At 35.1% G+C, this 58,571-nt stretch overlaps 3 protein-coding genes across 5 annotated transcripts; 2 read left to right on the top strand and 1 right to left on the bottom strand.

Moving 5' to 3' along the window:
- Positions 1-1,984: 1,984 nt before the first annotated feature.
- On the top strand, positions 1,985-24,509 carry lactbl1b (lactamase, beta-like 1b). 3 transcript variants are annotated; one of them, XM_015052610.1, is made up of 8 exons: positions 1,985-2,135; positions 7,119-7,194; positions 11,135-11,321; positions 14,051-14,157; positions 16,201-16,358; positions 20,711-20,958; positions 21,541-21,646; positions 22,481-24,509. In XM_015052610.1, the coding sequence occupies exons 2-8, from the start codon at positions 7,135-7,137 to the stop codon at positions 23,457-23,459; spliced, it is 1,845 nt and encodes a 614-aa protein (XP_014908096.1). In that variant the 5' UTR covers positions 1,985-2,135; positions 7,119-7,134; the 3' UTR covers positions 23,460-24,509. The 3 variants fall into 3 exon arrangements, with proteins under 3 accessions (XP_014908096.1, XP_014908098.1, XP_014908097.1); XM_015052612.1 differs by lacking the exons at positions 1,985-2,135; positions 7,119-7,194 and adding an exon at positions 10,584-10,911 and having other exon boundaries at positions 11,145-11,321; XM_015052611.1 differs by lacking the exons at positions 1,985-2,135; positions 7,119-7,194 and adding an exon at positions 10,585-10,911.
- Positions 24,510-26,060: 1,551 nt separating this feature from the next.
- On the bottom strand, positions 26,061-36,537 carry nmur3 (neuromedin U receptor 3). Its single transcript, XM_015052601.1, has 3 exons — positions 36,250-36,537; positions 34,301-35,222; positions 26,061-29,912 (listed from the first exon to the last, which is right to left on the bottom strand). The coding sequence occupies exons 2-3, from the start codon at positions 35,139-35,141 to the stop codon at positions 29,491-29,493; spliced, it is 1,263 nt and encodes a 420-aa protein (XP_014908087.1). The 5' UTR covers positions 35,142-35,222; positions 36,250-36,537; the 3' UTR covers positions 26,061-29,490.
- Positions 36,538-55,129: 18,592 nt separating this feature from the next.
- On the top strand, positions 55,130-56,273 carry LOC106959821 (guanylin-like). Its single transcript, XM_015052603.1, has 3 exons — positions 55,130-55,310; positions 55,491-55,683; positions 55,808-56,273. Exons 1-3 carry the CDS (start codon positions 55,236-55,238, stop codon positions 55,864-55,866), a joined length of 327 nt encoding a protein of 108 aa, XP_014908089.1. The 5' UTR covers positions 55,130-55,235; the 3' UTR covers positions 55,867-56,273.
- The last annotated feature ends 2,298 nt before the right edge of the window (positions 56,274-58,571 follow it).

Below are 58,571 nucleotides of genomic sequence, written 5' to 3'. Positions count from 1 at the left end.
GGAAAATCTTTCGGAAAAATTTTTAAAAAAAAAAAAAAAAAAAAGAAAGAAAAAATCCTGGCAGAAAGTTACCGGGACATTTTCTGTATTTATTTATTTATTTTTTTCAGAATTTCCATCAAAATATTTTCCAGTTTATATTTGACAGTTTATGTCAAATTTACCAATATTTTGTTGACCCAAAAATGAAATTATCTGTCTTTTTACTGTCTTTTGTGATATATTCACAAACTTTTTTTAAAAGCCTTGGACATTTCCAAATACTTTTGTCTTCCAAACCATTGATTGACCATTGAATTTTGAAATAAAACTAAATTCTAAGTCCACAGGAAATGTAGTTGTAGAACACAAAACACTTAGTTTGAAAGTAGCTCGTGCAAAGTGATATAAAAATGAAACCATTCTACCAACAATTTGCAGACTTTATTTTGCAATTTAAGACCATAAATTGACATGTCATCTAGTCTATATAACTAACCTTCGCTATTATATATTAAGAGGTAAACATATTCTTGAGCTTGCTAATGCTTATCTTCTGTACATCACAACTAATTAATTGGATTTTAGTATACAAATTTTCAACATACAATACAGACCGAAAGTTTGGACACACCTACTCATTCACTTGAATTCAAGACTACTTAACTTTGTAAAGCAGACTTGACTCTCGTCTTTGAAGTCAACTAAACAATTTTTGAATTGTGAATTTGAATGTGATGAGTATGTTGGATGCGTCTTCGTGTAAATCTGCTTCCAGTGCCAGGTGGCACAATTTCCTCATCCGCTACCAGGGTTCATGAGGAGCTGCATTAGAATCCCCCTCAAGACCAACCTATAGAAGAATCAATCAAAACATTCAGTTTCTGAGTTTTCTCATTTGTTTTTGGTCTCTATGTTTGCCCTCAGGCCTGGACAACATCTTACCCAATCTGACTTTAGTACCCTTAAGCCATTGGATTCCAAATAACGTCTTGGTGTAAGCACATCTCCCTTCAGTGCTCCAGCTTCCTCCAAACCAACACTAAGCTCTCCATAGCTGCCATGGAGAACCTCAGGCCAAGGTTGTCATCTACAGATACGTATTAGTTCCTTTGCTTGCTCTGTTTTAAAAATACTGCCTGTCAACAAGCCCTGGCACAACAGCATATTCATAACAATCAGCAACTACACTTCCCTCCAAACGCATGGGATCTCCCCCTTCAAAGCCGCTATCTCTGCCGCTATCCATGAACTTGTCAATGACCTTGCTGAAAAACATATTTCCATTACTTATTTAATGCATTTTAAAATCTTACTTTGTTTTCAGAGTAGATTTATTTATGTGGATCAAAAGAAAACTAACATTGAACGTCCACAGAGATAAATTTAATGCACGACTATGCCCAGACCACAGTAATTTGAGCTCCAATTTGTCTAACATATTTTTTACATTTAATTAATAATTGAAAATCACTGCAAATGCAGCTCTGGTTACCTTCTTAAATATAAGACAGAAAATTTTGTTTGTGTATCTTTTCTTTTTGTTTGACTCGCAATTTCCTACAATTTACTGGAAAAGATGATTTAGCCTTTTAAATCTACCAGCAAGTCTAAAATAAATTTGTATTACATAATAAAATAAAATAAAAATAGCTCTGGGTTTAAAAAAAAACACTGCATAGATAGGATCAAAATGCATCCTTGGTGCACAAAAAATGCTGTGTACATATGCTCTTTTATTTATTGATTGTTTAGGTAAAGGTTTTCTATAAACTGAGAACTTTAAAAATCATGATCCCAAGCAGTACTCTGTGCATATTCTCTTTCATTAAAATGTATTAACATGTTTTGGTTTAGTTCTGCTATGATACTTGAGAGTTTGTGCAACTTTGAGAAAAAATATGCACTTAAATCTCCACTCTGCACACACTTACAGAGCACCTATTTTTGTAGCATGAACAGATGTGCCCATTGGCTGAGATCGTTAATCCAGAACACTAGGGTTGATACAAGCAGGATTTAGCCATAGCCATGATACTAACATCTGTCAGAATCTCCTTTCAAGCTCCCAAACACAGACAGGACAGAGGCAGAATATTTTTGCTTGCAGTCGTTTGATGAAGAGGCCGGAGGGGTGAACAGATTCTGAACGTGAGGTAAGTGTTCAATGAATTCACAAGTTTAGGAGGATTCGTGGCCTAGAAAAAAAATAGCTTTGTTCAGCTTACATAACACGTCTCACAGATTAAATTCTAGCCGCTTTGTGGTTATGGCGCATCATCTCATTTACAACTGTGCTTTAATTTTTTATGTGCTTATGTTAATTTGGAATTTATGAATTTTACCACTGCAGTTTATCATTGTTTGGATGTTGAATACATAACAGCAATTAAAAGCATTACCTCAAATTAAAGTAATTAGGCTTAAACTGAGATGTCAGTTGTAGCTGAGCTGAAAGACAAACTGAACATTGAAAAGGTGATGCTGGAAGAATATTGTTGCCTGGTTATTTTAACTGCCGCCACGTTAGTTGCGTTGGAGCCAAAAAAGCTGTAAGACACAAAAAGCAAAGTTTAACAATCTATTAAAATTTTTCAAATCAACAAAGTATCAGTCCCAATAAGAGTCCTTGTTTTGTTTGTATCTAATCAATCAACACTTTATTAATTCTTGCCTCAGCATGGCAGCATATGATCCTTTTGTCACTCTATTATTAATATTTTCAGTAAGAAATAAAACCCCTGGATTTACTGAACTTTTCTGACTTTTTTCAGCCGTATTGAATTTTGTCCCTCAAACGTAAAAGTCATCATTGTTCCACATTGTGTGAACCTGATCAAGGTATTTTAAAACTAGAAAAATGTCTCTCCAAACTGGCAGCTTTTTACAGTTGTGCAGTATTCTGTAATGGCTCATGCTCTGGAACGGTGCACTGAATTTAGCAATGCTCTGCACGCAAAGCCCCAGCAGGTTGCAACGTGAAAAGCATAAAATGAGGAAAACTGTGAATACCACAGGACATTATGTTTATTACTGAGTGATGAAATAAAATTTTAATGAACCTCAAAAGAAACTGGGTTACTGCAGCAGTGCAAGGAAAGATCAAGGACATCTGTTCTGAAGTAAAGAAGGCATTTAGACTATTCGATACAGAAAATGTCTTAGAACTTGGAAATTGGATGTTTTGATCAAATAAACAAAAAAGTGAATAATATCCAAAAATGAATTAAAGAGTGGCAAATAATTTTATTAGCAGCTTCAATCCAATATCATTGAATTACCTATTGAACCTACCTATTAAAAGTAATATGATAATAGATTGGAGCAAATTTAAAACTATAACAAATGGGGCCTTTAATTTGCATTACATACTGCATAATAAAAAATTAGTATAGATATTAATTAGTAACAGGTTCTACAAGGGACTGCAATTAGTGCTAGAGATAGTCACCAGATGTCTCTATGCCACCCGAAGTATCATCGTTTGTAGACAATGGATGGTTGAAATGTGGATCTGATAGAAATTTAAGTGGTTTTTTTTTTGTTTTTTTTTGTTTTGTTTTTTTTACTACGAATACATCAGTTTTTCTTTCTTGCTAATTCTTTATTTGATCTAAAAGCTGAAGCGGTCTCTTAAAATATCCAATTAAAAAAAGGATTAAATTTTTGGCACTAATTTGGTTCTACAATCAAATCAGATGACTTATGCAAAACAAAAAGCAACATAATGTGTTGTCTGAAATCAAGAAACTCAATACTGGGATTTTTGTATCATTTTGTGTTGTTATTTCAGGGCTGAATCTCAGCTGGTCACTGCTGACAGTTGGGGAAAAAAGGACTGAATTAACTCATAGCTTATCTATTTTAGTACTTTGATAGAAAAACATATTTTCTCCACTTAATAGCTGACGTACATGTCCAAAAGTGATCTTTTCTCGGTGGCAACACTAGGATGATAAAACATCCTACTCAGCACTTTTACCTGCTTTGTAAGCAGCATAAACAGCAAGAGCAAGATTTTTCTGTACTCCTGGCATACTGAAGTGTTTGAGCAGGTATTGGCTTTGTGATGAATACCAATGGAGACTTAATTGGTTTAACCATCAAGAAATGTGAAGCAAAAAGCAATCGTATTTTGTGTTTCAGAGGATTAAATGAGAACATGAGCAATCCCACATAACAAGAGACAGTCACATCCAAAACCATATCTCTGAGGCATGAAAAATACACATCACCTTATTTTGATTCAAGCCTTTGAACATGCATAATAAAAATATGTCAACAGAGGACATTACTTTGATTTACAATCTCCTTGACATGAATTAAGAGTTTTTACATAAAACTTTCCACACCAAGCGATTTAAAATATTTATAAGATATAAAATGTAAAACCTTGTATGAAAAAGTAATGAGATTATTAAGGAGATTATTCTTATTTTTTTAGCAAACATAATAAGCATTTGCTCCCACTATAGATTTTTAAAATATCCCACTAGAGTTTTAAAATATTTAGTTAAGATTTTTAAAAGGCCCATTTTAAACTGTTATCAGATGTTATTGGTAATTATTATATATTTACATAAATAAATATGTTTAAGCTTCATTTTCAAGATACATTTTTGATCCTGAAACAAATATATGTAAAAGTCAATCTAGTCTTAGAATGATATTTAATTTCCCTCAGTCCAAACTTTAAATAATTAATCATAAAATTAAAGAACACCTTTCACAAGCAATAGATTTACAAATGATTTTACAAACTTTGGCATTTTAAGTAGCAGAGCTGTTCCATGCCTTGCAGGCTTGGTGTGTCTGAAAAGGTTTTCTGGACAAGGGTCATTCAAAAACCACCACCTGTTAATCTACTGGGGAGTTTTCATTTGATGACTTGCTATTTAGGTCAACTGTTAAAAAAACAACAACAATCCTCTTAAAATGGAGAGACAGAAATAAAAAAAACCTAGAACTTTCACAGTTTTTTTGATGGGCCAATGCTACATTTTGATTTTAAGAATAACACTCATTCATGCAGTTAGTCAGATAACTATATTCGTTTCCTAAAAAAACAACAAAAAAATCTATACTAAGTTACATCATTATGATCCAGTTGAATGTGAATTAATCAACAGTTTTTTAAGCAGCAATTGTAATTATGTTTTATGTATTTATGGAAAATACTTGGTTAATGACTGGAGTATTTCAGTCTGGCATTTATTTTGGTAAAAAGAAAAAAAAGAATAAATAAATAAAAAACAGCTACATTTTTAAAATTCTCTTAATCACAGTTTTGCTTTGCTGGAAGCTACACCCTGTTCTCATTTCCTCCTGTTTTTGCTTTTGTGTTCTGTGATTCATATTCCTCAAAATCCAATTCAAACAAGTTGTATTTTAAACAAATTTAAAATATCTTACTGGACCAATGTGCCATATATATATATATATATATATATATATATATATATATATATATATATATATATATATATATATATATGCATCTAATTCAAGACAAAGCTGCTCATGCTTTGATGGTGTTTTGCAGATTTCATTGGAATTCCAATGTTGTCGACGAAGAAATAGATTTTTTATTTATTTTTTAACCAGGGAGTTAAGATGAATTGCAGTTCAATACTTTGACGAACAATGGACTCAGAACTAGCCAAGCTCTAAATTGTATGGACTGTTTCATGATTGATTTTAAAATTTAGTGTCTTTTCAGCACAGTTAGTCTCAGATGAAATTTAAATGCTCTTAAAATTGCATGTTAGTAAAGGTGAAGTCATTTAGGAATAATTAACCCTCAGCCACATCACCTTTCTTTAAAACAGAAATGTCAGGTCTTTCTGATTAATAATTAGTTCAAAGGCATTAAGGATGAACTTACAACCACACACATCAAAAAAGCAGCAGTTTCTTGATGTATTTCTGACCTTTATAACAGAAATGGTAATCTCAACATGCAGCTGGTGTTGTTTATCTCTTCACCTTCCATGTAACTTGCATCATAAATGGTTTGTCAACTACTGTGGCATCTGAGCGAAAACTGTCTTTATACTAAAAGAGAAATTCTGCAACTCAGCTACCATTGGTAGATTAAAAATACATTGTTTCTGACAGTTTGTCAAAATGGCAGGGTTTTGTGACATAAAATGAAAACCATGATAAATACTATTTTTTACCATATGATTTGACATTTGTATATTATAAATTTTAATTGAAATCTGACATTTATGTCTTTTCGGCATTAGTCTATTAATACATGTCATATCTGTAGTTATCCACTCTGTCTTGCAAAACTTTTCTAAATAGATAAGATTTGTGAATAAAATGTTGTCCCCAGCCCTTTTGAAGGGACTCCAATGATTTTCTATCACATTTATGTCTGAACGTTAGGCATTTCAAAACTAATTGTCTTGATATGAAGGAATATTTACTGGTTGGTGTACTTCCCAAGATTTGTAATTTTTTTTTTTTTTTTATTTATTTTTTTTTTTATCACAAAGCACCTTTTAAAAATACACAAATCTGTGGTTCTCAAATTGTAAAAAAAAAAAAGATAACCAAAGAAATTACATATATAATCTCAGCAGGGCATCAGATTATCTTAAGAAAGAAGTGCATAAGAATGTTTTAAAGCCCACTGTTGAAACTGACAGGATGACATTTGGTACACATTATCTTCAAAGTGTTTTTGTGAATTCAGCTGTTGAGCAAAAAAAAAAAAAAAAGAGCCAGGGTGTGTTATGTGGTATTGTGTTCAGCAACAAAACCATCCGATCTGCAACTGCATAACAAAAAAAAAAAAAAAACACGCACCCTAATTAAAAGATAAAAAGGTTGTTTTGATTTGGTTTGGTTTGTCTTTTTTTTTTTTTGTTATAGTATTAGAAAACGCAGCAATCTCAAAAGCATTGTGTATAATTCATTGCTGAGTGTGGTAAACTGTTTGCTTGCTATTTTGGCAAATGGATGAGCTAATGCTATCAAATAAATAACATTGCAAAAAAGAGTAAACATACAAAATGATGCAAAAGCATTGTGGCTAGCTTGCTCATTCATACCAGATAGGAATAACAGCTTCCAAGCTTGTGCTGCTGGTGCTGATGACTGAAAAGCTGTTTTTGCCTTTCATCTAACAGCTTCTCCCTTTTCAAGATGGGTAAGGCGGGGAGTAAAGTTCTGCAGCAAACCTCGCTGGATGGGGTTCAAACACAGGTAAAAACCAACACTAAATGAACTTCATGTCCACACACAAATCCATACAATCCTCCACACAAACAGATGTACAACTTAAGTGGTAATGCACTAACTCTGCCTTAAGGTAAAGACACATTAAACCTCTGCAATGATTAGTGCTCTGGTAGTTGGAAGTGATGTTTTGGTAAAATGGGCCAGATGCTGCTCTCCCTGCGCAGATTACACAACCGGGATCAGAGTGCTTATTTTCACACGTCCTGCATCACACCAAGTCACTTAATAACCAACAACCAAGTGAGTGAGCACTGGACCCACTATTTCAGGCATTAAAAATTCAGTTATTTAGTAAACCAAGAAAATGGCCATTGATTGAACATAGGTGTATTAGGTTCTGGTAGCAAATGGCTAGAAATTGCAATTTATTATTTAAATTAAAAGCAGCCTTTTAGAGGTAAGCAAAGGGATGGTCCAACTCTCCAAAGGGTGTAAGTTGGTTCTGGGACCCTGTATCTCTACTAATAGCGTGGATTACTGCACTAAACAGTCTGACAATTAGATCATTTGCACACCTGCTATACACTCATTACATTTCTCACAGTGCTGTTTACATTGTATCCTATATGTATCCTAGTGGTACCACAAGTAACAAAAAAAAACTATACAGTGCATTTACAGTAAAAATATCATCTGGTTTATTATCTTTGGCACCAAAAAACTGCAACAGCAATGTTGAAAAATAATGTTCAGTGCAAATAGAGCAGACAAAATAACTTGGAAACATAAAAGTAGAATTACACAAAATAAGACTAAATTTAAACAATAAAATATCAAGGAAATACTGAATTAGTGTAAATGAGCAATTACAATTACTCTTTCAGTACTGCTCCTATGTGGGCCTAACCGTACTGTCCCCTGGTTGCCCGTTTTTAGGACTTGCGGAAAAATAATTTGCTGTAAAAACAAAAGAAAAAGCATCCATAATTCATGAATAAGTCAGCGAGCTCCACTTGACTTTTTTTCCCCATTGACTATCTGTAGGCATAGTGATAATGAAAACTTCAATCATCATGCCTTTTAAAGAAGGAAACGTTCTCCTTAAAAGCAAGTGGTTCTCTGATTTTCTGTCAACTTACCAGGTAGATCAACAGTAGTTGCAGATAGAGGACGAAATACATACACACATATTCATGACACACTTTGTTTAAATTATTTTGTATTAGGTGTAATTCTCATGGCCAAGAATTTAATGTATACTAGGTCAGTCTTTCTCTCACCTTCTACATTGCCCACAGAATGTGAAGAGGTTTAACACTATATTCTGTGACTGCCGTATATTGTGGCACTAGGAGGCACTGTTGCAGTTTTATACCGTACTTTGTCACACATTTGTCTGTAAAATAAGTTACAGAACTATTACAGCATTTCTGGAACAGTTGTTGAACGAGTAATAAATCTTGACTTTTCATTCTCAAGACAAAGGAAAGAGTTAACAGAAACAGTCTGTCAAGTAGAACAACCATCAAATATCAACCAGGATAACTCTGCACAGATCAGTTGGGATAATCTGTTTGTTGTGACACTTTAAACATGACCTTTATTGAAGGGGGTCAAGTGGAAAGTCTTTTTAAAAGAAGCCTACAAACTCTAGTTTAAATTTTGCAATACAAATTGTGGAACAGGATGCTTTGGTTAGTTCAGACAAAAACTAAACTCTCTGCAGCTACACAGTCTTGTTGCAGTTTAGATGACACTTTGATGGAAAATGTTTTGAAGAGAGAAAAACTCCACAACAAACTGAAAACAAAACAAAATTAAAAAAAATAAAAAAAAACATCCCAGCGGTGATATGTGGTATTGATGGAAAGACTGAGCTTTACATAAGAAAATTGTGGAAGAAAGCCTGTTAGATGCTGCATAAAATATGAAATTGGAGCACAATTTTACCTTCCCCAAACATTTTTTTTGGGTTAGATTGATCTTGTCAAAATCCATACCTAAATCCAACTGAGAATCTATAGCAAGTTTTGATTATAGTTTCCAAACTATCCAAATGTGTCTAAGTTTGAGTGATTTTGCAAAGAAGAGTGAACAAGCAAGTCTCTAGATGCGCAAAGATTCCCTAAAGGAGGTGTAAAGAGTACTTGGGTAGGTTATAATGTACATGCATTCCCTATTTATAAGAGTTTTGTTTGTAAAAATTACAAAAAAATTAACAAACGAAAAGACAACCTTTGCATACATTTCCTTTCACCATACAGCAATACTCTATTTTATACTGGACTACCACATAAATTATGAATAAAACACATAAATGGTTTTTGTTGTCATATGGAGAAAACAATGTTTCAGGGATGGGTACTTTCACAGGGCGCAGCATGTGAAACACAAATACAGATTTATGGTGACCTATCAATTTTCATCGAGGTAGCATTAGACAAATGAATTTCCACTCCATGCTGACTTACCAGTCAATATTTACTGCTGGAGTGTTTCGGGAAGTCGACTTTCTCGGGGTAAATCTGATAGTTTGACTGATGAAAGACTGGTCTCTGGAACTGGACTGAAACCAAAACAAGGTCATCTGGCACCAATGTCACAAATGATTTGCAAATATATAAAAAAGTTGGAGAAAGTTTAGCTACATTCAGTTTCTCAGCACAAAGCAAGTAAAGCATCCTACTTTCACTACTGCTAGTGAGAGTAGGATATATCTTGGAACACCATTTTCTTTGAAAATACCTGAACAAGGAAGTATTTACAATTTGCTCTTTCTGAAACAATATTTAAAGCTTTTGGTGCACAAATAAATAGTTGCACATAGTCCAAAGTGCATTTATGGATATGAAAAACATCTTACACATTGGTGTGTAAGATGTCTTAGTCTTATTAAGGCTGCAAATAAAAAGTAAACAGTAAATACAATTATTTATAGGCTACTCATATTTTTTACTTGAAACTTTTCTCCCTCAGATGAGATAAAACAAAACAAAACAAAACAATGAAATTAAGTAATGAATCATATTCAGTTGAAACCCATCACAGATATATCATAATATTACAATGGCGAATCCAACCATAACATGTTATTAGAATATTGTAGCTGTGGATCAGTTTGCATGGTAGTTACAGCTGTCAGTGACAGCCTTTAAGAATTGAAGCACATGTTTTCTTTAGTCATTTTCTGAATTCCCTCTGGGTTCCCAAATTGCATAATCCAGCTGACCTCATTTTGTTGAAGCCAAGTGATTGTACTTTTCAGAATATGCTTCAGCAAACAGGTTCATCCTGACACCCCCATCAAAACTCACACTGGCCTGAGTGGTTACCATCTCAGCTGAAGTTACTGTTGGGTTCCACAAGGCAAAGCTTGACTAGAGTGAATTGATTCATGGGGATTAGAGATTAAGACTTCCCCGGCCGCTTTGGTGGAGTAAATCTGGGGATTATGATGTCAACAGCCTATGGACGCTAGAGAGGAAATTGAATTGTGAGGAACGGCAGCGGCTATGGTGCAGGATTACAGCGTAGTTAGTAAAAATCAGAGATGAGAGTCCATGTCTGTGCCTTTCTCTTGCTCAGAAAAACCTCCATGGGAAACCATTTACTGCCTTCCGACAGTAGAAATTGCGAACATGACAGGGATGACTGAGTGAAAATTTCTGATGTTATTTGAGGGTTAAGAAGATTTCTCTCTGTGGTAATCCTGCTCTGGTCTGGCCTCCGAAGCATCAGGTGGTGAGTTCTACTAAGTCCAACAGGAACTACTTTCATTTAACACTCTGACAAGAATATCTGATAACTTTTACACCTGAATCCTCAGGGAGCAAAGCATCTTGTTGAAGGCTAAAAACTGCAGATAGATAAAGCTCTGTTAATGGCTGAAGATTAAAAAAAAAAAAGTCACACATTCGGAGCTAACGTGTTGTTCTGTATCTGCTTTTTCTTTCTGTTCTGTAAGACAACTCCAGTTGTGGCTACTCCTCCCGCTCCCTCAGCACTTCCCAGTGTTACATTCGAAGGACTCTCAAAAACCAAGAAGATGAAGGTGAAGTTGGCCCATTTGGGTTTGGTCTTCTTCCTCCTTCTGTCTCTTGTGATGACAGGCTGTTTCCTTTGGCAATATCAGCTGCCAAAACTTAAGCCAGGTAAGAGCTACAGTCATGGTGTTAGGTAATGGGTATTTAATGTGAATCTCTGTTCACTCAAATATTTGTCATTAATGTTTTAAAGTGGATGAACTTCATATTGAATGTATTCTAAATGGATTGTAAGGATTTTTATAATTTTTTATGGCACCTTAAAAGGTTTTTAACGAGGTACCTAGGACTTCACAAGTTTAATATTTACATTAGTAGGTTACATACATATAGTAGTATTAGTTATTAAAAATGTGATGGAGGATATTAGTTTCCTGCAATGTCATTCAATTTTGTTTCAGTTACTTGCTAAATTATTACTGATGTTAATTTATGATGTTTCGTAAAGCAATAAAGTAACCATACAGCTTGACTAATTGTTGTTTGACTTGTTAACAACAGTTAGTAACTTATTATTAAGTTACTCTGCATTTAAACTGAAATAAAGCATACATTTACCTCACATATTTTAGTGATACGCTTACTTTTGTAAGGTTAAACCTCTAAACTACTCATGAGTTTTGGGGTCACCTGGTTTCTCAGCAAAAGTTTTTTGCTACTCAAACCCACACAAACATTCTTAAAATTGGGGGTATTTAGAGCATGAAGGTCAGGCTTCATTTTGTTTCTTTACTTTTGTTTTAGTTTCCTGGCTCAAATAAAAATTTTAAGCAAGTTCTATAATTAAGTGTTTGAAACTTTGCTAAGCAACATTTTGACAATGTGACATTCCTCAGAAGTCATGAAGCCAATTTTCATTCTTGACCTTGAAAGGCTACCCATTTTATATTCTTTTGAAAATATGTTATTTTCAGACCTTGTGCTGTGCTTTTTATCATGCATCTTTTGTGAGTGCTTGATTGAAAGATAAGACAACAGGCTGTGAAACTGGCGTTAAATGTCAGGATCTTTACATTCTTTAAAAGTGGAAAAGTGGATGGCAGCATTTTAAACAAAGGCAGAAACTGAAACATGTAAACAACCTGCAGACAACCAGATTAAATAAAAAGGTAAAGCTTTATCTATAAAGACATGAAGTCAGAAAACATTATAGTTTATTTATTATTTGGTTCCAAATGAACAAACATTTGATGGGGTAAGTCTATGATTTCAATACATTTGCTTTTCTTTAGTTGGAATGATAAAAGATGAGACTTTATAATTATCTTATCAGTAATTGACACGCAAGCATTTTACTTATTATCAGTTCTTTTTGTAAAATTATTATCAAAAATCTATGTGAAACTGGCTTAGTTCATTAACACAGAGCTGCAAAGCAGAACTAACAAAGGTCATCCACTTAACTCAATAAATTAAAGAAACATTCTCAAGTTGTTTCTTTTATTCACAATTCCATCTATAGTTTTGTTGCTCATCTAAATGTATCTCAGTTGATAATTAATAGAAACAAATCTGTAAAAAAAATCTGTAAAAAAATCTGAAAAACTGTGTCAAAAGGCTAGATTTCTAAGTCAAAGGTGCACAAGATTTAGCATTTCTGATTTTCATTTTTCATTCTATGTTGAAAGTTTAAGTAAACATGAAAACTTTAGTTTATACAGCATTGCTGTTTTATGTCTTTACTTCTAATAGGTCTAAGAGTAGCTGATAAGAATTAGTTTTTAAATGTATAAAGTAAAGGTAAAGCAAAGTAATTTTATTTATTTAGCAAATTTCCAGCAACAAGTCAATTCAAAGTGCTTAGCTAACTATAACAAATTAACTTCTTATTTCAAGTGAAAATAACAATAAATACTCATGTAACACTATTGAATTATGTAGTATGTATTATCTAAATCCTAAATAATTAAGTAATATTTAGTCTTGTTACTTCAGACATAAATTCTCAAGAACCAAAACTTTTTGCCTCCTGTCATTGTTTGATTCTCAATTGTTTCTTATTCTAACTAAAATACATGTTATCAAAATATGTTAATATTTTAAACTACACAAGATTAGTGCCATCAGTGAAACTGGGCACAGTTTATAGCCTAATAATAGCCTAATATTCCACATAAAAATTTTACATCACTTTGAATACAACAATTATCAAAGTTGTACATTACTTTGTTTGTGAAGACCAAATAACAGGTTCAAAATTGGGATATGCAGTAAATAATTCATCATCAAGAATGTATTTTAATTTACACAACATTTAAATATGTAAATACTAAAACTGTTACACTACATTTTTGTTATTATATCACCTTATCAGGCTTTAAGTCATGCAACTCTTCAACAAAAGTATAAAAACACAAAAACACCCTATTTTTTAACGTATTGTCACGTGTATGTATAAGATTAGAAATCTCACTAAAAGAAAGCACTGTCTTACACTGGCAGATGAGTATTTTTGTTCAAAAACTTTATTTTATTATTTTTTTGTGATGTGAGTTTACAATATCAGGTAGATAGGTGGCCAGAGGCTACAGTGATATGTGCTGAATTATCAGTGTTAAGAGCAAAAGCAGGTCACATCTTCTTTCATCAGGGAGTTGCATAGAGCACATCGTGTCTAAATGTACCTTGTAAGATCAAGAGGATTCGTTAGAAAGCAGAGATAATTAAATGAAACGCTCAGTCATCCAATTAAACCCCATCATCCCCACCATTGCGCCCTGGGCACTGTATTCTATCAAATATCAAGTGGGATTTACATATAACAAACCTGTCTCCCAGTAGGCTTTATCTGACATTTATTTTTCCCTCTCTTTCCTCCTTTCTCATCCATCAATCAGATGAAGAGATGGGTCGTAATGCCAATTCAGAGATGATGTGTCCCCGCTTTCCTGAGCCGCTCCCTTTGGAGCATCCTATCCCCAGTCTCAAAGAAGCCCTGGAAAAGGTCAGAAAAGTTAACCACGCAAGGACAGTTTGCAGTTATTTCACCATCATGCTCACTCAAAAATGAGTAAACTGAGAGGCTGCATGGATAATCCTTCACACCAAATGTTGTTTTATTCCACAGAAGGAGATTAAAGAAACAGCAAATGGAAAAAAAAAAAAAATCAGTTCATTGGAGCAAAAGGTTGCGTTGTGGGCTGCAGAAAGACAGAATAAAGTACATGCACATTAGTAGTAAGGGCTTAACTGCATTAAGTAAAGGAGCAGACAAACATTGTCATCACATTTGTCCTTGTGTGTTAAATCTCAGCAGCCATTTAATATTTGAATTTGAATTGTACCTTTTCAATCTGTAAGAAGTCTTAACTTTAATTTGCTTATTTTTCCACAGACATACTTAGAGTCTTACCTAAAACATTTTATGATTTACAAGTTTTTTGTTTCATTACCTAACATGCATCCTAAAGCAAAAAGTAACTAATATTTTATTGATAATGTTTTTGTTGTTTGTTTGTTTTGCTTTACAAAATAAAGCAAAACATTGTTTGGATCAACCTTCCTCTCCACATCTCTTCAGAGCATTGAACATAATCAAGTTTCAATCAATCGATCAAGTTTATTTCTATAGCACATTTCAGGAACAAGGCCCTTCAAAGTGCTTTACATCATAAAAACACAAAAATACAGTCATAGAAGATACCACACAGTCAACAATTGTAAAGTTTATATGCACTTACATTTTGCAAGTGCGTATAAGAATCCTTTTGGAATGATGGGAAGCCTAGCATGAGGTCAGACAATTAAATTAGCTCTTGTTGGAATTGGGTTTATTGGATTAGGAGTTTTTAATGAACAAAAAGTTGAGCATTATTTAATTTACTTGGAGCATTCATTTTATTAAGTGATGCAACATATAGCACTAGCCAGCAGACTCAATCCTCTACTTCCGGTTTTCATTGGTTAGACGTCATATGGGCATGACTGATTTGATAACAGCCAAACAAATTAGGATAATTAAATCTATATCAGGCACCAATAGTTTTAGAGTCAAAATGATTCACAGAGTGGAAAACGGCTTCTGAGAGGGAGGATCTTGTGCAGTGATAGTGATGTTTTTGTGCACGTGGCTGAGAGCGAGTTGTTGAATTTATTTGCAAGGATTTTCATTCTGACCGTAAAATACAACAATACCAAACATTTAAGAATCTTCTTCCATCTCCACAAGCTCCATAACTCACTTAGACATGTTCTAATTGGAGCAAATCTGGAAAACCTCCTTCACTGTCAAGGCAATACCGATGCTGCCAAGCTAAATAAATCATGACTATTTTCTGTTCATTAGATAATTTACTACATTTTTTCAAAAAGGAACAGGTAGGAGATACAAGATCTCATGATTTCTAGTACCAACCTCTGTACGTAAGAGACATATGATTTCTGTTTTAGCAAATGTCCTTGACCTTGTCACAAGACAAAGGAGGTTTTTGTGCAAATTTCCTATGGAACATCACTGTGAAAGCTGAATTTAGATCCCAATTCAATTAAGCAACAATCAAGTTCTTGTCTAACCTTTGAAACTCTACCTTTAAAGAGCTCTAACAAAATGCATGACATTCCATTATACTACAAGTTACTCACTTTTTTGACCAGGCAAGACATCAAACGACGTCAAACCTGATGAATTTATTCCTGTTTGCTTTCATCAACCTCTCCTATGTCCCATTCACAACTCTGATATTCTGCCCCTGTGATAATGAACCACCAAAAACTTACTGTGGAAGTTTAATGCATGTTCATATCTCTCACAGTCTAACAGGCACAATAGGAGGGAATCTCACCAAGACACTATAAATAGCATCAATATGAGTGATTTCATGCAGTTGCGGGGCCTCAGTCTGGTGTGCTGCCATGCTCACCATAAAGTGAGAAACATTTAATTGAAATGAATACTATTACCAAAGAAAACAGGCAAATTGATTTTCAGTCCAGATGTATATTCAGTTATTTTGTAAAAATATTTATAAACTGATTTTCTTTGTTACAGGTGGATGTTTTGTTTCGCCAAAGCATCAACCCCATCAGCCTTCCTGCTCTGTCTGCCATTGTGATCTTAAACGATACAGTTTTGTGGACTGGCAACTTTGGAAAGAGGAATGCCAGTGATCCTCTGTCAGGCCCACCCAGTGAATACACAATCTACAGGTTGGTTCTGCATGGAAACACAACTTACAATATTTCTACTTTTAAGAACCTTATTTTTCTGTTAAATGTATAACGTGTATACTTATATTGTGATGATTGCTCTAAATACTGACATTTCACTTGTCAGTAATCCTTCCTATTTAAGGGCCAATAGGGCTAATTAAAGAGCATTAAGTCCAAAACACAAATATAAATTAACCACACTTTAAGAAGGAATTAAAATAAAATGTGTTTATAAAAGCAGAACAAACGATTGATTCAACTTGCAGTTTAATTAAAAGGTGCCCGAGGGTGCTGTCTAATCAGTAAAATAACAAAACATAATATGTCCTGCCTAACAAAAAAAAAAGTTTAAATCTTACATAACAGACAAGGAAAAATAAATCTTTTTTTTTTTTCTTTTTTTTTTTTTATGGTCTGCCCCACAGTGTTTTTTTTAAAATACACAGGAAAATGTTATCTCGTGTTCGCCCCAGATGAGTTGTTCCCTCTCCAGAGCAATCAATACCCATTATTCAAGCAGCAAAGAAGTGATCTGCCCACAGCTGCCCCAAAAGGCAATTCAGCATGTGCATTCAGGTCTCTTTGTAGTTCAACCATATTGGTTTCTATTGTGTTAACAAAACTCTGACGGGCACAATGCTTGATAAAAACTGCAATTTTGGAGACTTTGGAGGCTGAGTCAGTGGCTAAGGCCATGAGCAGGTCTTACACAACACTGTCCTGACAAAGGGCCATGGCTTGGTCTGCAGTGAATTGTTTAGATGTTATGTTTCTCTCCCAGCAGCGTCCTTATTAACATGTCTTCCTTAGAAAGTCGTAAATGTCTTCACTGACATTGCATTGAGTAAATAGAGTATGTAGAATAGAGCAGTGCTATACCTAATTGTTCTGTGTTGCTGCAAACTATCAGTCAAATTGTGTCTCATGGTAACATCATAATATGTCGATACTATTTCAAAATTTCTTTGATCAGAACGTTTAAGAGTTGAAACTTAAATCAGAACCACTTTCAACACTCCTGCATTAAACAGACATAACAGATTCTATTATTTATGTCTTGTGCTTCCCTGAGATGAGTAAGCTCTATCTCTAAGGTTAAGTATGGCCACCATATGGAAGAAGTTAATTATCGGTAACTAAAAGAATGAGTTCTTATTCTTCTGGTAATGATCCACATCTCATGACCAGAGGTGAGCCTAAATGGATGACAAAATGGATCAAATATCAAGAGCTTTTCTTTTTTGCTCTACTCTTTCGTCACCATGACAGCTCAGAGAAATGGCCAGATTGCAGCAGAAGAGGCCCCAATTTGTCTTTTCATCTCCCTCTCCTTACTGCAAAAGCCCATGAGCAAGAAACCAAAATATCTGAACACCTCATGTTGAGGCACAGACATGTGAAGAGACGTTTCATTAAAAACGAAATAAATAAATACTGTTATTAAGAACTGATTGGTAAATGCTCCATCAGATAAATAAAAGTATGCAGGAAATAAAAGCAGAATAAATGATGGGGAGCTTATTTTGTTAATCAAAGTTTATTTATTTATTTATCCTTGCCAGTTGTGGTACCAAGGTATTTATCCCTAAAGGAATTTGTCCCCCCAGCATCAGAATGACAGGAGTCGTGTGGGCACAATAGGCCTTGGTTTCCCTTGCTATGTTCATGTGCTCTTGTTTTGAAATGTGTAGTATTTGTTGCCTCGACTGGGTTGTGTTGATTTGGTTGTGAAGAAGATCCTTTGATAAAACAGAGAGAAGACCTGTTCTCCAAAGATATTCCTTCTCTTTCAAACCATTACAGCTTGAACTTTACACCCTCTTGCAGATGTGTTGAAGTTTTCTTTCTCTAGACTCAGATTACAAAAGAAGAGGCCCCAATTTTTCTTCTCATCTCCCACTCCATACTGCCACAGCTTGTGAGCAAGAAACCAAAATATCTGAACACTGAACACTGAAAACCCCCATCTAAATATAAGAACGTAAAAAAAAAGAAAGAACCTGAAATAAAACAAAGCTTAAAAAGCTTTTGTTCATGAAATATGTACAACAGCTTTACAAAATGAAAGCTTGGTATAAACTTTTGTTTAGACCTGACTGCCAAATCCTCCAATGGATGCTGAAGGTCATGCTTTGAAGATGCTAACAGAACAAGAGCATCTACAAATCAAAGATGAAAGCCTGATGTCCCCCTACCAGACACTCCTCCTCTCCTTGACTTGAGATCCAGTACTTCGATTCCACAAACAGTAACAGAGACAAGGAACAGACCTGACAGTGTCAAACTCATACTATCAACAAGCTTTGTGCCTTGAGTGTGGACAAGGTGCTTGCTTGGATATGCGAGGATGAAAACAGTTATTATAATTATACATTTTTGTGTAGCGTGAAACACATTTTTGCTTTCAATGTATTTACAGGCATGGTCAAAATTGTTGGTGCCTCTCTGTTGATGACCGAAAACTCACAAAGTTCACCTCAATAACTTAAAACTGCACAAAAGTAATAGCAAAACAAAATGACAGAAAATAAACACAATGGAAATCAGACAATGCCTTTGACATGTGGTTCAACAGAATCATTTTTGAAAATAAACTGCCATACATGTTTACATATCCTCATATCATCAAAAGCTAATAGTGCTTTTTGTGAATTCCTGACTTTGGCTCTAGTTTAGACACAGGACGTTGAGTACATCTTTTTAAGTCAGAGAGTGGCGCTTTGAGCTAAAACCTAAGATTATGCTGTTTACAGGCCTAGAATAAGCTCTTCCCTAGGCTGTCAGGATGATACAGAGACCTGCTTGATTCTGTATGCTTTATTTATTGTGTAGCACTGGCTATGTGATGAAAAGGGTTCCATACAAAATCTCTTTTCCAACTGCAAAAGAACATAAACACAACTGAAGATGTGTGAGAAATGTCTTTAAATCTCTTAGGGAGCAAATGAGGTACAACATCAAACAACTTCAGAAAGAAAACTTTTAAAATCAATACAGATGAAGTTGAGTTATACTGACAGAAAATCCCCATGCTAATACCATTCTTCAGCATGACAACGTGATAGTTTAATCTCTCACTCCTTGCCAGATCAATCCAATATCTCAAACTCTTCAGCTATATTTCCAGCAACTGTCTGTTTGAAAAAAAAAACACAGTTTCAATCTAAATAACCCACAAACATGATAATAGTTTATTTAAAAGAATTTACATAAAACAAGAACATTCTTCAAGAAGTTGCTTTTATACTGTATAAAATTTTGCTGCTTCTGTTTAGAAATAGGAGTAGAAGAATGCTAAAGAGATTATTGACCCCCTCGTATTACGCACACACACTAAATTGGAGGACAATTTAAAGAGAATGAAGACCTTCTTCACTGCACACTGGTCCTTGGCACAGATCGATTCAAACCAAAGCACATCCCAGTGTGTGAAATGGGACCCAATTAACCCTTTAAAAATAAAACACAACATTTAAAAGTAGAAAAAGATTTATCAGTACACCTTCTGTCTAAATCATTCACACATTTTCCTGAAAGGACTGATGATCAGTTTAAACAGTTTTCCACTAAACGCCAGCTGTGCCTTTTGTCACAGCTGGCGTTTTGCTCCATACATGGTTGCCTAGGCAATGTTTTTCTAAATGTGAAGTTGCAGCTATAAAAGTAAAGAAAAGCAGAAAAGAATGTGAGGAAAGAGCTGCTAGGCATTTTAAAGTTTTTGTTGTTTTTATTCATTTGAGTTTTGAATAAACATTTTCATTAAATGCAATATTTAGTTTGTGTGTGGTTGTGAAAGCCCAAATATCATCAACAGTTTAGTTTCTGTTCTTTATTTATTACATTACTCTTCAGAAAAGTTCATACAAAATTACCGTAACTTTGTTTTGATTCAGTGCCAATGAAGCAGGTCCACTGAGAAAGACTCAGAAAAAAAGGATGAGAGACATTTTGCAGTACGTGTGTAAAACATCCAGAAAGGGGGACAAAAGCTGAATGAATGTAGCTCTCACCGCAAAACGTGTTAACCATTTTCTACATATGACATAAAACACCACATTAATTATTGAACATGTTTTAAAAAAAAATGTATTTACCTAATAAAAAGAGTTTGGATGTTCAATATATTACTCTTGGAAGACACTGTGTCAGTTCAATGTTTAGATTTTGCCCATTATCTTTAGACGTTTCTCACATCTATACAGTCAGCTCATTCAGGTCAGTACATGTGGCCTCAATTCAAAAACAGCACAAAAAAATTTGAGTAAATACAATCTATGGATTAGTGCTAAAAAGGGCTCTTCTACATTAGATTTAAAACCAATCACTATGTCGTCTTGTGTCTCTTTCAGAATTGCCAGCTTGTCGAAGATTTTCCCAACGCTGATGCTCTACAAACTGTGGGAGGATGGAAAGATTGCCTCCTTAGATGATCCACTGGAAAAATATGTAGAAAATTTCACGATAAAAAACCCCCTGGGGAAAACACGAGACTCTGAGTTAAAATACGTGACAGATGGCTTAATATTTCTAGACAGTGGAGAGGTACAAATTCGCTCCTCCTCTGTCACCCTGCGCAGGATGGCAAGCCAGCTCTCAGGTTTGTGGATTCAGCAGATTATAAAAAACAAAAACATGACAACAAGAAAACTGCTTTCGTGTGAAACAAAACTGCTGCTTGTGTATTTTCCAAATACCACTTTGCCATTTTTCAGCAACCATGCCGCTTCTTGTCCTCAGAAAGGCAAAGCATATGATGTTTTTCAGCAAACTAGAATTGCCCTGGTTGTGCATGAAGAGTCACATTTTTGGTCTTTTCAGGTCTTTTCAGCTTGTGATACTTCAGGTAATTGAGTTAATCTGAAAAAAAAAAAAATCAGGAAAAAAATAAAGTAGCGCATGTCTCTGAGTATCATTACGTGCCTTAGTTTGCCATCAAAGAATCAGGGGTGAACATAATAATCACGTTCAGAGAACTATATGGTTGTCTCATAACACTGAAGTGCTGTTTTAAGACAAGTGAAACAAACACTCTGGTGTAATAAGAGTGATTTTGGAAAATCACTGCAAGAAGATGGAAACCGTGCCTAATGCCTCGAAATACATGTTTTTCTTTGCTACTATCAACCAGTAGTTTGGTTGTTTTCTTCAATCCCATGCTGCTTTGTTTTTTCGGCTTCAGGTCTGCCCAGGAGGCTGAGGGCTACAAATTTACTCTGGAAAGGCAAAACGCAATCAGCAATCAATCTGTTACAAGATGATGTTCTTGTTGCAGATCCAGGAACCAAGTAAGGCTTGTTTCATTGTTCAGAGTGAAACGTTGCTAACTCTTATGTCTCTGACCTGCGGTTCTAATTCACATACTAACACAAATTAATTCTTAAAATTTGAATTCTTTAATTTGCTGCACAGTGGATAAGTGCAGGGATACTTCCATCCATCCATCCATCCATCCATCCATCCATCCATCCATCCATCCATCCATCCATCCATCCATCCATCCATCCATCCATCCATCCATCCATTTTCTTTACACCCTTGTCCCTCAGTGGGGTCAGGAGGGTTACTGGTGCCTATCTCCAGCTAACGTTCTGGGCGAGAGGCAGGGTACACCCTGGACAGGTCGCCAGTCTGTCGCAGGGCAACAGAGACACAAAACCATGCACACACACATTCATACCTAGGGACAATTTGGAGAGGCCAATTAACCTGACATGTTTTTGGACTGTGGGAGGAAACCGGAGTTCCCGGAGAAAACCCACGCATGCACAGGGAGAACATGCAAACTCCATGCAAAAAGACCGGGGCCGGGAATCGGACCCAGAACCTTCTTGCTGCAAGGCAACAGCTCTACCAACTCCACCACTGTGCAGCCTTGCAGGGATACTTGTGTAAAGAAATTCTTCAGTTGTTGTCAACAGAAAAATTGTATCTCAGTTGGTAATGATTAAATCTCCAGCTGGGAAACATATCTGAAACCAGAACAAGTCTGCTTTGACATACCATGTCTAGCATAACACAACCCATTCTGTGGATTTCATTTTTCTTTTACAGAAAGCGTTTAACTGCTTCATTTCTTTTCAAAGCACTTCTAAATTTACTTGGTTTGCTTCCTTTGCTAGGTGTCACTACAGTAACCTCGCATTCTCTCTACTCGCTCATGTGATGTCTGAAAGAGTGGTTGGAGTTGACTACCAACGATGGGTCACAGAAAACATCTTGGATCGATTAGGAATGGAAGACACCAGTTTTGAACTGACCCCTGGGTTACAGAGCCAGTTTGCTGTGGGAGTTTACTCAAACGGAAAGCCTGCTCCTCTCTATGATCTTGGCTGGTACCGACCTTCAGGTCAGATGTTCTCCACCCCTGCAGACATGGCCAAACTTGCCATGGTGCTGCTGGGGGCCTACCACCGTAAGCTGCTGGAGCCTGATTCTCTGAAGATCATGTTGAACCCACTCTTTAGGTGTGATAAGGATTACTTTGCAAACCGTACTGGGACCCCTTGGGAGGTGAATGACCTCATGGGCTACGAGATGTTGAGGAAAGATGGTGATCTGGACGGCTACTCAGCCACGTTCTCCCTGGTTCCCAGGCTGAAGCTCGGCCTGGTAATCCTAATGGCGGGCAGCAGGCCTCAGAAGCAGGATGTGGTCACAAAGGCCTACAGCTACATTGTTCCAGCAATAGAGAAAGCCTTTAGGGAAGCCAAAAAGATTCTTGTTGCTTCCCCAAATCCAGAGCCTTACATTGGGTTTTTCACATACAGCAACATCACTTTCTATGAGATCAAAGTGGGACCTGATGGAGTTCTGATCATGCAGCAGTTTGGACCTCAGATCGAAGAGCTGATTCCAGAGAAGTACAGGACAATAAAGCTTAACTACTTAGTTGAGCGGGTTTTCAGAGTTGTGTTTGATAAAGAGTACCCTTGTGTTTTGAGAGTGGGCAAGGCTTCAGTCTCGTTGGAAGCCCAAGATGGCCAGCTGTTTAACTTCTATGTCTTTAATAATCAGGGCTTGTCCCCAGGCTTTGATGCACCAGGGCTAAACACATACAATGTGGTGCGAATAGCCCGCAGGCCAACCTTCACCAGCTGAGGAGCAGCAAGTGTTTTTTGCCCTAAGGATGATGTGAAGGAAGGCATGCAACAGTGAAAGACTCACCTGAAATCAGAGGGGACGCCATTAGTATTGTTTTGAAAAGAACTCTTGAATGAGAACAGATAAGAAAGACAAGTACTTTGCACATATTTTTTTCTGCTGGGTGATGTACATGAATGTCATTCTCACACAGGCCCTGAGCTAAATATTCACTCTGCGGCAATTCAGTGCGTTTGCTCGTCCTGCCTTCTTCTGTTAATGTTTCTAGAGAAAACAGTAGAACAACACTTTTTGTGGTCAGTCATATAACAATTTAACATATGTTCACTTCTTCAAGCAGGATTATCAGTAAACAAGATATTTGGCTCATCCATTTTCAATCTGTCTTATTGGAACTGGTAAACATTTCCAAAGTTTTAAAGCAGCTTAAACAATAGCTAAAAACAATGCAGTCTGATTTAACATACAGAATGTACAGAAAGTGCAAAGGCTTGCAAAGGCTGCAGCTTCCTGTTATCTTGCTGTAGCTGCAATAGCGACTTAATTCAATAACTTTACACAAACAATAGAAAATAACACTGTTGTTCATATGGATAGAAGAGGACAAAAATAACTAAAATTGCATGTGAATCCATAGTTCCTATAAAGGCTGAGGTTGACACTGCAGCACAGCAAAGTGGCTGTTTAAAACCCCATCCAGTAATTGATCAGAAGGTCATTATTATTTGTGATGGATTCCATATGCTTTGTTATACAACAAATGATTTGGCCAGTCATTATTATAGAGAGTGTTTTCAGTTTTCAGTAAGTGTTTTCCACTTTGTTGTTGCTGAGAATGCACCTTTGTTTTCCTGTGATGCTGGTTTAAATTTGGGTCATAATATTACCATATTTGGTTTTTATCAAACCTCACCATATATTATGTATTTTTTTATATTCTCTTCTTGAAGATAACTATTGCCATAATGTCAGAAATAAACATTGTGTGTAATGTGAAGTCAATAGCAGTGTTAAAGAGGAGTGAAATAAAATACTGTAAATAAAAAAAACAAGGTGTCAACATATTGTTCCTGCACAAGCCAGCATTAGTCATGCAGCATTAGCTTCTACAGAACATTAAAAAAGTGCTAAAAATAATATGTAAGTTGTTGCTTTGAAGTTGTGGTATTATTTTTGATACACTCTATGTAAGAAATATGCATAATCTCATTAGAAACATATGTTTTAAAACATTGAATTTATGACTTTGCCTGCAAATGTGATGGCTTTCTGGTGACCCAAGCCAAGACAATCAGCACTAGATCAAGTCAAGCAGATTTTAGCAAATCAATCAATGTTACGTTGACGATGCAGCAAAACTGTAAGCAGCCAACTGATTAAAGGGGATATTTAAGATTATTTTAAAAGATAGAAAAATATTATTTGAGGTAAAATGATACATATGGTCACAGTATTAGATTTCTAAATACCAAGAAATAGTTTTAGTTTAAAATTTAAAAGGACTCTATTTTTAGAAAACATTGCACTCACATTTCATTGACTGCAGAAATTGGATAGGGGAATGGAATGGTGGAGAGAAATTTTTGCAAGAAAATTTAAAGAAAAAAAATGTAATTGCACATGATGAAATTCCAGTGTTATAAATGAAATGTTTAAAAAAATGTTTGTTTCTACTTAGATTACATATACTTCTTCCATACAGTCAGTCGTTTTTGTCATTGGCTGACCATGTGACCAGTCACCCTTGTAGTAATCTATGTGGTTGTTATGGATAATTTTTGCTTTAATGTTGATGAGTAGCATTAAAAAAAAAAAAAGTTATCAGGGAGCCAGAGTTCACAGGACAACAGGGCAATTAAACTTAAAGCTATTAATGTTACACTTAAGAATCCTAGTCACTGAAAATGTTTTATGATTGTCATTCCTTTGCAGATCATTTTACATCTGAATTTGCTCACAATCCTAGAAAAGTATTTTTGTTGGTAACCTGGATCAAAACTGATGTGATTTTCTGAAACACATTCAGAATGTCTTGGCTCATGTACAGTCATGTGCTGTTTTGACACAGTGCTGAACTAACATGCTAATTAGAGCACTGATTCCCTGCTATTGTTCTCACTTGTTATTTTGAACAAATTGGAGGTTTAAAAGAGGTTCACTCTGCCTTTAGAAAATAAATAGCCACATAGCACATTCAGAAAGCTGAATCATACCTCATATAATCATCTGTCAATAATCAAAGTAAAATGTATCTATTTAAAACGTCTTAGGCATAGGGTGGAGAATGTACAAAAGCTAAATCGAAGCAGACAGACATTTATTTGTGTAACTTTCAGAAAGAGGCATTGCACAATAGCCACAATCAGTGGGAAACAGCTTACCAGTCATTCAAATCACGTAGATGATTTCCTGCCAAGCAACAAGAGACATAACAAGATTAAGGGAAGCACACAGTACAGTATTACATTCTTAGTTTATATTTTCTGCTGAAACACAAAGGATTTTTTTTTTCTGCTCTGCAACACGTTGATTTTCAAAATGAGAACAAAAATAATCAAGTTTAGCATGTTGTCAGTCCGATTACAACGGATTTTTCCACTTTCCCTCTGGGTTTTTTTTTTTTTCCTGAAGGCATACAACGTTTAACAGAATGAAGAGAACAGGTAGAGAAATCAGGCACTGTTGCGCAATATAGCTGATGACAATCCAATAATCTTAAAAGTATACATTTAAATATCTTTTTTTACATTTCACACAATAATTTTGCGAAATGAAATGCACCTAATTTAATAAATAAGGATACTGAGGTTAGTGTTTTTTAACTGAGACACACAAGCTAGGTAGAAGCTTAGCCTAAAAACTAAACAGAAGGGGACAGTTTAGCTTTTGACTAATTGTGTATTTATGTAATAATAATGTGTTGGAAGTAAGATCCAATTTTGACAAAAGATCCAGGCTGAAATGATTCTGCTCACTACTTTTTTATGCTTTTTGTCAAGAAAGCCCAATTTTCAGAACACAAAACACCTGTTCCTATTACCACATAATGCATCCATATATCATTCTTTCTACTTTCTTAGCGTAACCATGTTTCCACAGTAGCTCGGTGAGCAAACAAATGCAGTTCGAATGCATGCTTGCCTAGTAGTATTTCTCTTTTACTGTCACATGTTCATAATTGCTTAATGCATTGCATTTACTTTGAGGTGAAATCCTGATTTAAACTTTATAAGAAATCAAGCAATAAGAAAACCATCTCCAGAGACATTTTCCTTTGTGTTAAGCTTCCCTGCCACATGTAGGCAATCAGTTTGTCTAAATGGTATGCCTGAAGGGCCATAAAAAGACAATGGAGAAAGAAAACACTTAAAACTAATGAAAACAAAAAGTAAGGTAAAAAGCACAATGCCAGTTACATAAGGCTACAGATATTTGAGTCTTAAAGGGATAAATATAATCACAAATAGAGCCAGAAAAACAAGAAGTATTGAAAGTATAAAACATTGTTCTGTTTTTGAAAGCACATAGGTATCTTTCAAACAAACCTGAAACAAAGTGAATGTTTGTGCGGTACTAACTAAAGCAGGAAAGCACAACCAGATCTTGTCTTCAACAGTATCATCTGAAAATGTCCTACAATAATCACTGAATGGACCATTTTCATGACAAAGAACATCTTTAAGATGAAACTTGTGAAATGATGTGTGACCGCTTACTGGTAACAGAAAAAAGATGGAGTGAGGACTTTATAATCTCTATAAATGTATTCTGAGGAAGTAAAAAGGTCGAAAAGAAGTTACTCCATTGGAAGTACTTTGTCCAAGGATTTTGAAATAAAAGTAATGTTTGAATTAAAATACTATAAAACCCAAACATAAGAAGAGGAACAAAACGCAGTTTATGTTGCAGCTACTACAAATAGTTTGATCGGTGGCATCCCTGAGGCAATCATTGTTTATGAGCATAAGGTTTTTAATTGAAAGTACTTGATTTTTACTTTTCATGTGTTTTAGCATTTGGAATGTACTTCGCTATAGCTACATTTATTTCTATGACAATAATTGGCAAACATTTAAAAGTTCCAACACTACAGTGTGCTTAAAGAAGTAAAATAAGAACTTTTACTTTTTATTTAAGTTCTTAACTTATTTTAAGAACTTATTTAATGCAGCAATCGTATTTCTGCATTAAAAAAAATATCAATGCAGAAATGTGATTTTGTATGGCTATGCAGATCAATGTGGTAAATGCCAGAATTTGTATTTCAAATTAGAGTTTTTATTCCAAGTGGTCATTTGCCTCTGTGGTGAATTACGGAGGCAAAAACCCTCTCAACTGCCCTTTTAAATACCCCCATAGGGTGCCAGTTTGTTAAGTTTTCAAGCCTTTGCTTTCAGACAGAATTTCTCCTGACATCTTCCTGGATAAATTGTCAAAGAAACATTAACTTTATGAACTCAAACTAGAGTTCATAAAGTCACTTTTTTGGGTGTAAATTGTGTTATCCAGTTATGCTTATGCTTGAAAACTTTGGCAAATTTTCGCTACATTCTTTGTAGCTTTGCTCTCACTTCATGTATTTCACACATTTCTTGGTTATTGTCACGGAAATGAATGTAGGCAAGCCTGAAAACAACTGACAAGGAAAACTTGTACTAATGATAAAAAATGTCTTTTAATATACCAACAGAAAAGGGAAAGATCAGTTCACATCATGATGTCAAGTCAGCGAAAAATGTAATACGATGAGAATGAGTTACACAGCGTTTATTATTACACCTAACCCTTAACTGCAACCTGCAAATCAAAAAAGGGAGGCATTTGCTCAAACCTTTTCTCACTAGTATGGCTGCTTTGTATTTAACTATTTCCCTTTCATATTAAGCATTGTTAGTTGTGCCGATGTATTTTCATTATTCCAGATTACAATATGAGAGGAAGTGACAAGGCCAGCTGAATTAATTCACAGTTCAACGTGACCCCTTCTCTGAATTCATCAGCGCATCCACAGCTCCGATTTACTATCTCTCCATCTAGTTCAGCCTCTGTCTGGCAGAGACAATAAGAGGGGCAGATGAAGCAGAATTAACCTGACAGCTCAGTTTAATCCCGCAATATCTCATTTATTTGAACAGTTTGTTTTCTCTGTCTAAAACGCTTCAAGCCGGCTCTGTTTATGGCATCATTAACTGCCCACTGTTTCTTTAGAGTAGAAAGGTGGGTATTATACCACTTGTACACAATATCCTGCCTTCACTTTGTTCAGTGTGTTGCTCAAGGTCATAAGTGTTTGACCGTAAGAAGCTACCACAGATTGTTGTTGTCGTCGCTTCCTAATACAGTCCCGTCTTGCACATGAGATGAATACTTGTGTGAGTAGCTTGAGAGACTCAAGGATGAAGATTGTAGTGAAGCACAAGTGAATACATTTGTTTTTTTTTCAAACAAGCCAATTTCATGACTGGACATTTTGTACCTCTATCCCTCCAAAGTTCAAAATGCATATACATATTTTTATATAGCTTCACAATAAGTGCCCAACAAGTGCACCAAAGAATGAATGTTCAAGATTTGAGTCAAAATAAAAACGTGTTTGGAAAAAGATTGACTGAGGTTGCTCAACCCATGATTCTTACCACATAAAGGCTGCTCAGTACACAGCAGCTTATCAATACAATGTCAGCATTCATTTTCTTACCTTGGACTGTTACATTGTTGCTATCCAGATATGGGAACAAATCTTTCACAGTTTGTGTTGAGACAGGGTTTTGTTGACATGAGCGTCACTAAGTTAATGTAACTTAATTTTATTTTAAATCCAGTGTCTTTCCATCAGTTTCACAATCATTACTTAGAGCGTATTTTTAAATAATGGTTAAAGACTATGTTTACTTTATCTTGAGGACAGTTTGATAATTAGCAAACTGGCATCTCAGTCTGACTGTAAGAAAGAAAATAAATCAATTTCCCCAAATGTTCACTGATAAGTTTACAATGTTTGTGCTAATTTCCAGATTTCAAACAAATCTCAGAAAACAGAAGTCTTGCAGTTAGTTTCTTTAACCACACATGGGAGGACAGCAGTTTTCATAGTCAAAGTCACACTAGGAGATAGCAAAGAATTTGAGTCCTTAATCTCATACTGAGTTCTTGAACATGACATGGAGGTGTCCAGTAAAATCCTCGGGAACGGTGGGGAGTCTCTTACAGAGCTGTTGTCCTCTGAACGGGAGCACACCAGTTCTCGGAAGCACTCTCTAAATCGCGTGGACAGCAGACTATAGATGATAGGGTTTACTGCAGAGCTTAGGTAGAAGAAGATGCCAGACAGGATGTGGACGTACTGATAAACATTATGCATCACGTCGGTCCACTGGCTGACTGAGCTCCACAGAAGCCGCTCAATGTGGAAGGGAGCCCAGCAGACTCCAAATACAGCCACAACAATTGCTGCGGGATCAAGCCAGACAGAGAGAAAGGTTGTGGTTAACCTTAAAGAATGCACTGCATTTCAAGGTATTGGTATTTGTTTAAAGCGTTTGGCTTGTGGGAGATGAGAAAAATGTTTATCTGAGTCTTTTTCAACATATTTGAATACAAGTCATTAGCAACCTGGAGACAAATGCACTTATATTAGAAATCTTGATAAAACAATGATTCATGGCAGAAAGAAATAATTATTATACATTAAAACTCCCACATGAACCAATTAAAACTCCCACATTAACCAATTAAAACTCCCACATGAACCAATCTTTTAGGATGTCTAATGTGTAACCTGAAAGCCTTTATAATAATGATAATAAACACAGCTGTGTCTAAAGTGATAAACTTGTTTCCTGTTGTCTGAAAAGCAAATGTGAAAAAAATCAACAACAAAAAAAGAAAATTCAGAAAGTCATTATCCTTAAATTACAGCTCTTGCTGAGTGAATATTTGAGCCACCACCTATCAAACATAAAAGAACAATTTGTCTATTCAAGAACCATTTTACTGAAAAGTAAAAGGCTGTTACTTATCAAATGTGGAAGGTTTTATTGCATGAACGATGAAAAAGGGGATACTGTTTTCCCTTTAGATTTACAGCAATTTAGCTTGAGGCAGAAAACAAAAATACACACATGCAAAATGTTCTTAACACCTACATGATTTGACAATCTATTTATTGCCAGTTCTGAATATTTCTCTTTCACAGTGCTTAGGTCTTGTCGTTCTTGATGCTCCCTTACATTCCTCACCTTGTTCCCTATATGTTAATCTCTTACAGGTCTCTCTCTCTCTAAAAGAGGCTTAGCAGATACAGAATAAATGTAGCTATTTATTGTGTGGATATGCAATTGGAATAACTTGTCGTAGGTGGCATTTAAATATACAGTTGAAAGTCGACAGTATCCCCATTTTTTCTCATTATCTGACATTAAATTAGATTAATATCAATTTCTATTCACTTAATGCCAGAGCAATGTGAAAGATATATTTAAAAATCTCCTATCCCTTTATTTATATTCAGATGTTTCAGCATCTGAATATAAATAAGGTAACAATGCCTTTTAGCAATTTTAGAAAGCCCAAAAGATGATTAAACATTCTAAGTTTATGATATGGTAATTCGTAAAATTTTATGTAAAAACGGTAAACCTGATATTTATTCTTTAAAGTCAAAACACCTCTAACAGTCAGTCTCAGATGGAAATAAAAAAAATAAAAATCATGCAAGATGTCATGAACTAAATTGTGGGTCACAATAAGTCTAGTCCAACAGTTTCCAAATGCCTAAACGTGCCACTTTGTGCCCCAGAAATAAACGTCTTTTGGTGTAAAAACATCAGAACAAAAGCAAAAGACCTTGCGAAGATGCTAGCTGAGGCTACTAAGAGAGTATTATTATCCATAGTGAAACAAACTGCAACATTCTGGAATTAATGTTGCAGTTGTAACAAAACAAAAAAACTTAAGATCATCAAAGCCTGTTTTGGTGTGGTCATCAGGGCCTAATATTTGTTCCATAATTTTTGGGTATAGCTGAAACGATGTGTGCAAGGAAGCCAGTTTACAAACTTGATTGAGTACATGTTCCTAAATAAATGTTTTATTGTTCTAAACTTTTTAGTATTGAATTTCGTAACTGAAATAAAATATATATCTATTAAAAAGACTAAAAAATATTTCAGCAGAAATGTATTTGATATTTTTACAGTCAACTGAATTAGCAACTTTAAGGTCCTTCTTGTGGACGATGAAGAAGTTCATTTAACTTAACTTCTTTTTATACTCAGTCTTTACCTGAATAAAGATAATAAAGTCCCTTTCAACTGCCTTTGATATTCAGGACACACACACATGCAAGTCACACACATACAAAACATTTAGTGTCGTTTATGGTCCTGTGTATATCCATGTTTTTAATGAAAACCCACAGGGATCTATCTGTTTCAACATTCATGGAATAATATTTATGATTCATGCATAAAGACAAAGATTACAGATATTGTCATAGCTTTTATTATTTTCTTTATGTAAGTCACTGTTTTTGGCCAACATACTTGGATAGTAATCAGAAAACAGGTTATATTGATTTGAAATATAAACTTCTCCATAGAAACCACAGCAGGTGGTAACATTTCTCCTCCATTGGAATGAAATCCATGTACGACTTGCAACCATTTCGCATTAGGAAGTGACTGAATTGTTATTACCAGTAGGAGTTTTTATCACCTTGGCAACCGAACAGAGGAGAATTTTGTTGCTTTCGGCGATGCTTCTACCATGTCCTGCACGGTTATGTTTGCAATCATTTCTGCCATTTTTCTCGGTCATTATTTGCACTTAAACATAAATTTAAATGATTGGAAATAAGTGAAATAAGTTGAAGAGAGGAGACTAACTGATCACTGCAGACCTGGAGGTTGTTTGATCATTTTACAAATGAAAGATGCCATTAGATTTTTGTAATGGGATGTAAAATTTGAATGCTGTGATTTATCTGTGTAAGAGTTTCTTCCAGTGAAGTGATGGTTATACCCATAGTAGGTGGCACTGCCAACAGGGCAAGATGATGATCTTCAAACTGAAATCCGATTTTAGCTTGTAATGGATAGGAGCTTAAAGGAAGATTCAATCTTTTAATACATTTATTATTTGTGTGTGTGGAGGATGTGTCCCTTCCTGCATATTTTATTTCTAATAAGCTAAGAAAAAAACAATAGCAACTGTAAATGTAGCTTAATGAGAGAATTACTATATTTGATGTTTTAGTGTAGTAAATCAAGATTAAGCTTAGAAGACAATCACACTGTTTTCAGACTTTCAAGAAATTCAAATTATGTTTCTTAAATCACTTCTTCTTTTTCTGCATCCTAACATTTTTTTTAATTGTAGAATGAATGAAATATTGTTTGTGCTTTAATTTTTAAACACAGTTTAAATTCTCACTATTTTGTTTTTATTTGGTAACACTATTTTTGTAAGATAGTTTTCTTAAAAGCTGTGATACTGCATCCACAGTTGTTTGTATGTCTGAATTCCCAAGACTGTGCTAAAACTTGCAAAATATTCTTTAAACCAAGAATCACAGCAATTTTTTTCTTAATGTTATAGTGATATTGTAATACTTTTTATCTGTTTTTCACTAACCACAAAGCTCTAATCTGAAGAAACATAAACAAGAGCTCTAACAAGTGTTTTGTAGCTTTTTTCTATAACATTAAACATTTATGGCCAAAATATGATAGAAAAAATGATATCAATTTTATAAATCTTTGTCTCCTTTAAAGTTTTGTTTTTTTGTTGTTTTTTTTTCTATCAGACATGATTCACAGTTTCATTTCTCTGGGAGGATAATCAATAAAGTAACACGTTTCTAGAAATACTTGACAAGTGTTTTTTGTTTTTTTGTTTTTTTCTTTCTTCTACAGACCCTTGCTTGCTTATGAGAAAAACTTCGACAGGAGCACGGATACAGAGATGTGTTGTAAAACTCCCAATGATGTTCTACACATGTGCTTGAGATTATATTGGAATCTGTGGCTTGAGATAAAATAACTTCTTGAGATAACAGACATTCAGATGAAGTACTTCTTGAATTCATGGCAGCTATTATTCACATTATGTTGAAAGACAAGATGACAAATAAAAATCAATTTAAAAATGTTTCCAAAAAATTTAGAAAAGACATCAAAGGGACAGTATGATGTGAATTCGACTTTTATGTTATTCCCTCACGAAAAACATGCCTGTTACCTCCAACACTTCAGGCATGTTTGAGAAATCAAAGGGTTCTTTCGTGCATGTTTCTTTCATGAAAGAATCCATGTTTGAGAAATCATTTTATATCATGGCAGCCATTCAGTTGTGCAAAATGGCTGCTTCCTTTGAGGTCTATCTCCTCCTTGGGGTGGTAGTTTCCAAGTTCCTCAGCTTCCATCTCACAGAGCAGCACCCTCCCCCCTCAGATCCTTCAGAATAGCCAGCAGTAGTTAGCAAAACCCTGATGGAACTGCATATTAGTTCTCAGTGCAATACTGGCAAAAACTATAGCAAACAGAATTAATAAAAGAGCAATGCTTTGATGACTTCCTGAAGACATAGTTTCAGAAAGAGCACATGTGTTTAAAGAGACACATGCCCAATTTCAAGGAGTTAAATTACGAAGTCAATTTTCTTTTAAGTCATATTTGATTTTATTTTATACCAACTGAGGGTTACAGTTCATTGATTGTATTGTGTGCCTGTAAAACACACAATACTCCTCTTTACAGAATAATCTTCCACCCCCAGTTTAAGGACTGGGGTGGGCTGTAGAGGATCCAGAGCAACTGGTTTGTATAAATTATACTCACAGAGCATCTTGACGACCTGTCCTCTGCGCCCATTCTCCCCACTAATCCTTCTCCTGGTGTTGCTGCAGCCGTTCTTCCCCAGGTTCTTCTTGGCATACCGCTTTTCTCTACCCAGATGTATGCCCATCACAAGATAGAGTATGCTAATAATCATCATAGGAATGAAGTAGAAACACACAGTTGTGATTTGCATCACCAAGTTGTACATCCAAATGGGCTTGACCACAGCACACATGGCTGACTCCTCCATTCTCTCAGGCAAGTAAAAGAGGCCATGAAGCGAAGTGTTAGGAACGGCACACACCATCGACACTCCCCACACAACGGTGATGACGCGTTTGGCATGCTGATTGGTTGAGATGTATCGCGTTTTCAGTGGATGCACAACAGCGATGTATCTCTCCACGCTGAGTGCTGTGACATTGAGGATTGATGCGAAGCAAACTGTCTCGAAGAGGAAGGTCTTGAAGTAGCAGCCGCCCTCACCAAAGGGGAATGGGTAGTTCTCCCACAGGTCGTAAATCTCCAACGGCATCGCAAACATCAGGACGAGGAGGTCAGACACAGCCAGGCTCACGAGGTAAAAGTTTGTGGGGTTTCGCATCTTCTTGTGCTTTGCAATCACTGCACATGTGAGAAGATTTCCAGACAACCCGGTGAGGCAGATTAAAAGGTAAACTGTTGTCACAGGGAAAAAAAAGGGGGATCGCTTGGGACCGAGGACTTCAAAAAGGTTGATTTCTGTAAACTGCTCAACAGTATTGTTCCCTGAGCCATTGAATGGCATGCTAGTGTTGTAGAGTGGTGCAAACGAAGTGGAACCCTGCAGTGAAAGCTCCATTTTAACAAGGAGGGCCGGATAAATAATGGGAGCTGACAAAAATCCCTTCTCTTGCGTCTGGTTTAGTTCAACTACTGGGACCTGAGTTGAAAAGAAAAATAAAAAAAAAGATCAAACATGTGTCTAATGATGAACAACACTGAGACAATGTTTATTGTGTTCAAATATATACATATATTTCTACTTTCATGGTAATGTTTTCATGCCCCGTTTTTTTGTGAGGGAAAACCTTCATCATAAATCATCCTGGAAGAGGTAGTAATCCAACCAAACAATTTTTGCAGTGTTTAAATAATGCACTGATTAAAACAATTTGTGATCCAAAGATGACAAACAAAAAAAAATATTTGCTGCAAGTGTTTAGGTAAACTACTGATATTTTTCTGAATTTATAAAAGTATAGAGTTATTAACTTTTCCTACTAGTCTATGCATTCATTATTTTTAAGCTTATTTCTGATAATATTACCTGGTTGGCAACATAGGATCTGCTATGACTAAAACAAAACATTTTAGTCTATTTGCATAAATTCAATAATAAAGATTGTTGACACCATTAGAATAGCTCACATTTAAATTATACCTGCATTTTAAGTTTTGGTTGTGATTTTGCAATAATTGTATTATTGCAATTGATGCAATAATATAATGCCTTTCATTCCCAATGTTAGGCATTTTGCATGTTGCAAAAGAAACAGTAGACAGTGAACTAGCAGATTTCTTCATGTGTTGGAAAATGTAACTATGGTGTTGAAATCATTCTCATCAACCGTTTGCGGCTCAAGATAATTGCTATTACATATGATACAATGATATCAATGATATATGCTAATTACTTCTTCTGAAAGGTTGATTATTTTGCCTACAGAGAGCAAATCTAAAATTGTCTGATACAATGCGATGGAGTAAGTAGCATTTAAAAACCGATTCTAAAATAATTCTATATGTGTGTGTAAAATCTTGAATAAAGTGAAACAAAATGGCATAATCTAAATCATTTGAAATAAATTAAAAAAAACAAAACATGCCCACTTTTATCTAATCACGTAAAGGTTACGAATGCGTATCTACAAGGAATAGAGAGCAGAAAATGTTTAAATAAATCTCACCTTGATGTTGATCTGCAGGTGGCTTTTTACTGTGAACACGTTGTGCGGTCATGCTTGTAAATGGAGCGACAGATGGAGCAAATAGTGCATGAATGGAAAAGTTGTTTCGAACGGTTCGGTTCCGTACAGAAAGGAAAAGGCAGACGGAGGGTCCACACAGGGAGAGAACTGGATCTGCTCTGCAGCTGTGCTCCCCTTCAGAGAGAGAAATTACCTGGTGAAACAGAGCGGGAGCTGGAAGGAGCCGGGGAGAGAAAGTGATGAAGTCCAGAGTAAAAATATAATCACGGCACTGCAAAAAAAAAAAAAAAAACAATCAAAACATCGATAATCCACGCACATTCTGAACTCGAATACAGCGAAATGTTTTAATGACGTTTTAAATTTACAGTTAAAAAAAAGCCTGCTGAACAAACTTTTAATAAAAAAAACTTGATCGGTATACTTTTAAGTGTAGAAACCCTTAACCCTACGAGCGGGGCTCAGTAATTTTCGCCGCTGTGGTGAAAAGAAAATTATAGCTTTCTCATAATTATTAGACTGCTTAGTTCTAACTACAGCCTGTTATCTCATAATTATGAGAAAAGGTCTCATAATCATGAAACATAACTAAATTGTAATTGCGTAATACTGTGTGATAATGAAGAAACTTAAATAAATACTGGGATGAATATAATAATCCAACAATGTATGACATTTGATGTATGCAACACCAAATATAATAGCAATAATAATATTACGATTTTTTTAAAATTTTGTGTTTTCTTTATTCTTTTTGTAGCCTGTCCCTCAATACAAAGACAAAAAAGTTATTGCAGCCCTTTTCATTGCATTTCATCAACATCACGTGAACTTGGCTGTCATCTGCTACTTTATATGTCTACTGGAGCTAACTTACTAAATACTTAAAATCACTCCACACAAGAGAGTTCAGGTGGGAGATAACCGGGGTAGAAATCAGCAAGCCATTTTCACCAAACACAGGGTTGGTTGTTCTCTAAGGTATGTTTCAAACAAATATCAGAGAAATAAATTTTAATGTGAATGTGAAATTTGACTTTATGAATTTGATTTCCATACTAATGTGGCATCAAGGCTAAATAGTATTATTACCCATTGCCTGAGCATAAGATGACAGTTGAGGAATTATTAATATGCAGCTATTCAAATAAGCATTGATGTTTTTCTCAGTTCAACATTTCTCATGGCTCCATTGACATTAACTTTACACTAGATGTCAGCAACAACCCAAATAATCCCCACATACAAACAAAAAAGTTTTCCATTGAAGCTATGTGTAAAAAATATATTTTACGATATGCCAACATGCCAACTTTCCTTCCATACTGGAACTGTCACTGACAGAATGTGCCTTTGCCACAAAAGAGACCAACATCGGGCTTTGCAGTAACAAACACTTTGGGTGGGTTTGGTGTAATACCTTTGATAAATGTTTGAAAAACACAAATTTTCCCAAAGATAAACATGGTGCAGGATCCATGCTTTTGCGGACCTGTTTGTCTGCCAAAATAATTTGAAACTTTATTAGAGTTCATGGCATCATCTACTTCTCAAGTTGCTTGTGCAAAAAAAAAAAATAAAAAAATCCTGAAATTGGGTTGTCACTTTTAGTAGGATAGCTAAATAAAACAGACAGCCAAATAAACACAACAAACCTCTCCTGTCAGAAAATTAAGCTGTCCTGTGGATATCAGACCCTATTCTATATATCTGTAAAGCGAGCTGAAGGGAAGAGTGCACATCTTTAGCAGGAATACCAGTGGTAAAACTGTCACTGCACTTAAGTGGATTTCCTAGCAAGATCATGATAAGAAGAAGAAGAGGAGTGAAATGACAGATATTTTAGACCTAGGAGTTCAAAACGTTTCACCCAAGTGAATTAACTGGGTGATATAAAATCCCGAGGTATGTAGGGGGGCTGCCATAAAATGGAGCTTTGGAGATAAAGTTTTATTACAATGAGAAGAGCACTATATGAAAAACAGCACTACCAATGTAGTGTCTCTTGGATTTCTTCTGAGACATCCTATAATAGACTTCTTGGCACAAGTTAATTAAAGAACAGAGAATAGCAGTTTATTTTTTTTACTTCTGACCTTTAATTAAATTCAAACTGACTGGAGTGCTTGCTTCCTTTTGTCTGCTTTTGTTGGTTGTTTTTGCTCCTGATTTGCAGTTGTGATGTGTATAATTAAATATCAGTGGATTTAAAGGTCATATCCAGCACCAGGTTTATGGTTGAAAAGAAAAACAGCTAAATGATAGGAAATGGATTATCTGACTTATATTTTGTAAATACGTGTGCTAGGCCAAGAGATCAAACATAGTTTTTCAATCTGAAATTCATTTGAGGCAACTGGATTTCTTGCTTAACCTTTACAAAGAAATGTTGATATTTTAAACAAAACATAAGCCACAAAAACAATTATCAACATAAGATATCATGTTCTATCAAACCTTCACATATCTCCAAAATGTAAAAATAAACACAAGGAATAAATAATTAAATTCTAAAAAATTCTGTAAAAGAAAGTTTGATGCAGGCTGTCAGAGACAGTTTACGTCAAGACATTGAGGAATACATCCGTGGACATTTGGTTGACTGTCCTCTGAGTTAGAGTCACATAGAGCTGTTAAAAGCATCTCAGTCCTAATCTCAATCTTCCCGCTAAAGTTCCCTGCACAGGGACCAGGCCATGTCTGGCCAAAAACTGTATCTATGATTCTTTTATAGGTTGACTATAGAGCACCCCAAGGGCCTGTTTCATGAATGAGCTTTCCTTAGTCATATTTGTCATTTCAAAGCTGATTGGCAGGTCATAAAGAAAAGCCTTAAATAACGATTTAAGTCCTTCCTCCTCATTCTTACAAACTGCACTGAGTCGCTCTTTTAAGTAAAATCTGATTAGATTTAAAAACCTGAAGAGGATCTCTGTTAAAACCTCAGAATGTACTTCTTATCTTGACTGCATCTGAAACCATCATGGCCAGTAAACAGGATTCATTTTAAAAGATTTTAAACAAGCGCATCTCACTGCAGCAGCTTCCTGTAAGCATCCATTTGGAGACTTCCTTCCGTTTGTGAAGACTGTCAGACAATTTATATAATCAGTAGATGTTTTTCTCCAGTACACAAATATATAAACCCGGTACTATTGTTCATTTTCCCAAATTAATTATATTCATGTTCATCCTAATATGCAGTACCTGCTATGAGGTTTTGCTGTGCTCTCCCTCTGGCAGCAAAGGTTACACAAATATAATCAATTGAAAAGTATTACTTCATACATAAACATTAGGCTGCTCTGTCTCTAATGATTGTAATGAAGTTTGACATAACTTGACATAAAGTGAGCTCACACTGAGGCATTTCAGGCACTCTATTCATCCTAATTTAAAATTAAGGCTTTTTTTATTTCCTTTCTCATTTAAAAATGTCTGAAAAAAATAGAATTTTAGCTAATGTCGGTCAGTTCTGTCTGCAGAAACTAAAAAGGTTTATAAACACATTTTGCTTAAATATAACTTTATTTTATTGATAATTTATTTCCATATGTTTAATTCACTGAATTTAACTTGTTTTATTCCCTGCAGTTTCAGTTTTTCAGGATTTGCAGTTTTATTTTGATCCACACTGTGCACTTGAAAACTACAGCAATTTTAAGTGAGGTAAAGACCACTGAGCCCCCTTTCTGAGGTAACTAATTGAGGTCCTTCACACCTTCAGTGTACTCTCTGAAAGTGCAAGACAATTTAATCATTTCTGTAGGATAGAAAACACATTTTTAAAGACTTTTTGCCATTAATCTCCTTTGACACTAAATTTCTAAAGAACATACAATCTATCCTTAATAGATTGAATGTTCCTTAATAGATATCATCATGGTCATTACCTTATTTGCATTTTGGGAAATGGAGCTGAATCTACATTCAAAGTTAGGTGATTTTGTTTCAAGCCTTTACTAGCATGAAGTAGAAAGACAGAGAAACAGTAAAAGCAAGGACAGATTTTAAGATAAAGCAGACAACTGCCTCATATCTGAAGGACCAGACCTTGTAATGATGGTGACCTGTTGAGCCTGCAGTAAGACTTTTCAGTATCTTATAATGTAAAAAGAGAACTCATCCCACAGAGTGTTCAGAGTTTCATATTTATCTACTGTTCCACCTCCAGTAATTGTTCTAACATAGAAAAATCAGGCATGAGACACTTATTTTTCATCAGAATGACATATTGAACCCTTGTTGTTGATGCTTGACTTTTGGACTAATTGGAAGCACAAATAGTTTGTAGCACTTATTGATAGCAAATCAGATAACACATCAAACCATAAAATCCATAAATCCTCATCTTGTAAATGTTAATAAAATGTTACCTAATACAAATTCTATCGTTATATTTTATCAGATTGATTCTGGACAAGAAAATATTACAAGAACAAGTCTTAGATGGAGAGTTGGAGCAATATTTCACTTGAAAACCAACACATAACTACAGCTAAAACTAAAGTGATTCTTTAGACAAATATATTTGAGAAAAGTCTTTGATTTTACCTACACATTTCATCAGACTGTCAGGAATATCAATGCTTTCAGTGGGGTGGAGTCTTTATTTGAGGCTGCTAAACTAGTGGATTGTGATGGGAATTAAAGAGGCCTTCTCTCAAAAACTTGGACCTCCACATCAAAGGTAAATTGGCAAATATTGAAAACTGACAAAAATGTGCTCGTTAGTTAAAAGAAGTCTTTGACTGTTGTAATGCCAAAAAAGATTTTTCCACTAACTGTTGAGAAGAGATGAATATTTTAAATAAACCATTTTTTATTATTTTATTTTTATTTTTTCCAAAACTGATGATCTTTTTTTTTATTATGGTTGGAGATATTCCTATCAGAAATGAACTTCTTGGTTGAATGAAAACAGTTATGAATCTAAATATGCAAGGAATATGAATAATTTTGTGCTTAGCTGCACAAGCAACTCTGATGATAATGGAAAGTCCGTTTCCTAACGTAAGTCCAAAATCTTAATTTATCGCAATCACCTCCTGCTGTTTTACTCTGAGTACTTACAGAAAGCTTTCAAAGTTTTACTTTAGCATGACTGACAGGTGCTGCTACACTAACAACATGTGAGCTGTAAAACTGAATAAAACAGTGATGTTGAGTAGTAAAAGCAAACTATTTGCTGTGAGAAGCTGAAGAGCTCTCAGGCGGTTGCACATCAACGGTCACAAAAATGTTTTTGTTGTGAGTGAGTCCATTACATGCTGAGCTAAAGTCTAAAATTAGAACAAAAAATAAAATGCAATGGACATTTGTACACAGGATAAAATCAATCAAACTATGTCATTGAAAGAACGTAGAACATTCATGATGTCTAACAGATTATTTTTATTCATTTCTAAGTTGTTGCTTTATTTTTTTTGGTACTACATCACCGTAAATTTGTACTTTTCTATCAACCAAATAGAATTTTTTTTTAATTTACAAAACTGATGTTGTTTTCAATATGCTGTAAATAATTACTGCATAAATTACATTTATTGTAGCCGTAAGCATTATTTTTGCATAATGTGCCATTGTGATAAATGTGAAAAAAGTCACTTTCAAGTACTGTTGAGGTGAAAAATCCATCCCTCAGGTAGGTTTATTAATATCCTGCACAGAATGTTAGAGCTTACAAATGATACACTGTTGAACAGGGTCAAAGTGAGAAGCGCTGACAGAAGGCAGGCAGCACATCAGTTTCACAGAAATAGTAAACGGAAAAAAAAAATCATAAACATTGAAGAGAGTGTGAGACTCTCTGGATCTTTGCTTGACTGAATGTTATTTCTCCAAGGAAAAATCTGGCCCAGACAAGTTCCCTCTGGGAATGTTTATAAGCATTGAAACAATAACATACCATGACAACCATCAGATGAACAAGGACAAAAGATAGCAGACAGAAATAAAATTTGCCACAATATTGAGAACCAGTACATGAATGACAAACTGCCTCTGACAAGTCAGCCAAAAGTTGTGTTGTTTCAGGCTGCAGTGCATTTTGCAAAGCATGTTGACAAACAAATATGTGCCTTCCTATGTCCCACATAAGAAATTTGTTTGAAAAAATAAATGGTTTTGCCTTTTTGATGCCATCAGAAACAGCGAAACAAGAAACTGTTAAGTAAACAGTTTTTGCCCTGACACTTTGACACCTTGCACTGCCAACAGAGGGCACAGTTACTTCATAAAGAGAAGGTAATCTGCATTACCTTTGTGTTTTGCAGATAATCAAATTATTTATGATTTTCTTGGAGAAAGAAAGTTGAAAAAGTTAATTTTGTGTTTAGCGTGTAACATTTCGGAGAAGCCCTAACTGAGCTGATAGCTCCGACAAAGGGATGGTAAGTGTTTCAAAGACTATGGAGTTTGTAGGAAAAAGCATTTCAAAGAATCCTGAAGAGATTCCCACAGAGATGTTCTTTTCTTTTCCATCTTTAAATTTTGCACACATGGCTCCCATCATTTTGCTTCCAACTGCAGCAAGTAATAAAAACCCATTTCTTTCACCCACGGGGTACTTCAGTACTCAAAGCAAGACTGACTCATTCCCTGTGTGGCCTAAGAATATTACTTTATGTCCAGTTTATGTGTAAAAGTGTAGGAGTGTAGCACGTAAGATAGTTACTTTATCAATTGTCTTATATTTGAAATAAACACAAAGCAATTTCTAACAAAGTTTCATATACTGTATCAAGTGGGGCACGATCTTGTCAAGGTAAATCTGTTGGGCCTCACCTTGACACTCAGACAATATTTATGAGTTCCACACTGCTGGGCAGGAAACTTAAAAAAAAAAAAAAAGTGTGCTCACAGCTGACTGGAAGTCTCTACAGAGAATAACAGGGACTGCAGGGAAAATGATCTGCCCCCTTTGGAGAACATTGCCAGCTCCCGCCCCCATGCTGAAGATTGATCTTTTTCTGCTGAATCTTCCTACTTGGAAAAATTAAGCATTTAAAATCATAACAGAAGGAGTCCAAATGACAGCAGAAAAATGTAAATAATTAATGATAAATTTCCTGTATATTTTATGCTCATGTTTTAATGCAGGTAATTGATTAAAATTTCAGTATATTACAACATACATCTCAAATCCTGCAGACAACATGACTTTACATCTCTCACTGATTGTCATCAGCAGTGGCTGCTGTCCTTCCACAAAGCCACTACTGAGTCTGTGCTGATCTACCGTGTCACCGTGTGGTTTACTGCTTGTTCAGCAGCTGACAGGAAGGCTCTGTAGCTCACAGGGACTGCAGAGAAGATAATCAGCTGACCTTTGGCCACTCTGGAGCTCAGCACCTCTGCACAGACACGTCCAGCTCTGGCCAGCTGATTTTTCTACAACCATTAGGGAAGAGGTCCCTGAGAAACAGGACTGACCGTCTACAGAACAGTTTTCATCAGAACACCGAATACGGCGCCTGCTGCTTTAAAAAAAATAAAATAAAATCACCTCACCCTCTTAAACACTGACACTTGTGTCCATGTGACTTTGCTCCAACTTGCACAGTGTATCTCATTCTGTTTTTTATCATCATGATTGTTCCTCACCATTGGTTTTATATATGTATATTTACAAGCACTATTTAGTGGCAACTGTTCTTTCATCATGCAACAGCATAATGGCAATAAAGGCTTTGAATTTATATTATAGCATTTATACTTTGAGAAGTTCAGAAATAAAAAAAACAATAATATAAACAAGGACAAAACATTATTTCTGTTTAAAGATGTATCTATGTAGATAGATGATTGATGCTCAGTTGTTTATGGTGTAAAGAATTAATTTTTGAGAGAAGGGGCAGACAACACAAGACTATTTTTCTGAAAATTACTCTTTTTCATTCAAAACCTTTGCTTATGTCAACTTGTGACATGTTCATTTTAAAGTGTAAATTGGTGAAATAAACAAATGTTTGACTAGTCTGTAGAATGATTTGAACTGAAGTGTACATCATTATTTATGCTGATAGAAAAACAGCCAAAAAGGAAAAACGGTTCCTCAAAAATTCCTACGCAGCGTTTCTTTCTACAAAGCTGATGAAATACGGGACAGCTCTCAAAGGAGCTTGAGGCAAAATTAGCTTCACACTGATAGGAGGAGGTGAGGGTTATTCATGCAGCAAATTTCATTTGCAAAAAAAATTATACCTAGTTAGTCAGCAAAGGTGGTTGTAAATGAGAGCACGTTCCCTATCTTCGTAGTGTAGCTTTGATTTGGTCAGAAATTTTAACTGGAAGTTCTGTTTATAAGCACAAAGAATTTAAAAGTCCATTTTTACATAGTGATGTCAGATTGATATACTGTTATGAAAGGGTCTATTCACAAGAAACATCAGACCAGTTCCTAGAGCGTGGGAGTGAGTACAAAAACATTACCTCCACTAATAATGGAGTGAAGCATGGCGCTAATCATTCCTAAAACTTTACTTTGTCTGTTTTCCCTCAAATATTCTGTTGCAAGTGTTTTAATATAGTTTGCTACAGATAGAAATTGTGACTATGTGGCCTCACAGCACAATGTGAAGGTTAATTATTATACAGTAATAATAATAATTGGCCCTTTTTGCATCGTTTTTGCAGTGATGCAAAAAAAGATCCAAAATAAACCTTTATGTTTTTCTAACATACTTGGACATAAATATTTAATTTTAATTTAACAACACAAAAATCACGGAAAGAAATATGATCATGTGTGCTTAGATTGAGTTTAAAGTACAATAAAAGCAAATTATAGTGCCACATTTGACACAAAGCGCTGAATAGATAAATATGCTATTCTTCAGTTCTTTAAGAGACCTTTTATGTTTCTAAATGGATATAGTTGACATGCAGCTCCAGTTTCAACAGTTGTCCTTGTCAATTGTCTGAAGCAAACCAGGGGCAATGTTTTCAGTCTTTTACGATTACTGAAGGAATGAACTTCTTGTTTTGAGGTGATGACTCACAGAAAAGCCAACAACACTGTCACCCTTGAAACTATTGTTTACACAAAGCCTGGATTGCTCCCTTAAAAGGCCTTTTAAGGATTGTATCGGGACAAGCCTTTAGTTTGTGTCTAGCCTGGTGTCATTTACCGTTGACCCCAACACTAAAGGCGATATTACTGGAAAGAAATTACTTTGCACAAAGTCACAAACAAAAACTTTATATGGCATAAAACCAGGAACCATGGTAACTGAATCATGGTAATTGTTCTGCTTTGTTTGGACCCACTCAGTGAAATGACATGCAAGACTTTAGAGCTGAAGTCATCTGAGTCTTCATCGGTTAATCAAGAGTGTTAGACCATTAGCATGCCCCAAAAACAAAAGAAAGAACTAGTGTTTTTCTTGTGTGTTTTGTTTTTCAAGGCTGAATAGTCGAAAAAAAAAACTACTAAGCTTTAGAAATAAAGAACAGTTGACCTACAGAATTGGCGTTTCAACCCATCAAGACATTTTTATTACATAAACTGAACTGATTCCACATTTATTCTGTTTGAGTGTGTGTGCATGGTTGAGGCTCTCTTTCATAATATGGGATCTGTTCTCTAAACACCTTAAATCCAATCGTGAATAAATCTGTCAAAAGGAGTGAAACAGTGAATGTTTCACCTGATCACAAGCAATGGATTACACAAGAAATATAAAACTCTTTCTTTTTCCCACCACAAAGCTATCTAAAGTACTGCCACTTTGTTTACAAATGTGAGCTACTTTTACCAGGATCTGCAGATTTATAGATTCTAATAAATGGAGGTTCCATTTCCACTTTTAACCAGATCATATTGTTTTCCTATTGTAGCTAATCTCTGTTAAGTTGTTGTCCAGAATTGTTTCTATTAATATTTTACTTGAGTGGCTAAAATTAAACAGTTGCTGTCTAATAGACTGACTTTTGCACCTTTTGATAATTGGGGGCCATAAATTCACGAAAATAATCAATATGTAACTGAAAAGGCAACAAAGATTGCAAACTTTTTTCCAACACTTACATCTTCATTTGTGGTAAATAAATCCACTAATTTATTAGATTTACCCCTCCTTTACGGGTGGCTGTACGTGCTTTTATTCTATTTAATTAATTTTAACTAAGGAGTAACATGGCACATTTGACTGAATAATTACATTATATTAGTGTATTCAAAGCAAACTCTTTCTGGGAATCCCAGCAGAGCTATATCTGGATCTTATTATCATGATGTCTAATAACTAACCTAGATCGCAGTAACACATGTAGGTCACGCAGACATAAACAAATCCCGTAACAGAAAAATAATGCAGTCTGTGAATCACTTGGATCGTGATCCACGTGCAGCTGAACTTGAGCAAAAGACTCCAATCAGTGCTGCTAGATAATAAGTTACCTGGTCAGATAACGGTTTCTCAGATTATTTGTTGCCAAGTATGTACTGCTAGACCTTTTTATTATTAAATTCCTAAAGCAGGTGAAAACATTTCATCATCCTGCTGAAATGAAACAGAATGTCAGAAAACAACAGCGGCAATCAGTTAGAAAGTAATCAAGATCCAGGGTTTTTCCCCAAACATTTGAAATCATTTTTATGATTTTTAACCTTTTATTATAAGTCTCCCAATTAATATCAACTAGAATAATTATACATTTCTGAAATTTTAATTATTTTCCTACAGTGTGCCAGTTCTCTCAAAGTATAGCTTCTTTTTGTAGCAAATAGATTTTTCTCTGTTCATTTTGATAGAAGCAAATATTTTTATGCTTCAGTTTTTTACTTGTAGCATTTGATGCAGAATTAAAAGTAAATACCATGTGACAAGCACAGTTTTCTGCTGCTGTATTTTCTCCTGCGTAAAGTATAATAAAGACACGCCAAAGTGATGAGAAAAGTATTGAAAAGATAAAACCTCAACACATATGACGTACAGGCAGTGGATAAAACAAATGCAGAAGATTTATTGGGAAGGAATAGATCAGCATAAAATAAACCTTACTCTCCTATAAATCTTCTCTGCAGTGAACCATTCAGCCTCCCATGTCAGTTTATGGCTTCTCTGTAAAGACGCCAATGTTTGTCTTCCAGGCTAATAAACTTAAATGTGAAAGCCGCAATTAGCAATGAATCTGATGTCCAGTAACTTTTAAAACGTTTGGTGATATGGATGATGAATTGTGTGAGAGGTCTACAACAGAGGAGAAGTTGTAAAATAGTAAGAGCAGTGTTTGTATGCACTTCACATCATACGTGCAGATTGTATGTGCTTCACTTTAGTTATTTGTGTAAATCCAACATTCATAATGTTATTTTTGTTATGCTCTGCTAAAGATATCAAGTGGATCAGCATGTACAGTAGAAAGGATAACTTACTTAATTCCACTTTCATTCTAGCGGCTATAAATAGAAAATAAAACCCTTAAAAATATATATAACAGGTATTAGAGGAAGTTTATTGAGAAATTTAACTTTACAAATAAAATGCAAAAAAGATTACCAGATTAACATCTGGTTAGCGTAGCTGTGATATGGCAAATCTTTTTATAAACTCAGGAATCTATTTTACTTTTACTCTTCTAAACAAGTACATACAAAATTACATTTTGCAAATTAGTTTGCAGTTTATTCCAAATGCTTGCAGACATTAACATGTTGTAAATCCTAGGTGGCTGAAGCAAAATATGGTCAAAACAAGAAAGTTTTCATTTGACATAGTGGAAGAACTTATAACATTCCTTCAAATAAGTTTTCAGCATTGTACTTGGTGAAAGGTTTTGGTTGTTCCCTGTCAAATGCCTCTAAATTAACTGCAACAATAAACACGAGGGAAAGGTATTAAAAAAACGCATAAAAGGTTAAAGAAAATATGTTTTTAAAATTAAGAATTTACAACTACAGAGGTTGTACAAATATGTAATGGAAGGACTGTAAAAACCAACTGTTCCAAAGTGAACATTTATTATCAGAAAAATCTAACAGAAACAATTATGACCTAATCAAAGTTAATTATTTTGTAGTGGGCTAAAGTGGAAAATTGATGGTTTATGGACAACTGGATGAAAGTAGCAAGTAGTCCATAGACTAAAAGATATAATACTGAAATGAGTGTTTGGTACCATCCTAAAATATGGAAAGAGCTGTATAAAACACAAAACATTTTACATAGTCATTGAAGGCATGGAACTAAATGTAAGGTAAAGGAGCAGCACAAATATTTGATTACTGACATTCATAATAAGTGAAAGACGCCTTTGTCTTTCTATTAAATTTGGACGGCAAATAAAAATAAACACATTTGATTAAATTATTTTATTTACAGTGCACAAAACAGATACTGAAATTGTCAACAATTTCTCAGTAAATATGTACTAATATATGTACTAAAATGACATTTATAAATGACATTGAAGAGGTTGGCAACAACACACATAATTCATATGAAGAAACTAAAACAAACTAGTCCATAAATTAAAATATTTGTACATTTTAAAAGTACATATGTTATTTAATATAACTTTTTTCCCTGTGGTAGATAATTGAATTCAATTAAACAATGTCTATAATAATGGAACCAATTATAATACAACAAGTGGTATGGTTTTGCGTATTAATTTTTTCATGTCAAGATTTTTCTTTGGTTAGTCAATAATTTCACTATTAGATTGCCTAGAAGCTAACATACTTGGCTTAAGATTTAAATGTTTCTCTTTTGAAGAATTTCATGAACCTCCCTCTACTTTACATATGTACGCTTCAGTTACAATTTAATATTCTGGGGTCAAAAATGCTGAACTGTTCTAAAAATGATCATCAAATGGTTTTCTACGGCAACAAACAACTGAGTGAGCAGTTTTTATGGGTTGTTCTGTAAGACAATAAGGTGATAGGTAACGGAAATACACAAAGTATTTCTTATTGTTTTGTATAATATAGTGTTGCTCTGCTTTAGTCAACTTTCATTCTTCTCATTATGATATTTTTTTTATGTCTATTTTTATTTCTTTTAGATTAAACTGCAGTGAGTGTATTTGGTTTCCCAAGTGTGTTGGCCTTTCACTGTTTAGTTTGTAGTCTCTTTATTGGCCAAGCTGTGATGTAACATATAATTTATAGAGGCTTCACAGCTTTAGAGCTATCAGTCTGATTTACAAATCCAACAGCTCAGATAAGAAGAGGCCACAGAGGACAGATTCATGAAGCCTCATTAATGTTTTGATTATCACTTACCAGAAGCTTGATTGCTTACTTGCTTGATATTCAGGGATTTCATTAATCTAAAACACATTTTAAATTATCTCTTATCTATATGAGAGAGCATATAGAAGGTTAATTCTGCTTTATGTAAAACAATATGAAACAATCCACCTCCAGGAAGATATACCTATCTTTTAAGGTAAAGGCCCCCCAGCAAAAAGTGCATGAAAGAGATAGGATCTGTGCACTTTCTAAATATACTTTGTAATATAAATGAAAATTCGCACTCGGCGGTGGAATATATGAAATCCACCGTGTGCAACCACAAAGTCGCCGTAGGAAAAGTGATACCAATGTGTCTTTTTATTGCTTTTGAAAAGAAGTTCTGAATGATTAAGATCACACACATTAGTACTTAATGGTGGATATCGGATGTTTATAGCAGGTATTTCCTTTGGTCATAAACATCACAGAGAGCAGACTTTGATACCATTTCAAACGAAATAAGAGCTGTGATAAATAGCTCCTTTCAAAATGCAATCTAAAGATGAGGCTAGCAAATTTTTTAAATTAAAGATCTTCATCTTACAATGTGCTTCAGACATTAGTGTTATGCTAAATATATAGAATATTACATGATTATTATAGATTTCTCCAGCAGCTCAAATCTGGATCTTTGAGAGTTTTTAAGATGCTGTCTCCCAGCACAGAAAACAAAGCTTAAATATCTTTCTAGTATTAAATAAACATTTAAGGATTGAAATATATACTTGGTAAAATTTGGACACAAAATCTTATTAGCTAAGTTTAGGAAATGGTATAATTTGAGAATGGGAGGACTTAATTTTAATCTTCAATGTCTTAACACAAAATATGTTGTTTACTGAACCACTTCACAACAACGTAAAAATGATGAATGTGGAGAATATTCAAAGACATTCAGATTTAAGCTCAGAATTTTCTTTCCTTCAGAGTGTCAATTAGTCTTACCCTTTGACTCTGGAAAAGGCCTTTTCCTGTGACTTACAAGCAGGTTTTCTGCTCCTTGGAGCAAAACAAATGTGTTTGTTCTGTCATTGGAGTTTGACAAGTAAACAAAGAGTACCATGAGATTAATTAACTGGCAAAAACTTTGGAAAACAGGTCAATCTGAGAAATAGCCAAGAGACTGAAGGTATCAAAATGCCACATCATGTCATGTTCATCATTTTTAACCCCATCCCTGATACTTCACCTCACATTGCCTCCTAAAAATGTCTTCAATTATTTAGCAAATCTAAATTATTAACTGTCATCCTGATACACTTGCTTGATATTGCAGGGGGTCACGTCCACACTGCCCACACATTTCCTGCAGACCGACCTCTCAATTTCTTGGCAGCCTGGTGGCCTGATTGTCTAACATGGATATTATTGATTAACATAGCAATCCCAGCCACATATTCCACACCCTCCCGTCTCCATCGACAAAATGAAACACAAATTGCAACTGTGATGATTAACTGAAGCCTTAAAGGGAAACCTGTATGTTTTCATTAGTAATGAGTTCCTTATCCTCACTTATCCGAGCCAATCCCATCAGACACACCCGCTCTCTGCGTGTCATGTGTTTAGGACTGATTAGTTGTTTTGCTGAGTTGTAATAAAAACTATTCATATTTTGTTGGAAGCATCATGCAGAAATTATGATAGAAATGTTTTTCAAAAATTAAGACAATACCAGAAGAAGGAAGGAAATGTTGGAAAACTGGACAGAAACTGTAACTTTATTTCCATCATGAGTCATTAATAAAGTTAATCTTTAAGTTATTAGTAATATGAAATCAGCTTGTAAAGTAAAAAACAGTGCCTTTAGTGTTTACAGTTGTCAAACACAGTTCACCATCACCATATCAGAAGATAATCTATGCAGAAAAGCTTGTCCTGACAAAAACATACCTCCAAGAGCCTGATATAGTGGTCTTTTTCATGATTATATAATAATACTTTTATTTCCATAAAGCTGCTTTGCAACATATCATTTTATAGATGATACCCCATTATGAGTAATGCAAGCTTTGCATTACTCATCTGAATGCGTAAGGACGTACTCATTCAGATTTAATTCTTATATCTGACTGTTTGTTCACATTGAGTCACAGGTTTTTTTGTCAGTAAAGTTGAATATCAAATAACTGTCACATAGTGGGTGGGAACCCTCTTCTCATTACGAGAAGTGGGTTCCCTTGAACATATTTGCACATCAAACAAGGCAATAAATTTGAATGAACAATATTAAAATGCGTAAATCCAGAGCAGTCAAAAACGAAACTCCGATAAAGTTATGAGACAGATGTACAGCAAGCTTGATGAGTGTGGTTGTAAATTTAAAATGATGAGATGTTATTCACAATGTTTACACCAAAAGGGTTGTTAAAGTCAGCACAGTCATAAATATAGATGGAGTATATATGAGGTGTTTGGAAGTTTATAAAGCTCTTAACTTTCTTTTAAATATTAATTATGAAACATAACTGGTAAACCTAATAGTAGGATTTACGAGGCCTCAGGATACTTTCTGCACTAAAATATAAACTATAATGAACAGTTGTTGTCTATTTTGTCTTTATTAATAAAAAAAATGCCACAATTTACCACAGGAAAAAAAATATTAAAGATATAGATTTACTGCAATCAACCAATTAATCAGTTTGCGTAGGGTCATTTTCCATTTAGAAGGCCCACTTTTGCCCAAACTTGAACTTCCTAATGTTTTGAGATGTTGCTTCAATATTTCTACATAATGTTATTCCCAGAAGGTACTTTCCATATTGTGAAGTGCACCAGTAAAACACCCACACAACAGGATGCTGCCTCTCATTTATATGATAGTTGGGAAGGTTTTTTTCAGGGTTTTCAAGGTTTTGAATTTGTCTTCCAAATGTAATCTTGGTAATTCTGCTTTTTATGTTGTTTTAGGGGTGAATCCTTCTTCCTCACTGACTGGCCTTTCAGCCAATGTCAGTGCAGAGCTTATTTGACTGTGGATAGTCACCCTCTTTCTAGCTTTACCCAGCATCCTTACAAAGTCTCTTGCTTTGATGCACACATCATCCACTAAAACCTGTCCGTTTCTTTCCTGATTGGTCCAGTGATTGGACTTTCCCATCTAGTTGATATTTGTGAACATTGTTTTAAAGAAATGAGGCACAGTTCCTCCATGCATTGTTCCTAGAAAAGAACTAGATATATGTACTCCCACAATTTTCCCTTGATATCTTATGGGATTTCTTTTTATTTTCTCTTGAGACAGAAAGTTTGAGGTATTGCCTTAAAACACACCCGCTTGTGCTGCTCCACTTAACTCAGATGCTGAGAATTACCAGTCGGGATAACCTCTCAGAAGCTTTCAAACCCATGACTTCATAAACTGGGTTTCCTGAATTGAGTGATCTTAGAGTATGTAAACATTTTACTTTGAAGGAAGAAATAAAACAATTTTTGTATTCTCTGTAATTATCTGACAGTTAAAAAGTCTAAATAATCTGGAAAATTCGAAGATAAAATATAGGTTTCCACAAAGATGACCATCTTCACTCCTTTAAGCCCACAGTAAAGATATTTTGATGGCTGCCTTCAGCAAGATAATGTGTCATCACACAAAGCTCAAATGATCTCAAATGACAGTAAGTACACTGCTCTCCATGCATTTCAGTTCTATTGACCGTCATGATTCACATCTTAAAGATGCACAGATTACACATCTTCTGTAACTCTGTGAAGCTTTAAATTCAATATGAAACAAAATCTCAGAGGATTTTTTCTGACTTATTGCTTGATCTGTGCCAAAAATAATACAGGCAGCTGTCAAGGCCAAAAAGGGTTTGACTTGCAAGGTGTGTCTGATAAAATCACTGTGGAGCCAAGCCAAGCCATTGCAAAATAATGACTGACATAAGAAAAAAGTAAGTAAAAAGGAAACTGAAAACAGAAAAAAAAAAAAAAGATTTTAAAGTGTAGGGTTGAAAATTTAGGTCAGTCAGACAATCTTGACCATATTACTAAATGTGTTCTGGACAATAAGCAAGCAGGACAAATATATATTTGGCCTGCAGCAAAATGGGAATCATGTTCAGTCAGTTACATTATGAATTTTCTGATATTTTAAAGTAAAAAAGCAGCAATATGCATAAGTCCTATTATCCAAGTTAATAACATTTGTCACACAGTTTCTCCAGTGTTTTAAGGGTGAAGTGACAATTATAGTTTTGTTCACTGTAAGAGGAGGAACCCCAGCTCTATAGTTTTTACTACGACAAAAACAAATGTTCTTGAAGCTTCAGTGGTTAACAAGAGATTCTGTGTTGATCACACATTTTTGGTGTCAATGCTTTTGAACATTTTTTAACAGGCAACAAAGGTTTATACACTGAGCATATGACTGAATCTTCTTCTGTCAAAATCATACCCTTGTCCAACACAGACTTCACAAAAGGGCAGTTAATTACTGTGAAAAAAACTAGATTTTTCGTATTTCTTACTCACAGACATTAAAAGTAAACAATTATTAGGGATGGAGGGCAACAGTGTATTGAAGATGCTCAGAACAATTCCCAGTAGTTAGACTAATGGTTCCTTCATGGTGTGTGTGTGAAAAATTGGGCTTCATGAGCTCGTTAAAAAGCCTCCCAGATGTGTTGGTGGCATGCCAAATGCTCACAGAGCTGTGTGAGTGCTGGTAGGTTTCATGCCACACCAAAACAAAATCAGTATATAGATATATATAGGGTTTGCCATGTCCAACCCTTGCTGTCCTTCAGATGTTTGAAAAACTGTTTCACTTTTGGAAGGTCACAGGTCTGTGTTTTAATTTAGATGGCTGACAAAAAGGGCAAACCTGCAACCCGGAGCGAAACATATCTATAGATATTTGGTCTGTATTGTATAACTCCCCTTCTTTTTCAATCTAGCCACTTTCATGGCTACATTGAAAAAGAAGCTTTCACAGCTGCAATTCTTAACACTCTAAGTCGAGCAGGTCTCAACTAGTATGGCTGGTTTGCCTTTTTGTGATAATTAATTCAGATCTGACCAGGCAGGAAGGCAAATCAAGTCAAATAAACAACTGCTTATGCACAACTGCACAACAGCAATCCATTCATTCAAGATCCAATAAGCCATATTTTCTCCTCAAATTGCTGAGGAGAGCTTAACAAGCATTTGATATAGGCCAGGATGGTATTTGTGCATAGATTTATTGGTCTGCCTTAGGACTCTTATTTGGGACTGTGTGTGTCTGTCCAAAGCTCTGAACCTGTGGTTTTCTGTGATTAGCACTCTTTATTTTTCCATTGTTTAAAATGTAGGCCCAGCAGGCTTTTTAAACTTTAAACAAAGCTTAATAAAAAGGTGTGAGCAGCTGAACTTTTTAACAATGAGATGGTGTGGCTCTTTCGTCATCCATGAATCTCCTGGTAACTGTTTAACAGCAGACCACTGAGCCCCAGATCCATAAAAATAATCAGACAGATGATGAGGTCAAAGGAAGATTTATGAATTCCTCCTTAGGACCTTGTAAAACCTTATCAGTACTCATTAACTCATGAGAAAAACTTTGAGCTCATTTGTAGGGATCCTGGTCACATGACTGCTTGATTCCTGGGTTTGAGGGTTTAAAAGGCGGCCTGTGTGGCAGGAGAAAAACCAGACACACTTAGCTGAGCATCTGCTGAGAACAACCAAGAGACCAAAGAAGCTGCAAAACATCCTGCTGCCAACTATCACCATGAAGACCACCTTTGCTGCCGTTGCTCTCCTTGTTCTGGTTCTCGGCTTGACCTCTGAGGCCGTGCAGGTTGAAGTAAGTGATTATGAGATTTTTGATTATTACATACTTGATTACATACTTTATTCATCACAGAGGGAGCATCATGTAGCTATCTACCATATGGCTTGGACTACAGAGATTTATGTATTTTATCCTTTGCACACATTTAGTCAATGAGCCATTAATAACAACTAAATCTGCTTTTTCCTTCAGGAAAATGGATTGATTTTCTCTCTGGAGGCCGTAAAAAGGCTTCAGGAGCTATCGGAGAGCAGAGCCATGAGCGGCCAACTGAACCCAAGGTTCAGGTCAAGCCCCATTTCGCTCTGTGCCGAGCCCATGCTGCCCCAGGAGCTGCTGCCCCTCTGCAAGCAGACGGGAGGATCTTCATCTCTGGTCAGACTAGGTAAGATGATTAAAAACTAAGCAGCTCATTTAAATTTTAAGCACAAGTAGCAAGTCATTGATATGAAATTATGTGAATCATGTGTGACTGAGCTCTCATCTGTCTGATTTTTCCTTAATTTCAGCTGCGGTTCCCATGGACGTCTGTGAGATCTGCGCGTTTGCTGCCTGCACTGGTTGCTAAACTCCCACTGCAAGCCAGAAAGCTGTTGCCTCGCTTTAGGCTGGTGATCTTTTTGTCCTCCCATCCCCTTTAAAACCTGATAATTTTTTTCCCCCCCAAAATGATGAGCCAAAGGCTTTATCCCTGATGTTCTGCTCCTGTGGGCACTTGATATATTTTGAAATATCTATCAGACCAAAAAATGGCCACAAAAGATATTAATCAGACTGAGGAATGTTTTGAAAACTGTTACTATAGCGTTTTGACTTTTTTTTTTTATCATTCAACTGACAGCTCTTGCCAAACAATTTATTTTGGATTTTACATTGGATGTTACATTTCTCTTACCTTGCTTTATATATTTAAAGAAATGTTTTCTTTTCGCCTTTTTATATTATTGTTATTTTGAATAAAAAGCATTCATTCAATAACCTTGTAGATATTGTGTTTTTTTTTTTTTGTTTTTGTTTTTTTTAAAAAAGGTCTGTTGCAACAAATACATGTCTAAATTCAGACCTTTTATGTTGAGAAAGTCTTCTTATTTACAGCTGGAAAATATAACTTTGAAAAACAGCAATTAATGAAAGCAATTAATAAATTCAAATTTATTTGAATTTAATTCAGATAAATGCAAATATTTATTTGAATCAATTGTACATTTCCAGATCCAGTTTTTTGGCATGCTTCTCTCCTGTGTGTCATAAGTTGGGGTTGAGGTGGTGGTGAGGATGAACGCAGGACCCAGGTTGTGAAGAAAATTATGAATTAATGTTGAAGCTCACATAGTCCGATACAGGCGGCACGGCAGAGAGTATGGCACACAGTTAGTTACCGGTAGCAACTGATATACTGGAGACTGAAAACAAAACTAAGCAGACCAGGACTTCTCAGTTCAACTGGAGAGCCGACACACAACAACAACTGACATACGACAACGATCCGACAAGAGACAAAGACAACAGGTGGACTTAAATACACAGGGAGGAATGAGACACATCTGGGAAGCAATCAACGGGGAAGACGCAGAAACAGAAACTCACAGGAAGGAAATTGAACACAGAAAGCCCTAAAAATAAATACACAGAAACATGGATCATGACACTGTGAGATATTACATATCTCATTTCACTATTACATAATGAATGAGCTGCCTCAATAGTAACTATTTCTGTCAAAGTTAGAGCCAGAGCTTGCCCATGATTCAATGTGACCATGGACAGTGGGGGATGACAATTGGCGGGGGTTAAAGGGGTGCACATGCTGCCCCCACAAGATGCCACCTAGGGTGGTTGCCAATGTTGCCCATATCAGAAACTGCCACTAATTACAATTAATATGACTCATTTTACAGTCAAGTAATTAGCCAGCAATAAAAACATTGTAACAATAACACTTTCTATGAAATTCATAAAAAAAACTTTGCAAAAAAAAAATAAAATAATCAGAAAGCACAGTCTTTCAATTTGTCCTTGTTCTCTTATTCAAATCTGATTCTGTCCTGTTTTAAACATTTTTGTAGCAGTGGAGACAGTTTTCCACAATTTTAAGATGTGACAAAATGCCATAGTTTAGTTCAAAAGTTAGTTATCATAAGAAATGTATGTTACAATATAACATGGCAAAAAAAAATATTTTGTTTATTAAATTAATTTGAACCTGTACATGTGCATGCATACATTGGCTGTTACTCATGAGTCTAAGAATAACTTTTTACACTCGAGCATTCAGAGATCAGGTATGATAGAGGATGAGTTATTATTATGATTACACATGTCTTGGAAAATAAAACTTTTGCTCATTTTTCTGGGAAGAATGAAATGATAATGAAGGTTTCTGAGCAAGTGTTACACTTATGGAACTGATAACTGAGGTTTCAGTGAAGATGTTTTTTCTTCTCTTTCCAACCAAAACTCCTTTGATTACCAATTAACCAGAGATGTGAAAAACTGAAACTCCCTACAGGAGAGATATGGGTGGAAGGCACCATGTGCATGACTGATAAGATATAAAAAGAGAATTGAGTGTTAAGTTTCACTTCTTCTTTCTTCTTCTCTCTTGCTTTTCTTTTCTCACATACATTCAAGTACTTATGAACATTAGAAACTTTAGAAAAGTACTCACAAGTACTTTTCTAAATAAAATATCTAAAGACAAATGTGTATTTCTGTGATTGATTCAGTGTATCTCTCTCTCTCCCAAAACAAAAAAGAATTTTTCTAAACACAGACAAAAGCAAAGTGTGGCCTAGAAAAATCACCCAAGACTTTATAAATTAGCTCAGGGTGTATTGTTAAGAGAAAAAAAAACAAAACAAAACAAAACCTTTTTATCAATTAAAACAGTTTTCTCAACAAACAAAAAAAAAAGAATGGAAGTACACAGCATCATTTGTACAATACATTGGAAATTATTTATAGTTCACATTATTATAAAAAGTAAACTCTTAACTCTTCCAAACTACTTATTCTCCCATTACTTCTTCACAAAATGTTGTTCACACACAGCTTTTTATAAACTATAATCTATATTTTAAAATAAATAATATTTAACATACCACATGATGGTGCTCTGGACACACTCAACCAGCTGATTTGATTTTAAGGTCCATATGATTACATTCAAATGAAATCAAAATATAAATTCATTGAGTAAGGGATCCTTTGCAGCTGCAGAAATTTCACATTACTCCAGCATGTCAATATTGTTAGATTTCATTGTTAGCAAAA

Source organism: Poecilia latipinna, unplaced genomic scaffold (genome assembly GCF_001443285.1).
Source record: "Poecilia latipinna isolate Pla-1442-1.1 unplaced genomic scaffold, P_latipinna-1.0 Scaffold1122, whole genome shotgun sequence".
Classification (NCBI taxonomy): Eukaryota; Metazoa; Chordata; class Actinopteri; order Cyprinodontiformes; family Poeciliidae; genus Poecilia; species Poecilia latipinna.
Note: the sequence above shows the minus strand (reverse complement) of the source record. Positions and strands in the feature narration are given on the sequence as shown.

Bases quoted from the DNA above. Each gene is read 5' to 3' on its own strand.
- LOC106959821 (XM_015052603.1), top strand. From the start codon at position 55,236: ATGAAGACCACCTTTGCTGCCGTTGCTCTCCTTGTTCTGGTTCTCGGC. The intron at 55,311-55,490 runs GTAAGTGATTAT...TTTTTCCTTCAG, and splicing joins CTGAGGCCGTGCAGGTTGAA to GAAAATGGATTGATTTTCTC. The intron at 55,684-55,807 runs GTAAGATGATTA...CCTTAATTTCAG, and splicing joins TTCATCTCTGGTCAGACTAG to CTGCGGTTCCCATGGACGTC.
- nmur3 (XM_015052601.1), bottom strand. From the start codon at position 35,141: ATGGAGCTTTCACTGCAGGGTTCCACTTCGTTTGCACCACTCTACAAC. The intron at 29,913-34,300 runs GTGAGTATAATT...TTGATCCCGCAG, and splicing joins ACAGGTCGTCAAGATGCTCT to CAATTGTTGTGGCTGTATTT.
- lactbl1b (XM_015052610.1), top strand. From the start codon at position 7,135: ATGGGTAAGGCGGGGAGTAAAGTTCTGCAGCAAACCTCGCTGGATGGG. The intron at 20,959-21,540 runs GTTTGTGGATTC...TTTCGGCTTCAG, and splicing joins GATGGCAAGCCAGCTCTCAG to GTCTGCCCAGGAGGCTGAGG. The intron at 21,647-22,480 runs GTAAGGCTTGTT...TTCCTTTGCTAG, and splicing joins GTTGCAGATCCAGGAACCAA to GTGTCACTACAGTAACCTCG.